We start from the raw sequence: 72089 nt of genomic DNA, 5'->3' as shown, positions 1-72089 counted from the left end.
CAATTGTATCCTGACACTAATTTCTGACAACTATTCTGCCTGTATATATGCCTGAGCTTTCTATCTCCACTATGCAAAGTATTGCCGACTATTCTGGATGCAAACTGTGTTTTTTCTCATTGCCTTAATCTTTGTGGTTCAAAATAAACCCTGTTGTCTTGAAGTCTGCACTCGTCTGTGAAGTAGTATGTACCCGTCAAAATGTTCTGGATGACTGCAGACTGTAGGTATGCTTTGTTTCATTTAAATCACTCTAAAACAAAAGTCTTGACCCTACATCAGTACTCAGGTTCAGAGATAAACAGAAACGAACATGCTAAAACTGTTAGTGTATAATATCAGTACCTGGGGCTTTAGTTTTTCTACCACTTTCTTTAGTGCTTCCTTATTTTTTAAACACTTCAATAATCCACAGTCCTCATGGAACAGACAGTCCACTGTGGTCGTGTTCTCCCTGGTTACAGATCTGCTGCTGTCTGGTACAGTGCAGTATGGGTCAAATGTGTGATGGAGCACCACTAGAACAGCAGGTTTGGAGTCTGTGGACAGAGAGCAAGACTTGATCTTGTGAGAAGTACTTGATCTTGTCAAACATGATGGAGCAGTGTGTGCCTGATATCTTATGTGTTCACAATGAAGAGGATCATAGTTACCTGCTTCAGTAATGAGCTTCAGTGCTGCTTCAATGTCAGTTCCAGCAGATGACACAATTGGGCAGAACAGCAGAATAACATCACACTCCTCCACTGTAGACACCTCCTGTAGGTCTGGTATGCGTTTATTGAGTATTTGCAGAAAGTGTTCATGGGAACGTAGTGTGTTCCCACTTTTGATAGAGAAGTACCAAACAAGGTTTCTGTACATCTCTCTAGGACCTAAACACAAAATATGAGAAATTGATGTAGGCTGTCAGCATAACTTCTAAGAACAGTATAATATAGACATTTAAACCTTTACACATTCACTGCATCCTTCACTCTCATTTGAGATATCAGTAACTCTTGTGTTCACTTCTGTTCTGGGCTCCTTTACTTCCCTTCATCTTGACCCCTCCCTCATCATGTTCATTCAATTTCAAAGGTCAGAGGTCAACCCACTGCAGAGGGTGATGGTACACTGAGGAGAGGATGGTATTTATAAAAGATGGTGTTTATAAATAGAGGATAAACACTACTGAACAAGAGGTACAAAAACAGAACAGAACAACCGTCACACAACCAGACTACTGAACATACAGAATAATCAGATAAACATAAACCGATTTTCCTACACAAATAGATCAAATGCAGAGACTGTGAAATGAGCACAAAATAAGGCAAACGTAAACTAGAGGACATTAAACAGGGAATCAGGCACACAAATACAAACCAATATGGGATAAATACCGAACCGAGCATGATAATACAGCTTGTGCAGATGTTGACAGGAATGTCACTGACGGCCGTGACCGCCAGAGGGCACCATCACCGGAATATTGACCTACACACCTGACTTCAATCTGCTACTCACCACACCCTACATAAGGACTCTTCTCTCAACACACCAGTGCGAAGTATTGCCTCCCTGTGTTGCATACCAAGCCGTGTTTCTGTATACTCTGTCTGATATCCTGGTTAATGATTCTTGTTCTGCCCTTTTTGATATCCTCCCGTTTGCCTGGCCCTTTTTGTACCTCTGCCTGCCGCTCTTAGACTGTTCTGGTTTTTGACTCTCCGTTTTTGCCTTGCCCTTTTGTACTGCTGTCTGTTAACCCTACGGGGTTGTCCCGTGTTGGGACCTCTGTTTTTGTGCCTTTGTAATAAATACCCACATTATTACTAACCTGCTAATGGATCCTTCTCTACCCTCGGGTTCACCTCCGTTACAGATGTATTGCAGACCATGTCAAAGTGCAGACAATAAAAGAAATCCAGAAGGCTAATTATATCTTTGTAATCGCTGACTGTGGTACAGATGTGTCAAGCAGGGACAATGTAATTGCTTATTGCAGACACGTTTCTGGTGGCGTACCAGTGAACTGGCACGTTGGTTTGGCTGAGCCTGAGCAGGCTCAGCCAGGCTGCGACTCATGGAACAAAAAACACGAAAATGCAGATTCCTTGGGAGAGAGAGAAGCCGCTGCGTGTGCACGCACCGCCATCTTAGCAGAAAAAAGTTTCTCCAATTGGATCACACCACAGAACAGGGCCAGTATACAGGTGTGCACAATCATATGGAGCATATTGCTGCAACTTCCAAAAATACTCACATTAGAGGACATGCAAAGCATATTGCACAGCAAATTTTTTTGTCACTTTCTCCATGACCTGTTTCGAAATTTCGAAATTAAGTCTTACACTTCAGAAACATCTGATTTTGCCCCAAGCTGTGACTGCTATCAACAGCTGTATTGTGACTGAAGAGGATGGAAGACAGGCCATTGAGGAATGGAAAGCTACAGGAATTTATGCAGAATGCTTGTCTGGATTTAGTTGCTGAAAATGTGCTGCAGCAAGACAACACAGACATCAGACATACAGACAGCAAGGAAAGGTAGCAAGTAGTATCCCCATGGGCATAACATTTCAGAGTATCCAGCTCAAATGTCTTCCAAGCTGTAAAGAAGTCCTTAAGTGGCATATTGAAAAAACAGTGGATGCTACTGTTAAGAAACTTGAAAACAGGTTCGAAAATATGAGAGGAAAAATACATCAAGGTGGCTCACATGGGTTAGAAAATATTTGTTGCTTCTCTATTTTTTGTCATGACTCATGTCCAAATGATGTATCCACCTTTGGTGAAGATGAGATTGACACTCTACTGTAGTGAAGAAAGCAGAAGACGTTTTCATTCCCTTGCTCTCAGGGTCTACCGTTACAATCACAGGTAACTTTTTTCTGCTAAGATGGCGGTGCGTGCACACGCAGCGGCTTCTCTCTCTCCCAAGGAATCTGCATTTTCGTGTTTTTTGTTCCATGAGTCGCAGTGCTTTTTTTGGGTAAATCCTTGTCATGTGTTCACGTCTTGGGACACACATTCAGCTGTGAGTTTCTGCTTGAAGCTGGCATTTTTGGAATCCAACCAAGAACTCCACGAAGGGCTGCGAGTCTGTGGCCTGCTCAGGTCAATGTTGTCGTATGTTCTGGGTTCTCTATAACTGTGGGTCAATGACTCTATCGACAACTTGGGTAGCGGTTTAAACGAGACCAACTTTATTGAACACTGCCGAGCTTAACCCGCCTCAGCACACACGCGCCCGTCAATCCTTGCTCGTGGGCGGGGCCTGTGATAACACATAATACCACATCTCCCCTTTTAAGTACAATCATAAGCAAATACTTAAATTAGAACTGTTGCTTTAAAAAAAAACAACACACCATGTCTATGGACCCTATTTTAAACATACAACTTAAATGCCATCACTTTAGAAAAAACATTCTGACAGTTGTAAATCAGGCATCTATGCAGAACACATCAGAAAACAATTTTTTTTTTTTCTCTCTCTAGAGGTCAGGGTGGGCTACCTGAACCTCCTGAGTCAGCTGAGGGATTATTCTGCCCCTTCTTGCCAGCTGCTCAGAGCAGACTAATATTACTTGTCTGTTATAAGTCCAGTTTTTGTGGCTTTACAATTGGCCTCCCAGATCTGGTTCTGGGTATTGTGAGCTCTGATGTGGCACAGGCAGGATGTTTGTGTCTTTTGAGTCTCTATGGTTGCAGAGTCAGTGAGAACCTGAGAGCTACTCTGAGCAGTGTTGTTGCTCTCCGCTCCATCCATAGGAATGAGATGGTGTCGATTCCTACGAACAGTCCCATGGGGAACTTCGACCATGTAAGAGTGTGGTGTTGAGTATTCTCCTAACACTGACCCTGTGACCTTTTGGTCTGTGACCCACACTTGTTTGCTAGGAAAGAGCTTACTCAAATTGTGTACTCTGTGACGTTTATTAAAGCGCATTTGGTCTGCACTTCTCCTCTCTCTCTCCCTTGAGCGTACAGTGGTGGCGTTGGGAAGTGATGGGTTCAGCACAGATGGCAGGGTTGGCACCGTAGTACAAAGTTGACGTCCCATCAGCAACTGCGCTGGACTGTAGCCATTTTGGAGAGGTGTCGCCCTATATGCCAGTAAGGCAAGATACAGGTCTGATGCCTTCTTGAGAAGATTTTTAACAGTTTGTATGGCACATCCTGCTTCCCCATTGCTGCGGGGGTATCTTGGACTACTGGTAACGTGTTTGAATCCAAATTTTGCTGCAAACTTCGCAAAAATACTCGACGAGTACTGAGGACCGTTGTCGCTGACAACAGTCTCCGGGATGCCATGTCGAGCAATAATTGACTTAAGATGAACAGTGATGTCAAGTGACTTCCTGAGGGAGAGGTTCACCACCTCAACATACCGGGAGTAATAATCTAATACCAGTAGGTATGTTTTCCCTTTCAAGGTAAACAAATCTGTCCCCACCTTCTGCCAGGGTCTCTCAGGAAGTTCTGTTTGGATTAGTGGCTCTGTGTGGTTTGTACGTTCTTTGATGCATGTTCTGCAATTCAGTACAAGTTCGTTAAGCTGTTGACTCAATCCAGGCCACCAAACACTGTTCCTTACACGCTCCCGGCATTTCACCACACCTTGATGTCCTTCGTGCAGTCTTGCAAGAACGTCGTTCCTTAAGGCAGAAGGTATAACAAGTCTTTTTCCTTTAAGCAGGAGACCATCATGCACTGTAAGGAAGGCACGCTCCTCCCAGTAATGCTTTTCTGGACCTATGCAGCAATTGAACTCTGGCCAGCCATCCTGACACATACTCATAACTCTAGAACACACACTATCTGCTTTGAGATGTTCCCTCAGTCCATCCAAGTAAGATGTAGTTGCTGGAAGATGTGCCATGATGCTGTCCACATAGATGTTCATACTCTCCATGAGCTCATCATCTGTCCTGACTGCTTCTTTCTGCAGCAGTGCACGTGACAGTGTGTCTGCTGTCCATAAGCTTTTTCCGGGAACGTGAAATATTTTATCGGAGTAACGCATGAGTCTCATCCTAAAGCGTTGTATACGAGGGGGTAAGGCATCTAACGCTTGAGCTCCCAGAAGACTGAGAAGTGGCTTGTGGTCAGTCTCCATTTCAAAGAAGCGGCCTATCAGGAAGTCTCTGAACCTTTCACATGCCCAAGTGAGCCCAAGGGCTTCTTTCTCTACCTGAGCATATCTCTGTTCAACTGGTGTGAGAGAGCGAGATGCGTAGGCTACTGGCCTCCATTGTGCACCCCATTTCTGCAACAGAACGGCACCCAAACCGAAGGATGATGCATCTGCAGACAATTTTGTCTCTTTATTTGGGTCATACAAAGCGAGTGCGGGTGTGGATGTCAGATCCTTCTTCAAATCCGTAAATGCTTTGACTTGGTCAGGCCCCGAAAACCAGCAGTTCTTCTTGGACAGAAGGTCTCTGAGGGGTTTGTCTTTTTCAGCTAGCTGTGGTATGAATTTACCCAGTTGATTGACCATCCCCAGAAAGCTCCTTAGCTCACTGACATTAGCTGGCTCTGGCATGTCTTTGACTGCTGCTGTTTTCTCTGGATCAGGCCTCACGCCTGTACCAGAAAGGATGTGGCCCAAGAATTTCACCTCACGCTGTGAAAGGGCACATTTTTCAGTGTTCAATGTGATGCCAGCGTTTGCCATCCTTTCCAACACAGCAAGAAGGCGTGCATCATGCTCTTCCTGGGACTGGCCCCACACTAGCACATCGTCCATGTGGCAAACCACACCCTCCAGTCCTTCTGTGACTTCCGTGACCATATAATTTTGAAAATGTTCAGGAGCCGAGGCTATTCCAAACGGCAGGCAGTTAAAAAAATAACGCCCAAATGGCGTAATAAAAGTTGTGAGCTTAGCCGACTCCTTAGCCAGAGGGATTTGCCAAAAACCCATGTTTGCATCTAATTTGCTAAAAATTTTTGCATCTGCTAATAGGCCAAGTGTCTGTTCAACTGAGGGGAGGATGTATTTTTCTCGCTGCACTGACTCATTAAGCTTTGTAAGGTCAACGCATATACGAGGATTGTTCCCTGATTTTTTTGGTACTACCACCATTCTCGAGCACCATTCAGTTGGTTCCTCCACCTTGCTGATAACTCCCAACGTCTCCATGCGCTCCAGTTCATTCTTGACTTTGGGCATAAGGGGTAATGGTATACGTCGTGGAGTGGTCAAGGAAAATGTCTCTGCCCCTGGTTTCAGTTTAATAGTGTATGGCTGTTGTATTAGACCTAGCCCGCTACATAACTTTGGATAGCATTCTTTTAGTGACTGGATGGTTAAGCTATCCACACGTGTGACCAGTCCTAGGCTAGTGATAGCAGGTCTACCTAATAGAGCTGCATGCAAACTTCTGATTACATACACTTCCTCCAGTGACTGCTTCTCATCTTTCTGTAGGAGCAAATGTGTGACCCCCAGCACATCTAGTGGGGCGTGGCCTGGTCCCAATAAGTGTTTGGACACTGGCCTGAGCACTGGCTTTTTGTGGGCCTTGAACACACTATGAAACATGCGCTCTGGCATGACAGTAACATCTGCACCTGTATCGATTTTGAACTTCACTGTACTGTCTTTGATTTTAATATCAACCCTCCATGGGTCTCCACCAGCTTCTACTGTGCCAAGAAATATGGCATCATCAAGCTCTTGAACTTCGTTCACTTTTTTGAATGATAAGCACCCTTTCTGGTAATGTCCTTTTTTTCCACACGCATGGCAAATTACTGCATTTGCTGGGCAGTGAGCTTTCGGATGGAAAGGGCTTTTGCCACATTTGTGGCATTTTACCTGTTTTTCTTTAACAACGTGGCTGTTCTTTGCTCTCTGTCTGGTTTGATATGGCCTGTTTTTGCTTATAACACGGTCCACTGAGCCGGTTCCCTTGTTATAACTAGCTTCGCCCCGCAGGCTACTCTGCTGCTGCTTTACCGCTTCCGACTGTCTAGCCATTTCAATCGCCTTTTCCAGCATGAGATCTTTGTCCAGTTGCATACGTTCGGACAAACGCATATCAGAAAGCCCTACAACTAGCCTATCTCTGATCAGCTCTTCACGCAGCGTACCGTACTTGCAGTGTTCCATCAACGAATACAGCGCTGTAACAAAAGAATCTACTGATTCACTTTCACCTTGCTTTCTCATGTTAAAACGTGCTCTTTCATAAATCACATTTTTCTTCACAACAAAGAAAGCCTGGAATCTGTCTTTTACCGCGTCATACTGTCGTTGTTGCTCCGCGGTCAAGTTCAGTCCCTTTAGTATGTCGTCTGACTCATCCCCCATGCAGTACATATTTACCTGGTTATCTTGAGAAGAAGCATAGAGATTACTGGCCTGACGGAAACGCTCAAACCGTCTGATCCATTTTTCCCATTCATGTGGTTTGGTGAAGTCGAACGGCTCCGACGGCTGTATGCTGAACGTAGCACTTGGGCCCGGCACAGGTGGCTGGATGCCCCCCGCGGCCGCATGGCCTGGAGCTTGGTCCAACTCCGAGGTGCTCATGTTTGCTAACTGGCTAGTTTTAATGCCAACCACGCTAACAATATTTAAAGCTTGCTTCAAAAAAACCGGGGAAAAAATAAACACTTCCTCAGTACCTACTCTGACACCATGTCGTATGTTCTGGGTTCTCTATAACTGTGGGTCAATGACTCTAGCGACAACTTGGGTAGCGGTTTAAACGAGACCAACTTTATTAAATACTCCCGAGCTTAACCCGCCTCAGCACCCCCGCCCCCGTCAACCCTTGCTCGTGGGCGGGGCCTGTGATAACACATAATACCACAATTGGCACCCCCACCGACCCCTTCCGCCATGGCATCTCGCCCACCATGCAAGCACCACAAGTGGCAGGATAGGAGGCAGAGACGCGGCAAGCATGGAGGTATCCGAGTGAGGCTAGTGGCTAGCACACACAAGCCAGCTATCCCCACCATGATTCTGGCCAACGTACGCTCTTTGGACAATAAACTGGACTACATACGCTTACTTCAGTCAACTCAGTTGTGTTTGTGTTCACAGAAACCTGGCTCAACAACAGCGTCCTAGATCATGCCATTCAGCTCCAGCAGCTAACATGCTATCGGACAGACCAATCTCTCGCTGTAGGCTGTAAGACCCGCTGCGGCGGGCTCTGTGTTTACATTAGCGATGCTTGGTGTCGTAACGCTGTTGTGGTCTGCAAATACTGTTCACCGGTAGTAGACCTGATGGTTATAAAGTGCCGACCGTTCTATCTACCGAGAGATTTCTCAGCCATGCTGATCACTGTGGTCTATCTCCCTCTGAGCTCCAACAACATCATCAGGAGTGAGGCACTGAATGAACTGTACCAGCACATCAGTGAACAGCAGACAGCCCACCCAGATGTTTTTCTCATCCTGACTGGAGATTTTAACCACGAAGATCCAAAGAGTGTGTTTTCTGGTCTATTTAAACACACAGACTTCCCAACCCATGGTAACACCACACTTGACCAGGTCTTCACCACAAGTAAAGGAGCCTACAAAGCCTCCCCCCTCCCCCACCTTGGTGCTTCTGATCACCTCACCATTATGCTAATGCCAGCCTACAGACCACTGGTTAAAGTCACCAATCCAGTTCTTAAGCAGGTATGAGTGTGGCAAGATGGTACTTCACTTCATGGCTGACAGAAGAGGTCCACAGCCAGAAATGTTGCCTTCACAGCAGGAGACCAGGAAGGCCTGATGACAGCTAGGGCCAACCTGTCCCGTGACATCAGGGAAGCGAAGAGGCAGTACTCCAAGAGGATTTCTCAACGCTTCAGTGACAGCAGAGACACAGAATCTTTGGCAGGGAATTCAGACCCTCACAGGCTACAAACCCCCTCCACAGACCTGTGACAGCACCATCTCTTTGCTGTATGACCTGAATGGATTCTTTGCAAGGTTTGAACCACTCAACAACAAATCTGCCCAAAAATCCATCCCTCCTCCTGGTGACCAGGTGCTGACGCTGTCTGCGGACACCATGTGGAGAGCTTTCAGCAAGATCAATGTTCACTCTGCTGACCTACGACTGCACACCGGAGCACCCCTCCAATCTCTTCATCAAGTTTGCGGATGACACGACTGTGGTGGGTCTCATCAGCGACACACTACAGGAGCGAGGTGAGCCGCCTGGCCTCCTGGTGCAAACACAACAATCTCTCTCTGAACACAGACAAGACCAAGGAGATTGTTGTGGACTTCAGGAGAACTCACACACAGCACACTCCCCTGTTCATCAACGATACTGCGGTGGAGAGGGTGAGCAGCACCAAGTTCCTGGGTGTGTATGTCACAGAGGACCTCTCCTGGACCACCAACTCAGCGTCTCAGTGCGGCTCTACTTTCTCTACTCTCTCCCCCATCATGAGCACCTTCTACAGTGGGGCCATCGAGAGCATCCTGACCAGCTGTCTCACCGTGTGGTATGGGGCCTGCACAGCATCCTGCCGCAGGTCCCTCCAGCGCATTGTGAGCGCAGCTGAAAAGATCATTGGTACGTCTCTCCCCTCCCTTCCAGACTTATTCAGCTCCCGCCTCACACGGAAAGCCCTCCGCCTGGCAGGAGATTCAACACACCCACTACACAGTTTCTTCAGCCAGCTGCTATCAGGGAGGAGACTGCGGAGTGTCAGGGCTAGGACCACAAGACTGAAGGACAGCTACATACACCAGGCTGTGAGACAGCTACATCCACCAGACAGAAGGACAGTTACATCCACCTGGCTGTGAGACAGCTACATCCACCAGGCTGAGAGACAGCTACATCCACCAGACTGAAGGACAGCTACATCCACCAGGCTGTAAGGATGCTGAACTCTCTCCCAGCTTTACCCCCCACCCCCTTCTAACCCCAGCACACACTCATACAGCCTCCTGATCCAACACAGTACTGAAACAACACAGTACTGAAACTTGGTAACAGTACTTCTCAAGAATTGTTATGCACTCACACACCTCAAACATGCACTACTGCTCATATTGCACTTTCGTACCCTCTTTAATTCCCCCTAACCCTGTGTCCTTTTAACAATCATATGGGTCCAAATCCCCCATCTTACCACTACACTACTCTTTTATTGCACTAATGTCCCGTTTTGTGTTTCTTGTCACACGTATGTCTTTGTGACCTTGTACAGTTATTGTCATCATTCTCTTATTATTTATATATATTTTTTTACTTCTCAGTGTACTTTCGTGTTGTTTTTGTGCTGGAACTTGGGAAGGAGAGTACGTAATTTCAATTATCTGTATGTCCTGTACATGTGCAGAATTGACAATAAAAACTACTTGACTTGAAGGGCATTCCCTTACAAAGTTTAAAACCACCCGTCTCTGGTCATTTAATGTTCCTGCAGCATGAAGTGAAAAATGCTAAGAAAAGGTTTCTTTCAGCCCCTCTGCTGGGAACCCAAAGTTCATGACTGCAGGACTGAGAAAACCCTTCTTATCAGATTCACCAGGACCTTAGTCTGAGGAATTATGGCTTCCATCAGGGCAAAGGGACCCGATTATAGCCTCTAACTAATGCATTCCCAACCATAAAGTATCACCTTTGGAGTTTGCAAACAGACCTATATCCAAGTATTTGACCATGATTCTTATAACTACATTCTGGAATAGGTACTGGACTCTAATCCCTTTTAGAGGAAGCAGCTCTTCAAGAACAATCCAAAGACACCAAATTTCGAATTATTGTAATAAAGAAAAGGATAAATTATAGCTAAAAAATACAGGATTATCTGATCACGGAGCCAACAATAATCAGTTTCTGGAACAAAACTAGACAATTCTACACTGTGCCATCAGTACTGATGTTTGAACCTAAAGATTAAATCCTGTCTAATTATTATTGAAATGATTATGTGAACCGTGTGTTCCATAATGCATATACACTGCTCAAAAAATTTAAGGAACACTAAAATAACACTAGATCTCAATGAAAAAAATATGCCAGTTGAAAATCTATATTTGTTACATAGTGGAATGCGTTGAGACCAAAATAACAAAAAATGATCAATGTAACTTTAGGCTTTATCCCATGGAGGTCTGAATTTGGAATCATACTCAAAATCAAAGTGGAAAATCAAATGACAGGCTGATCCAACTTCAGTGGAAATTCCTCAAGACAAGTTAAAATGTCCACATGTCTGTATGACCTCCCAACGCCTGGGAATGCTCCTGATGAGGTGGCAGATGTTCTCCTAAGGGATCTCCTCCCAGACCTGGATTAAAGTATCAGTCAACTCCTGGACAGTCTGTGGTGCATCGTGGTGTTGGTTGATGATGTTCCAGATGTGCTCCATTAGATTCAGGTCTGGGGAACGGGCAGGCCAGTCCATAGCATCAATGCCTTTATTATACAGGAACTGCTGACACACTTCAGCCACATGAGACCTAGCATTGTCATGCATCAGAAGGAACCCAGGGCCCAATGCACCAGCATATGGTCTCACAATGGTTCTGGGAGGATCTCATCCCGGTACCTAATAGCAGTCAGGGTACCTCTGGCTCAGGGGTGGAAAGTAACTAATTACATTTACTCATATTACTGTAATTGAGTACTTTTTATGAGTAATTTGTAATTTTCGGAGTAGTTTTTGAAATATGTAATTTTTACTTTTACTTGAGTACATTTTGAAGTAGTTTTACTTCACTACATTTGAACGCCCTCACATTACTGAGTAAAAAAATATTGATGATGAAAAATTAAATGCGGGCAGAAATTTTAACTTCTGAGTCCCAGAACTGAAGGCCAATTGCATGGCCTTGCCTTGCGTGCACCCTTTCCATTGTCTCATAATCAGGTTGTAATCTGGTGCACTTTTTTTCCAAAAGGATGAGATTGTTCTATCTTTAAATCATCTATCTATCAGGTTCTGTGGGATCCTGTGGACATTTTATTCTGAAAAGTGGAATCCTGTGTGTAAGCTTCATATATTTGATATGCAATTTCAGTTTAGTTTCTAAGTTCAAGTCATGTGTTGTCTTTGTTTGGTTAAGCATGTTGGATTTGAAGTGTTTTGCCAACATTTGGGCTTCTGTGCTTTAGACAGGAAGTGATGTCATGTAAGATGAATAATTATATTTCGGCTGAGCGATACGGTTGTTTTACCGTTGGTGACAAAAGAAAAGAATAAAATAAGGAAAATAATAAGATGCCGCAACGCGTAACTCAGTGTCCGCTCTTTATTTCATAGTTTAACGTATACAGAACACAATAAGAGTCAAGAGGAGAATGAAAACTTCGATTCTACATTAAGTAAAACAACCTGGCTGCTCGGTGGAAGACGTTCGCCTGGCTAGTCAGCTGAAGCTAAAGTTGCTGAGTCAATGCTAACGAAACGTTTGCGCACATGCGTTTGTGAGCTTCTTGACGACAAGGTTAGTCTGGTCTGAAGAAGATGACACTCTTACTTGCGAAAGCAGCGACTGCTTTGTGTCATAGACCGAATTAACAAACACTTGTTGAGTTAATGGAGAAAAACAACATGGACAACGCGCATGTTTCGAGACCAAGAGCAAGAAGTTGCAGTTCTAAAGATGGTCACAAGAGGGCTCCCAAGTACACCGAGAAGGGTCTGGAAGAACAACTTTACAGAAGCATAAACGTAAGGAGATCAAAGTTATCACATTTGACAGCTAAGACAAATAGAATCAAGGAGTTTATGAAACGTGATGAAAATCTAGATGTTGTCGCAGAACACTTAATTGAGTGCAAAGGACTTTTGACTGAGTTCATAAATGCAAATGAAGAAGTTTTGTTGTTTTTGCCTGATGACGAAAAAGAATGTGACCAGTCATTCTGGTTCAGTCCTAAGAAGAACAGTATATGTAGCTTCATTACTGAGGTTGAGATATGGATCAGTACGTTGAGAAAGCAAGATGAAGATGCTGTGGGTCCAGATGACAGCGTGTCTGTTACTGGAGCACAGCCAATAAAGAAGTCCGGGTCGTGTGTTAGCCGATCAATCGCCAGCAGTGGTTCATCAAGGTCATCCAAAGTCTCGTCTGCATCATCTGTGAAGCAAAGGGAACAAGCAAAACGTGCAGCTCTGCTAGCCCGTGCTGCTCTTTTGAAACAAAGACAAGAATTGGACATTGAAGACTGCAAATTGAAAGCTAGGAGAGAGCAACTTGAAATTGATACGGCCATTGCTGCTTCCACAGCCAAGATTAAAGTGTTTGAGGACTGTGAATATGAAGGCTGCACTAACCCTACTGTTGCTCGTCCTGTGGGAAGTCTGTTAGGAAATCACCAAATAGACAACTGTGAACCGGACGTAAGTAGTGAACACATCTCGAACACACGTAACCGTGTAGTTGAATATAGAAGTGACATTAGAGAAAATGAGCACAATGGTTATGTAGTCGACTTGGGCGAAGTCATGATGAAGCAAAATACCATTACTGAGATGTTGGTTACGCAACATAAACTGGCACATCTGCCACCAAGAGACGTTCCAATTTTTAGTGGGGATCCTCTTGAGTACCAACCCTTTATGAGAGCTTTCGATCACACAATTCATGAAAAATCAGATAGTAATAGTGATCGACTATATTACCTTGAACAATTCACTAGAGGTGGTCCAAGAGATCTGATCAGAAGTTGCCAGCATATGAGTCCCCAGCAAGGCTACGATGAAGCAAGAAAATTGTTAGACTACCACTATGGTAATGAACTAAAGATTGCGACAGCATATATGAATAAAGCCTTTAACTGGCCACACATTAAACAAGACGATGCCAAATCTCTTCATAGCTATTCTCTCTTTCTAACTGGTTGCAACAATGCAATGCAAGACATCAGCCAGCTCCAGGACATAGAGCATCCAACAAATCTCAGAACTGTTGTCTCCAAGTTGCCATACAAGCTAAGAGAAATGTGGAGAGTTGCTGCCTACGACATACAAGAGAAACACGGAAGAAGAGCAAAATTTGCTGACCTTACTAGTTTCATAAATAGGCAAGCTAGAATTGCAAGTGATCCCGTGTTTGGGAATATTAAGGATTCTGAAGACAAGTCTAACCCTAATGTGGGCACGAGGATGAGTAGGACATCCAGGCCAAAAGGAAGTAACTTTGCCACATCTGTAGTACCTACTTCAAATGAGCATTCTTTGAAAAAGGAAAAAGTTTCCACTCACAATGCGTGTGGAGTGTCTCAGAAGTCATGCCTATTCTGTGAAGGTCCGCATATGCTAGCTGATTGCAGCGAGATCAGAAGTCAACCACATAAAGAGAAATTGGACTTTCTGAAAGGAAAAGGATTATGCTTTGCCTGTTTGACACGAGGACATGTAAGTAAAGACTGCAAAAAACGAGCTTCCTGTGAGCTTTGCTTCAAGAGACATCCCACCATGCTTCATGTGCAGCAGGAAAACGAGAATAAGCAAGAAAGTAGTAGTCAAAACACCAGTGAGTCATTACACGTGTCAGGGGCAACTTGTGGTGCTACTGGGGCCGGAAAGGACTGTCGTGTTCTGTCAATTGTGCCTGTTTGTGTTAAGTGCAAGAAAGGCAACAAACTGATAGAGACCTATGCGTTCATGGATAATGGAAGTCAAGCTACATTCTGCTCTGAGAAGTTGATGAGACAGCTTGGTGTAGAGGGTCAGAAAACTCAAATATTGCTGCGTACAATGGGTCAAGAAAAATTAGTACTAAGTTATCATGTGTCAGGACTAGAGGTGTGTGGTTTAAATCAGAATATTTACATTGACCTCCCTGATGTTTATACCCACTCTGACATCGCGGTGTCCAAAGACAACATTCCAGTGCAGGCAGATTTAGATCGATGGCAACATCTGCATGGAATCAAGCTTCCTCATATAGATGCAGATATTGGACTTTTGATAGGCTGTGACGTTCATAAAGCTATGGAACCATGGGACATTGTTCACAGCAGAGACAGTGGTCCATATGCAGTGCGAACCATATTGGGATGGGTTATCAATGGTCCCCTCCGGGAAAACCTCTGCGTAGGTGAAGCAGGTGATATTGTGAGAGCTTCTGTAAATCACATTGCTGTTGCTACTGTTGAGGACTTGTTAATACAGCAGTTTAATCATGACTTCCCAGAGAAGGCCAGTGAAGAAAAGCATGAAATGTCAAGAGAAGACATTCAGTTCATGGAGTCTGTCAATAAAACAGTGAAGAAGGTTGATGGACATTATACTATTGGCCTCCCATTCAGAAACACGACCATTCAATTTCCAAACAATCGCAGCTTAGTTGCCCAAAGAGCAGAGAACTTGAAAAGGAAACTTCTTAAGAACGAGGAATTTCACAGAGAATACACAAGTTTCATGTCTGATTTGATGAGCAAGGGCTATGCAGTTGAAATAGGACATGAACACTCAATTTCTGAAAGTGAGAGGGTTTGGTACATACCTCACCATGGAGTGTACCACCCACAGAAGAGAAAACTCAGAGTAGTCTTTGACTGTGCAGCGTCATATCAAGGTGTGTCACTGAATAGAGAACTGTTACAAGGCCCAGACTTAGCAAATTCCCTCATCGGAGTTTTGACACGCTTCAGACATGATTATGTTGCCCTAATGTCAGATATAGAGGCTATGTACCACCAAGTGAAAGTGCCGCCTGACGACAGTGATCTGCTGCGATTTCTTTGGTGGCCAGAAGGGAATTTGACTGAGCCTTTACGAGACTACAAAATGGTTGTGCATTTGTTTGGGGCAACATCCTCCCCCAGCTGTGCCAACTTTGCCCTGAAGAAAACCGCTGAGGATGCTGGAGACAAGGTAGCACCAGCTGCAGTTCATGCAGTTATGAACAACTTTTATGTTGATGATTGTCTCCTGTCTGTGTCAGATGAAGGTCAGGCATGTGAGATGGTCAGAGACTTAACTGCCGTCTGTGAAAGTGGAGGATTCCATTTGACGAAATGGATGAGCAACAACAGATCTGTTCTCAGTTCAGTTCCTGAAGCTGAAAGAGCAAAAGAAGTTAAAGAGTTGGATCTCAGCCATGATGTGTTACCTGATGAGAGGGTTCTAGGAGTCAACTGGTGTGCTGAACTAGATGTGTTCAAGGTCAGAATCAACGCAAGACACATTCCACAAACAAGACGTGGTCTCCTCTCATTCGTTAGTGCCATATATGACCCCTTGGGCTTTCTCTCTCCTGTCGTCCTTCAAGCCAAAATCATGTTGCAAGAGCTATGTGGCAGAAAATGCTCCTGGGATCAGGACATTCCTCCCGACATGACGCCAAAGATGCAAAGATGGCTTTCGGATCTTACAAAGCTCCATCACTTTACAGTAAGCAGATGCCTCAAGCCAACGGGTTTTGGAAAAGTCCTACTGGCACAACTGCACCACTTCGCAGATGCAAGCGAAAAGGGATATGGAGTCGTGACCTATCTCCGGATAGTTAACAGCAGTGGAGTAACACACTGCTCCTTCATCATTGGTAAGTCCAGAGTCTCACCATTGAAACAAACAACTATTCCAAGACTGGAGTTGACCGTAGCTGCTGTTGCAGTGAAAATAGACAAGCTTATGAGACAAGAGCTGCAGATGCAGCTGGAAGAGTCTGTGTTTTGGTCGGACAGTACTACAGTGCTGAAGTACATTTCCAGTGAGAATATCAGATTTAAAACATTCGTGGCAAACAGAGTATCACTTACTAGAGACAACACAGAACCAAGTCAGTGGATGTATGTTAGCTCTGATTTGAATCCTGCTGACCATGCATCCAGAGGGATGAACACGGATGCTTTCCTACAGTGTCACGACTGGATTACTGGACCAGAGTTTCTAATAAAGAACAAAGAACACTGGCCAGTCTCACCGGATATGAAAGAGACTTTGAGAGGTGATATTGAAGTTAAAACTGCAATCTGTACAAATGTTACTGAGGTGATTGAAGATATTCTTATCAAATTCATCGGTCACTATTCAGAGTGGTTTAGGTTAAAAAGGGCAGTTTCTTGGATGTTGAAATTTAAGCAGTTGCTCCATCACCTGAGCCAACATCGCAAGCTTCTGATGTCGCAAACGAAGGATCTCTCAAGTCAAAAGGGGAAAACTGACATGGTTGAAAAACAAATGCAGCTGTTCAGATCAAATTTCGAGGGATCGCTGTTAACTGCTGCAGATGTTGAAGAAGGAGAAACTGTGATCATCAAATTTTGTCAAGGTCAAAGTTTTAATGATGAGATTACAAGTCTTCAAAGGGGTGACAGGCTGAAAAGAAGCAGTCACATTGTCAAACTGGATCCTGTTCTTCAAGATGGAGTTTTAAGAGTTGGAGGAAGGTTGCATCACTCTGCGTTGCCTGCAGATGTTAAGCATCCTGTGATTCTCCCTAAAGATCATCATGTTTCCACGTTGATAGTCAGGCACATACATCACGAGACTGGACACAGTGGAAGAAACTATACATTATCACGACTGAGAGAAAGGTTCTGGATTCCGCAGGCTGACTCAGTCTTCAGAAAAGTTCAGTCTAAGTGTGTGATGTGCAAAAGAATCTCAGCAAAACCTGGAGAGCAAAGAATGGCTAATTTACCACCAGATCGGTTGACACCTGACAAGCCTCCGTTTACAAATGTGGGGGTGGATTATTTCGGGCCTTTTGAAGTGAAGCAGGGAAGGAGTACAGTCAAGCGGTATGGTGTGTTGTTCACGTGTCTCTCTATTAGAGCCATACACATAGAAGTTGCTCATTCACTTGAAACAGACTCCTGTATAAATGCATTCAGAAGATTTATTGCACGAAGAGGCCAGGTGTCTGTCATGAGGTCTGATAATGGATCAAACTTGGTGGGAGCTGAGAGAGAGATGCGGGAAGCAATGAAAGGCTGGAATCATTCAAAGATCTCAGATGTGCTCCTGCAGAAGAACATAACCTGGATCTTTAATCCACCCGCGGGTTCACATTTCGGGGGTGTCTGGGAAAGAATGATTCGTTCTGTTCGAAGAGTTTTACATCAGGTTTTGAAACAGCAGCTTCTTGATGATGAGCGCCTTCAGACATTGTTTTGTGAAGTGGAAGTTGTACTTAATGGTAGACCAATAACGAGAGTGTCATCTGACCAGAATGATGTGGAAGCACTCACTCCAAACCACTTGCTGCTTCTGAAATGCCAGCCAGTTCTGCCTCCTGGATTGTTCCAGAAGGAGGACTTGTATGCAAAACGGAGATGGAAGCAAGTTCAGTACCTTTCTGACATCTTTTGGAAGCGTTGGACGAAAGAGTACTTACCCCTTCTACAAGAGAGACAGAAATGGACAGTCATGAGACAAAATTTGAAACCAGGAGATGTTGTTCTCATAGTGGATGAAACATCACCAAGAAGCACTTGGTTAATGGGAAAGGTTGAAAGAACTGTTACAGATTCAAATGGACTTGTTCGGCATGTGTTTGTTAAAACTAAAAGCAGTGTCTTGGAAAGACCAGTGGACAAGTTATGTTTGCTGTTAGAAATGGATGTTTAAAGGCAGAATGTTTGACCAACTTGTGACATTGTTTGAGCTAAATAATAATTTGAATAAGATGTGTTGTATGTGGATTTGTTTGATAAACGAAATTTGAATGTACAAGATTAAGAAATGTACCTAATGTTACATTGTTACAACTGTGTTATATGATGCTTTCTTAGTTATTAATTGTTATTGAGCCAGTAACAATTAGGGGCCGGAATGTAAGCTTCATATATTTGATATGCAATTTCAGTTTAGTTTCTAAGTTCAAGTCATGTGTTGTCTTTGTTTGGTTAAGCATGTTGGATTTGAAGTGTTTTGCCAACATTTGGGCTTCTGTGCTTTAGACAGGAAGTGATGTCATGTAAGATGAATAATTATATTTCGGCTGAGCGATACGGTTGTTTTACCGTTGGTGACAAAAGAAAAGAAAGGAAAATAATAAGATGCCGCAACGCGTAACTCAGTGTCCGCTCTTTATTTCATAGTTTAACGTATACAGAACGCAATAAGAGTCAAGAGGAGAATGAAAACTTCGATTCTACACTGTGGGCACTGTATTTTGAATAGTTGGATCCTGTGAGCGTTTTAAATAGTGGAATCCTGTGCGCATTTTGTTTTATTTTGAGATGTGGGATCCTGTGGTCATTTTATATTTTATTTTAAGTTGTGGTAACCTGTGGGCATTTTATTGTGAATAGTGGGATCTGCTGGGCACTGTATTTTGACTAGTTGGATCCTGTGAGCATTTTTTTATTTTTGATGTGGGATCCTGTGGGCATTTTATTGTGAGTAGTGGAATCTTGTTGCATTTTAGTTTGATTTGTGGCATCTTGTGGGCACTTAATTTTGTGTGAATTTTGTTTTTTGAATAATTTGTAATTTAAATTTTTTTATTCTTATCATAGTGTTGTCTGTTAGACAATAGGACTGAAAATTGTTTGCACTTTATGGTACAGGTTGTGACTGTCCTTGTGCTGTGAGGAAGTATGTTCCTGAGCCCAGCTGATCTTTTTGCAAGTGTGGATGTGCACTTAAATACACTTTGAAATCAATTAAAACAACTTGTGCTGAATTTGGTTCATGATTCATCCATGCATTAAATAACTGAAAGTAACTAAGTAACTTTTACTCAAATTACATTTAAAATGAAGGAAATTTGTACTTTTACTCGAGTAAATTTTGAGATGGGTAATTTTACTTTTACTCTGAGTAGATTTTAGGCAAAGTAATGATACTTTTACTCAATTACAATTTTTCAGTACTCTTTCCACCTCTGCTCTGATTAGCACATGGAGGTCTGTGCGGCCGTCCAAATAAATGCCTTCCCATACCATGTCAACATTTTTTGTCCCACTGCCAAACCGGTCATGCTGGAGGATGTTGTAGGCAGCAGGACGTTCTCAATGGCTTCTCCAGAATATGTCCCATCTGTCACGTGCTCAGTGTGAACCTGCTCTCACCCGTGAAGAGCACAGGGTGCCAAAGGGGAATCTGCCAATCTTGGTGTTCTCTGGCAAATGCCAATCACCCTGCATGATGTTGGGCTGTAAGCACAAGTCCCACTTGTGTAAGTTGGGCCCTCATACCACCCTCATGGAGTCCTTCTGACAGTCTGAGCAGAAACATGAATATTACTGGCCCACTGGAGGTCATTTTGCAGGGCTCTTTCACTGCTCCTCCTATTCCTCCTTGCACAAAGGCGGAGGTAGCGGTCCTGCTGCTGGGTTATTGCCCTCCTACGGCCCCCTCCATGTCTCCTGGTGTAGTGGCCTGTCTCCTGGTATCTGCTGCATGCTCTGACTACTGCTGACAGACACAGCAAACCTTCTTGCCACAGCTCGCATTGATGTGCCATCCTGGATGAGCTGCACTACCCGAGTAACTTCTGTGGGTTGTAGACACCGCATCATGCTACCTCTATGGTGAGAGAACTGACAAAATGCCAAAGTGACCAAAACATCAGCCAGCAAGGATGAGAACAGAGAAAAGGTCTGTGATCACCTGCAGAACCACTTCTTTATAGGGGGTGTCTTGCTAACTGCCTCTCATTTCTACTTGTTGTCTGTTCTATTTGCACAACAGCAGGTGAAATTGATTCACAATCAGAGATGCTTCCTAACTGAACAGGTTGGTTTCACAGAAGTGTGGTTGACTTGGAGTTACATTGTGTTGTTTAAGTGTTCCCTTTATTTTTTGAGCAGTATATAATTATTGATCATATCTTATATGATCAACAAGATTTGTAATATTGTTGATCATATAATGTTTACCTATTATTCACTTTTTATTATTCATGAGACTAATATCGCATCTCTTGTATTCTTATTAGTGTAATGTACATGTATTAATCTGGTTATTTTTACTACTAAGTTGATTACCTCCTCAGCTCCCAAACAGTAAGTTAAGGAAGCCTGTTAAGTAATAGATGGCTTTGGAAGTGTGAATACTATTGAAATGCCTTAACTAATATATCCTGACAAACCAATTTCTTTTTATTCCTAAATGATGTACCTGCAGGAAAAGAATACACTTTTCCATGTCTGTTGATATGTAATTTAACTTTTTTTCTCATTGCATGGTTCTGTATCTTAGTTGCTGCATTGCTTTTGTTTCCAACTAGAGGGAAATGCCTTAACTTAATATTCATAGGCATGACAGCTTGTCCCTCCCTTCTCACAACGCCCTTGGATCAATACAAGAACTTAGTAACATAGTAAGCCAAAACATCACTACAAGAAATGTGCCTGGATTTTCATGAAAACGTCAACAGCAAGGGAATCCTGTGGAGTTTTCTGATTCATAGTTTGCTTAATTTCAGTTGGTTTGTCTTTTCTCTGATTCAGTTAATAACTTGATTGACTCTCTGAACCTAAACCAAGTTTTCAACCTTATGCATCATATGCATTATAACGTTTAATTGTTGATATCTGTTAATCAATAAAATTTGCATTTCATGCAGTTCATCACACCAATTACTGTGGGAAATATATTTCAACCAGTGGTACTGGGTCACTGTACAGACTCTGAATTTTACCTTCGGTAATAAGATTGATACCATTTCATCTATTCCAGTTATAAAACATACTTCCCTGAAATTTCAGGGTGGTGCCCCTGTATAATTATTCATAATTAACCAATATTGCTACATTACTGAATTGGTATAAAGAAGTCTTGCTGAAGAATGGGTGTGTCATCATTGCTGTACAGACAGAGTGGAGACTGCTCAAATTCTTATTAAAGGCCAGTTTTTGAACGTCATACAACAGTTTGTGGAAAGTCTTGCTGTCCAAAGAGCCCTTTTGCTCAGATTTCCAGAATATTTTACAAATAGTTGAGATCATGCTTGTTCTGCCAATCTCTGTAGCTCAGTTTGAACGTGACTTTTCAGCACAAAACAGAATCAAATCAAAAGTGTGCAATTCACTCAGTGTTACAGCCTTGGATTTAGTGAGGATCAGCACTGTTCACTTGTTCACTGTTCACTGATTGTTCACTCACCTGAGTTACTGTCAGAGCTCATGTCCTGCAGGGAATAATGAGAAAGAATGAGAAAGTGTTATGATCCATATTCAAATCACACCCCTAATCCTGTCAAAAAAGAGTTATAATTCATATTCAAATCACACCACTAATCCTGTCAAAAGAGTCACTAATCCTGTGATTCAAATTTCAGCTTCAATCCTTTTAAAATAGAGTGGAAGTAAGACATCACAGTAAATAGATCATCAGATTTTCAGATGAGAGAACTATGGATGCTGTTGCTCAAGAAGCCACAAGCAGGGTTATTCCATTAACCCTTTACTGACAAGACAGACTTTTGCATTGCCCCTATATTGAAAAACAAGTTAATGTATCTTTCAAAAAGGAAAGAATAATGCATGATGTGAACAGACCTTTTTACTGCACATCACCAGAATGGTCTTTAAAGAGGATTCAGTGGGTTGGAAAACTAAAATTTACAATAAGCAGTGCGCCACATTTCTCTGGTTTAGAGTAATCCCCACAAAGGGTGTAGATGAAAGATATGTGATTGTTTTGCATAAGGACACTAACTATAGCCATTAACTAGAACTGAGTTTATGGTTTAGAGCCTACGGCCTTACTATATTTGCAAATTACCACAGTTTAGTCACAGTTTAGACACAGTATCTACTCACCACAATTTATCTTCATGTAGTGAGACGGATGTACTTTCACTTTCTTTTTTGGTAAGGCTACATATAACATGCAGTGGCAGTTTACTGCTTTATTTTCACCCTTTTCCGTTTAACACTGGTAAAACATCAGTGGATATTCCACAGAGCGAGCTTATAAAAGAGGCGCGTATTTGGGAAATCTTTGCTTGAGTTTACCAAACAGTTCACTTCCGTCTAATTCAGTTGGTTGATACGGTCAAATCCGTTCCCCCTGTTCCCACAATACTGCGCATGCGCGAAACCATTACGCATGAATCTGCTGTTGTTATTGTGTTTACTCGACGTATACAAGTTATACAATTTGGGTACACCCACGGACGTACATATAAAGACACGGACAACATTAACACACGCGCGAAGGGAGGGGTTCGGGGCTGTAGCGTGACAGGCACGTGCGGCAGTTTCCCCCTTTTGCTGAACAGGAGTTAATTCTAGGTATTTGTGAAGACCTAATATAAATATTATATAAGACATAATTAGTAGGAACGTCAACAAATCTTGTAGGCCTATTAATAAAGCCAGAGAAGATTCATGGCAGAAAATTGCAGACAGATTAAATGCGTAAGCATACTATTTAATTAATTTATAGGCATTTCAAAGTTGTCATATTTAATTAATAATATTGGTGTGGTGTGGGAAGTGCAAAAAAGAGGAAGCGATTGTGTATTTATAGATTTGTGATTGTGTGCAGTTCCCCAGCTCTAATGAAGGCGATGGATTTCTTTATATATCATGGTTTCTGTTTGAGATGTTGTCTACACACATTACCCATTTTTTGAGTATGCAGTTTATACACCATATGCATCATTTATATACACTAGTCCCAGTCCTGATAAGAGTCATTACATGGCATAAGAGTACTGGGAGTTGGTTAGACTGGGTCTAACCGTCTCACCTGTGGCTCGTCTCGTCATCACGTGGGGTTTATGTGGTTTGTCTATTTAATGTGCGTTCGCCCAGTGTCCTGTGCTCGTCGTTGTTGGAGTCTACATGTTGCTGTGTCTAATTGTAATAGTTATACGTGCGCATCCGCGCTGTGTGTGTCTGTAAATAAACGTGCGTCTGTGCAAGCTGGAGTGGACTCGTGCCTCGACCTTCGAGCCGCACCGACCGTTACACAGCAGAGCTTCTCCTGTTCTGGATGATTTAAGACTGCAGGATTTCTTTAGTCAGTGGAACTATGCTGTCTAGTGTGTTTATTTTACAATATAAAATTTTTAAATTTTATGTTCCTGTTCCAGCCACTTCCCCGAGACTTACAAGTAAATATTTATAGCTGCTGTTGCTCTCTTAGACCAAAAGGTGGCAGAGTTCAGGAGAGAAACTGTGCTCTTTAGACATAACTCCATTTTCTTCTTTTTAAAGCATCAACCAGACAATGGACTTGTGACCACACAATGCAGAAAGAGACAAGATACACTGAAAATCTTACACACACTGTAAATGTTCATTTAGGTCGCAGTCTGGCACCTATTCATTATGCCACCAGCGTGTGTCCAAGAGGCTCAATAACTTACTTAAGACTCAACGTTGAAGAGTCAGAGTACAATTTTTAGACTCAAATAATTGTAAACAAGCATTTTTGGGTTTGGCTGAAAAGATCAGATATTACTCAGTGCTACTTATAAAGCCAGAAAGTTCCTGTAGTTACAAAAATATTGTTTTTATTTGCTCAAATCAATAATTATGATATGCACATACACCATTAATTAGACAAATCTGTTACATTAGTCAAATAATTATTTACATTTATTATAGCAAATATACAGCAATGTACAGTACAAAATTCATGTTACATTGATTTACATTTCTCAGCGTAAACAATAATTTAGGGATTTGGTCTAGAAACCAGAAAATGGGCACAACTGTGCTGACACTAGTTTGGGATTGACTGAATTTGCACAGCAGAATACCTTGTGGTAGACCTCTGCTAGCCTTCTGCTAGCCTTCTTGATTTACTAGTGTTGCCACCTGTCCCGGTTTTCCAGGGACTGTCTCTTTTTTCACGTGCCTGTCCCGGTTTTCCCGGGCTGTCCCGGTTTGTCCCGGTTTTCCTTCTTTTTAATATTCGGTCCCGGCAAAAAAACTAGGTATATTACAAATTAGGTATATTACAAATATTCACTTAAGAAACAGCTAAACAAGAGTTCTCAATAATGTTCCTAGCATGTTCTCCACTCTGTGAAATGTCTGTGTGATGATATGTGTTCCTGTGCTCTCTTTCATTATTGGAACCAGCCTCTAACCTTCTGAGAGACTCCCTTGCCTCTCCCTTCAGCTGGTGGGGCTGGTCTCTCTGAGCTGCTCTTCAAGGTTATCTCATAAACCTCCTCAAGCACTGAGTGAGTCTCTCTGAGCTCTGAGAGTCTCTGTCTCAGTGTCTCCAGCTCTCCCTCCTTTTCCTCCACCTGCCTGTTAAACTCCTCCTGCATCTTGGACTTTGAGACCAAAATGTTTTTCTGAAGTTCAGGCATGATGATCTTCATGAGGTTCCTTTCTGCCTCCACCCTGGCCTCTCCTTTATACGTCTCCATGATCTCCTCCATCTCCTGTTTATGTCTCTCCTCCATCTCTCTCCTCTCCAGCTCTCGTTTTTCTTTCAGTTTCTTCACCTCGTCTTCCATTTCTTCCCTTCGCTCTACCTCTCTTATCAACTCTCGTTTCAGTTCTCTCTTTTTTTCCTCATCCTTTTCTTCCTTCATCTTTCTCTCCAGTTCAGTTGTTCGATCATTAAGTTGTCTGATATCCCCTTCGTGTCCTTGTATCACTCCCTCTATCTTTTTCAGAGAGTCTTGCATCTCCTTTTCCAGTTTCTCTTTCATTTCTCTTTCATCATTTGCTTTATTTTCTTCACTTTCCTTCAGGATTTTTATCCTCATTTCTCTGATCAGAGATTCTGTCTCCAGGTAAATCTCACTGCTGTAGAATCGCTCTCTCTTTCCTTCTACCATCTTCTCTATCTTCTTCAGCAGCTCTGAGATCTGAGACCCATCCCCACTCTCCTTAATGTTGACACAGTGAAACCTGTTCCCACATTTCTCCACAAGTGTCTGGACCTCTTGGCTTCCTGACTGAATGAACTGTTCAGGATTTTGCTCTTCCTCAGTAACAGTGAAGAGGATCATGGTGTTCCTCCAACATCTCTCTCCAAACATCTCCTCCATTCTCTCCAGCATCCCTCTCTCCTCTCCTGCAGGCTGCTTCACTGGTATGACTAGGAGGAAGGCGTTTGGCCCTGGGGCAGACAGACGGACACAGAGTCCCACGTCCTGTCTCACCTCCTCCAGAGAGAGTTCAGGGCAGAACCAGTCAGGAGTGTCCACCACAGTCACCTTCCTCCCAGCCACCTCCCCCTGTCTGCTCTCACTCCGCTGGGGGAGTGTAGATGTAGCAGCCTGGCTCCTCTCCTCTCTGCCCAAGATGGTGTTTCCTGCTGCACTCTTCCCAGACCTAGTCCTCCCCAACAGCACCAGCCTGAGTTCTGGTACTGGAACTGGCACTGTAGAGTCTGGACTGGAGGATTCTCCACCCACTGGAAAAGTACAAGAATTTACCAAATCAAAATTTTGTACCAAATTCTGTTTGGAGAAAAACTAAAGCTACTACATGAAGTTTTCCTCTTACTCAGTGGAGGAAGTCTCTCAATACTGTTTCTCCTCCTGAATGGTGCTGCTGAGCCTTGAGTCTCTCCACACACTATAACAACAGAAGCAGACAGAATGGAGAACACGTTATTCAGAAAGCAGAATAAACAGACAGATCATATAATGGAAGTATTTTATTACAGACTTATTACAGTGTGCTTTGTGTATCTAGTCTTGGAACATCCTGTGATTGGTTAAGGTAGGACTTGAGTTTAATTACTATTGCCTCAGATTCTGGTAGATTCTAGGCTTCTTATCATAACCTTGTTGCTTGTTAGCTGTTATTGGCTGTAATTAGTCACTCCAGGTGTAGTTTCGCCCTGGTCTAAGGTGTGAATTAAGGGGCAGATACTGCACTGACTAAAACAGATAAATTAGGACAACTCTAGTTTTGGATTTCATTGTGCTTTGTTTATCTAGTCTTGGAACATCCTGTGATTGGTTAAGGTAGGACTTGAGTTTAATTACTATTGCCTCAGATTCTGGTAGATTCTAGGCTTCTTATCATAACCTTGTTGCTTGTTAGCTGTTATTGGCTGTAATTAGTCACTCCAGGTGTAGTTTCGCCCTGGTCTAAGGTGTGAATTAAGGGGCGGATACTGCACTGACTAAAACAGATAAATTAGGACAACTCTAGTTTTGGATTTCAGTGTGCTTTGTGTATCTAGTCTTGGAACATCCTGTGATTGGTTAAGGTAGGACTTGAGTTTAATTACTATTGCCTCAGATTCTGGTAGATTCTAGGCTTCTTATCATAACCTTGTTGCGTGTTAGCTGTTATTGGCTGTAATTAGTCACTCCAGGTGTAGTTTCGCCCTGGTCTAAGGTGTGAATTAAGGGGCGGATACTGCACTGACTAAAACAGATAAAATAGGACAGATAAATTAGGACAACTCTGCTACAGATGCATGCATCTGCAGGTATGCAGGTATGCAGTATGCAGGTATGCGGTATGCAGTAAATTTCTACGCTCTTTGATTCATCTACTTTCCTCCATAGACACTGAATCTCTAACCCAGCTAAAGTCTCAACTTATTCTGCCATTTTCTTTCCCTGCTAGTATTCATAAAGCTTGTTTTTATTCCACAATGTGTCTGCCAATTCCTGTGCATGTATCTCACAGAGCTCATAGATACCATCATAGTCATCGCAACACCAGGAACCTAACTTACCCACAATGTTCACCACAAACTCCAATCACAGTGACTGGAGGACTCTGGAATTGCTAATCTGCTGTCCAGAAGGCTGACTTCATCTCAGCTCTTGCATCCCTCCACTCGCTACACTTCTTGGCTCTGACCGAAACCTGGATCACTCCAGAGAACTCTCTAACTCCGGCTGCTCTGTCCTCTGCCTTCTCATTCACCCATTCCCCACGACGCCTTGGAAGGGGAGGTGGCACAGGTCTACTTTTATCTCCAGAGTGGCGTTTCACCCAACTCTCCTTTTCAGCTCTTTCAATTTCTTCCTTTTGAGTTCCATGCTATCACTGTGTCCTACCCCACTATTCTTCACATCATTGTGATTTATCGCCCTCCAGGTTCCCTTGAGAACTTCATTGAGGAACTTGATACCCTCCTTAGTCAATTCACCATTGAAGCAAACCCGCTCATTCTCCTTGGAGATTTCAACCTTCCATCCGACAAACTTAAATCATCTTGCATCCTTCCATTGCTGTCGTCATTTGACCTCACCATCAACCCATCCACTGTGACTCATAGAGCAGGCAACATTCTGGACCTGGTCTTTACACGTGACACCAGAACATCGGACATCACAGTCACCCCACTCCACCTGTCAGATCATCACCTTTTATCCTTTTCTTTCCCCCTCCCTGCCATCTCCACTCACACTTCCCCTGTACATTCTTCTTACTTTCACCCAAGTTTGCGCTCTATCAATCCCTCAACCCTTGCTACCACTATTTTGTCCTCCCTTCCTCATCAGAACTGTCTGTCTTCTCTCTCGCTGGACACAATTACTGATACTTTCCTCTCTACGCTCTCTTCATCCATCAATCTTCTGTGTCCTCCCTCCCCCAGGCTTAAGAGATCTGTTCCATCCACCCCCTGGCTAACTGAAGTGCTTCGCAGCCACAGGAGAGATCTAAGAACTGCAGAGAGGAGGTGGAAGAGAAGTCGCCTAGATTCAGACCTCCGCTCATATCAATCTCTCCTTTCAAAGTTCTCATTGGAAGTCACATCAGCAAAGTCAGCCTACTACAGAAAGAAATTTGAATCATCTGCATCCAACCCACGCAAGCTATTCAGTATTTTTTCTTCACTCCTTAATCCTCCCTCACCCCCTCCTCCATCCTCTCTCACTCCTGAGGATTTTGTCATCTTCTTTGAAGAAAAGATTGCAGCAGTCCGTCAGTCCTTCTCCCCAGCTCCCACCCTTCCTACTAGTACCCCTAACCCAACACTCAACTCCTTGGCTTCTTTCTCCCCTCTCTCCTCAGACAAGATACATCAACTTCTGACTTCTAGCAATTCTACTACATGCCCACTGGACCCAATTCCTTCCACTCTTTTCCAGAATACGTCAAGAGAACTCCTTCCGTTCATCTCGGCAATCATCAACAACTCCTTAGTTTTGGGTCATGTGCCTACCGTGTTCAAGATGGCAAGGGTGGTACCAATCCTGAAAAAAGCAACACTTGACACCTCTGACATGAACAACTACAGACCGGTATCACTTCTTTCTTTTCTATCAAAAACTCTGGAGCGAGCAGTCTATGACCAATTATCTCTCTTCCTCACCCAGAACCAACTCCATGATCCTAATCAGTCTGGCTTCAAACGGGCACACTCAACAGAAACTGCCCTCAAAGCAGTGACCGAGAAGCTCCATGATGCCAAGGCTTAAAAGCTATCATCAGTATTAATTCTTCTAGACCTTTCTGCAGCCTTTGACACTGTCAACCACAACATCCTCCTCTCTGTTCTTTCTAGCCTAGGTGTGACTGGCTCTGCTTGGAAATGGTTCCAGTCATATCTTGAAGACCGTTCCTATCAGGTAACATGGAGATGATCTACATCCAATCCATGTAAACTTTCCAATGGAGTCCCCCAAGGCTCGGTCCTAGGCCCTCTTCTCTTCTCTTTATATACTCGTTCCCTTGGTGACATTATTTTGTCTCATGGTTTCTATTATCATTGCTATGCTGATGACACCCAGCTAATTCTTTCCTTCCCTCATTCTGACACCTAGGTCTCTAGGCGTATCTCGGCATGCTTGACAGATATTGCTTCATGGATGACTACTCACCACTTGAAGCTCAACCCTAGCAAAACTGAGCTTTTGAACATTCCAGGAATCCCAAACCCACACAACGACCACAGTTTCCTTTGAGAACATCTTGTTAACACCATCAGAAACTGCTCGAAGCCTGGGTGTAATGTTGGACAACGAGTTGTCCTTCTCAACACGTGTTTCAAAGCTGACCAGATCCTGCAGATTTCTCCTCTGCAACATATGGAGAATATGACCCTTCCTCTCACAGGAAGCTACTCAAGTGCTTGTGCAGTCTCTAGTAATCTCTAAGCTGGACTACTGCAATTCCCTACTTGCAGGTCTTCCTCTACGGGTCATCAGACCTCTACAACTAATTCAGAATGTTGCAGCACGACTGGTCTTCAATCTACCCAAGTTCTCACGTGACTCCTCTGCTACGCTCTCTTCACTGGCTTCCAGTAGCGGCACACATCAGATATAAAACATTGATGCTTGCTTACAAGGCCAAAAATGGACTGGCCCCTCCCTACATGATGTCCATGGTAAAAAGCCGATCTGTACAGCGAAAACTTAGAACCTCAAGCGTGGCTCAACTTGAAACTCTATGCTTAAAGTCTCATGGAAGACAAAGCTCCAGACTATTCTCCATCCTGGCTCCAAGATGGTGGAACGATCTTCCATTAGCTGCTAGGACTGCAGAGTCTATTACTATCTTCAAGTGTAGACTGAAGACTCACCTGTTTGTTGAGTTCTTACCAGAACACTAATTCAGCTGATACAACTTGCCGTTGTTCTTAAATTGTATGTCTGTTTATGGTTATTTGTGCTTCTAGGCAAATGTCTAACTTGCAAAACACTAGGCAATGATACTGACTCCTGTAGTTTAGTAGTAGTCTGACTCAATGGTGTCTTGAATTCTGGCCTATTTGTACTATTTCCTAGGATGTATTCTGTGATCAGAAGCAAAGCATTTTGTAAGTCGCTCTGGATAAGAGCGTCTGCTAAATGCCGTAAATGTAAATGTATTCCATTTATTCCAGGTAGGTGGAGGTGGAGATAAATGCCTGCGAGTGTCTCCACATTAACATGCTGACAGCAGTTTCTGTATCAGGAGCTGCACTCAGGTGCAGAAGATTTCACACTCTCGCTCGACAACAACATTTTGGTTTATACAGACCTGATGACTTGACTCTCAGCATGTTAACCAAATGTGGGTTTTATGAATGTGTGTGTGTGTGTGTGTGTGTGTGTGTGTGTGTGTGTGTGTGTGTGTGTGTGTGTGTGTGTGTGTGTGTGTGTGTGTGTGTGTGTGTGTGTGTGTGTGTGTTAAAAGTTATTCCAGGGAGGTGGAGCTGACTGCCTGTGAGTGTCTCCACATAAACACGCTGACAGCAGTTTCTGTATCAGGAGCTGCACTCAGGTGCACAAGAGTTCACACTCTCGCCCCATCACGTCTCTTTCCGCCATGTAGTCATCCTACACTCCTGATTACTCTTACTTATGTTCAATTAGTGTTCAATTTGGTATTGTATCTCATGAGACAACAACATGTGGACCCAGTGTTACCCAACACTGTCCATGTCCTCTGTTCCCTCCCATCACCCGGATGCTAATATATAATACAGCGTAAATCTACCCTTCATTCTCCATCATTTTATATGCAACACTTTAGTTTAGAATTAGAAAAGAAAGTAGTGCCTACCTTTCCCAGTTATTTTTATTTCATAATCAAACTACTCACTCTCTGGAATCTCCCCGTCATTGATGTGTGAGTCTGGATCTGTCCTCTCCTGCAGTTGTCTGCTTCTCTCCTCTAGAAGTCTGTCTCTCTCATCTAGAAGTCTGTCTCTCTCCTCTAGAAGTCTGTCTTTCTCCTCAACCTGCTTGTCTTTCTCTTCAAGCTGTTTGTTCTTTTCTGCCAGTTCAGTTTTCTGTTGTTCCAGTAGGATCATCATCTCCTGGAGTTGACTGGTCTTCTCCTGTAGTTCCTTTCCCAGTGTCTCCAGTTGGTGTTTACTGGTTTCTTCCTCTCTGACTGTGTTCTCCAGTAGTGTCTCTCTCTCACTCAGCACTTTGCTCATATTCTCCAGTTGTGAGTGTTTCTCCTCCAGTTCTCTCTGATTCTCCTCTAATGTCTTTCTTCTTTGTCTCAGTTCATCTTTAGTCTCTCTGAGCTGTGTCTCCTTCTCTTCTATCGTCTTGTCCTTCATCTGAAGTATATTTGTATTTTCTTTCAGAAGTCTCTCTTTCTCCTGTAGTTCCTTTCCCAGTGTCTCCAGTTGGTTTTTACTGGTTTCCACCTCTTTTGCTGTGTTCTCTAGTAGTCTCTCTTTCTCCTTGACCAGTTCATTCTTCTCATTTATTATTTTATTTTGGTTCTCTATTGTCTTTAAATGTTCCTCTAATTCAGTGTCTTTTTGAGTTGGTTGTTTTTCTCTTCTACAGTCTTTTTTCTCTCCTCCAGTTGTGAGTGTTTCTCCTCCAGCTCTCTCTGATTCTCCTCTAATGTCTTTCTTCTTTGTCTCAGTTCATCTTTAGTCTCTCTGAGCTGTGTCTCCTTCTCTTCTATCGTCTTGTCCTTCATCTGAAGTATATTTGTATTTTCTTTCAGAAGTCTCTCTTTCTCCTGTAGTTCCTTTCCCAGTGTCTCCAGTTGGTTTTTACTGGTTTCTACCTCTTTTGCTGTGTTCTCTAGTAGTCTCTCTTTCTCCTTGACCAGTTCATTCTTCTCATTTATTATTTTATTTTGGTTCTCTATTGTCTTTAAATGTTCCTCTAATTCAGTGTCTTTTTGTTTGAGTTGGTTGTTTTTCTCTTCTACAGTCTTTTTTCTCTCCTCCAGTTGTGAGTGTTTCTCCTCCAGCTCTCTCTGATTCTCCTCTAATGTCTTTCTTCTTTGTCTCAGTTCATCTTTAGTCTCTCTGAGCTGTGTCTCCTTCTCTTCTATCGTCTTGTCCTTCATCTGAAGTGTATTTGTATTTTCTTTCAGAAGTCTCTCTTTCTCCTGTAGTTCCTTTCCCAGTGTCTCCAGTTGGTTTTTACTGGTTTCCACCTCTTTTGCTGTGTTCTCTAGTAGTCTCTCTTTCTCCTTGACCAGTTCATTCTTCTCATTTATTATTTTATTTTGGTTCTCTATTGTCTTTAAATGTTCCTCTAATTCATTGTCTTTTTGTTTGAGTTGGTTGTTTTTCTCTTCTACAGTCTTTTTTCTCTCCTCCAGTTGTGAGTGTTTCTCCTCCAGCTCTCTCTGATTCTCCTCTAATGTCTTTCTTCTTTGTCTCAGTTCATCTTTAGTCTCTCTGAGCTGTGTCTCCTTCTCTTCTATTGTCTTGTCCTTCATCTGAAGTGTATTTGTATTTTCTTTCAGAAGTCTCTCTTTCTCCTGTAGTTCCTTTCCCAGTGTCTCCAGATTGTTTTTACTGGTTTCCACCTCTTTTGCTGTGCTCTCCAGTAGTCTCTCTTTCTCTTCAAGCTCTCTTGCCTTTATAGATAACTCTGTATAAGAATGATCAATAAAATGTTATAGTAATGTTATCATGTTTATAAACATAAACATGATAAACATAAAGTTAACATAAACATAGTTATTTACTATTGTTAACGTGCAGCCATACAAATACGGATTAGATTAATATGTTTATGTTTAAGAGCTAAACTACATAAAAGCTAGAATCAAACATAAAATCAGACATGTGTTGTACAAGGAGGGATTTGAGTGAGATTAACAGCTGCTTTGCTGAACAGGACTAAACAAAACTGAACAGAGCTGAAAATAAATATGGTGTAATTAAGATTGCACCCCAAGAGGCATGGTGTTTTCATGGTGTTTTATGGTGTCATACTTGCTTTGGACTAGAATGAGCTCCTATACATCTGTTTAACACTGCAAAAATAATCTTCTAATCCCACAGAAATTCTTCCGACAGCATGAAGTTGTGGAGGCGGAGAGCAGGAGACAAGGGGGCATGCTCACCTGACCTCAGAGCCACACGACATGGCTTTTGGCTGGTTCTGCCCATCACACTTTTCTCTAACTTGCACTCACACAGCAATACAATGGACAAAATGAAACTGCTAGTCAGAATAATAAAGGCCTTTCCTACTACATCTACATTCTGCTTCAGTGACATGGTTAACTGACACGACTCCTGACGCCATGCTGTAGCTTCCCAGCTTTTCCTGTACAGAGCAGGCCAGGATCCAGCTCTACCTCACAAAAACAGAGCTGGAGGAGTTTGTTTATATATTATCTACTAATGCAGGGATGCAGGGAACTGTTTTAGCCAGAACATGCTCTCTGAACTGAACTCTATTCAGACTGCAGAATTAACTCCATAATTCTTGTCATAATCTATGCCCCCCAAACGTCACCCAACAACTTACGTCAACAGCTGACTGACCAGATTACTGAAGTTCACGCTGTCACCGATAAGGAAAATTTTGACCACACCAACCTGAGTGTAAAATTTCCAAAATATGAACAATTTATCCCACCTGCCCTACCAGAGAAGACAAAACACTTGACCATTGCTACACCACCATCAAAGGCATCAGATTACCACCCATGCCCAACATGGGATCTCCGGCCATTCCCTCGGTCATCTCATCCCCTCATACAGGACTATGCTTAAAACCACAGCGCCTGAAGTGAAATCAAGAATGTGGTTTCCTAATGCCACGGAGGATTTGAGGAAATGCTTGGACTCTGCAACCGGTATGACTATGCAGATGCAGTGACCTCTTACATAATCTTCTGTGAGGAGACACCTACAACACTGCTCTTAACAACTTTCCAACCATCTTCATGTATCTCTTCATCCAATCCCTGATCAAGTTGCAACTTTGTGCATTAAAAACAGAAGAAAATAGTTATAGTTCAGGTGCAGAAAAGAAATCACCTCTTGCGTTTATTCCTGCTGGAAGGATTTGATAAAAAAGTGCCATAGAAAGGAACCCTCCAGTGTTTGTTGGTAGTGTTTCATGTTGTGTTGATATCATAATGATCATCTGTGTATGTTCACCTCCATTTTCATTTTGTTTCTGTGTTGGTAAATGTGTTCCATCCCTACAACGCTTGCTGAGTGTCATAATATACCAAACAATTAATTTGACTGTTTTAAACTTACCTGTAAGTTGCTGTTCTTGTTTATTCAGTAGAGTCTCTCTATCAGTCAGTTTTTTTTTCATGTTCTCCATTTGGGCATCTTTCTCTTCAAGCTGTTTACAAATGCTTGCAATTCTTTCATCTGCTTCCTTTAGCCGTGCATCTCTCTCAGTAAGATTCTTTTTACTAGTCTCTAAATTTACCTTAATAACTCTGTCTTTCTCAATTAACTGTGTGTCTTTCTCATACAGGAGCTCCTTTTTCTCATTTAATTCTTTGTCCTTTTCCATAATAATTTTCTTAATTTTTTCAACGTGTGTTTGTGCCTTTTGTATCTCTGTGTCTTTAATTTTCAGTTGCTGGTCTCTCTCATGTAGAGTTCTGTTTCTCTCCTCTAGTAGTTCTGATGTGTTCTTCAGCTGTGGTTCCAATCCCACCAGTTTGGTCCTCTTCTCTTGAAGTTCATTCAGAATGTCTTTTACTCCTGTTTTATATTCTGGAATTGTTCAATATTATAGTTAGTATGGTTAGTCTAATGTTTTAGAATAAAAACAATGAGTACTCAGTACCCATGTTCATTCCTTTTTTGGAAATATTTCATACGTATCTATTCATTGTTAGGAAATTCATTAGCTTAATATTGTACCTTCTAAACTGCTTTCATATTTCTCTGGTCATAGTGTATTATTCTAATATCTTGGCTCAAAAAATAATTAACACAGACAATTTTATTTCACAATTTGACTAAATATCTTCCAGCTTTATGCACTGACATTTTCCACCATCACAATCACACTGCATGCTTGAACCTGCTTTGGAGACCCAAATTCAGATCCAGCATCACTATGGATGAAAATTGAGAGGTCTTTTCCATCCACAGGTAAAGATGCTATCAAAACAAACCCAGTCAAGACGTAGTTATCTGTCAAATAAATGATTTATGGAATTTTATGGAAGAGAGTAATAGAGTAATCATACCATGATCTCAGTGACTAAAATATACAGTCAGAATTAGATTACACTATTGATTAGAAAGTAAACTCTCTCAAACATTTGCCACAGAAAGAACAGTTCAGTAAAAATGATGATCAGAGAAAAAGCAACACAGAACAGTACATAAGCGGAGAATCCACACAGATGAGTTGCAGGAAGGAAGCAGAGAAGAGAGGACCCCCTCCTGTTCCTCACCAGTGCAATAGTGGTTGAGCGATTATTCAGCAGACGACAAGCAACAACAAAACGGAACAGAACTAAATGCAACAAACAGACAAGAGGCCCTTTAGTTAAGGCCACGGGTGATGCTGATCAATGATTAAGTGCGAGCTCTTTGCCTCCCTCTGGTGGATACAGTTGGTCTAGTCCAGGGGTCGGGAACCTAAGGCTCGCGAGCCAGATGTGGCTCTTTTGATGGCTGCATATGGCTCGGAGACTATTTTTTTACTAAAAATAATAATGCTAAAATATAAACGTATTTCAATCCATTAATTTCTTGCCGCTCACGTTTGCGGGTGGCAATCACTTATGCAGTCATTTAAAGCGCGCGTTGGAGATTTTCGTGTGCGTACTCGTCTTTTTAAGTTTATCACCCATCCACACGAGTGTGCAGTGGACAGCGCTGACCTGAGTTACATCCCCGGTGTCTCAGTCAGAGATTTTTCTGGATCGCGGACCAGCTGTTTGTCCAAACCTGGAACGCGCTTCCCATCATACACACACTCCAACGTGTGAGTTTTGGTGTACTGACAATGTTTGGCTCTACGTATGCATGTGAGCAGTCGTTTTCACACGAGGCTGAAGTTGGTTACTTATTCGCAGTTTGAGATTCGTTTGGTTACTTATTCGCAGCTCCGTATTCGGCGGCTGAAGTTGGTTACTTAGGGCGTACTCACACTAGGCACGGTTTGCTTGTTCCGTGCTGGGGCCCGGTTATCCCTGATTTTACTGAGCTAAATATCTTCAATCCTATATCGCAAAAAGAGCTCACAACATTGATTAATTCGTCTAAGCCTACATCATGTATATTTGACCCAGTTCCAACCCGTCTATTTAAAGACCTACTCCCAGCCACTGCAGGGCCCTTACTTAATATGATTAACTCCTCCCTTAACCTAGGTTACATGCCCAAACAATTAAAATGCGCCATAATTAGACCCTTGATTAAAAAACAGAATCTCGATCCGCAGATTTTAGCCAACTATAGACCCATTTCTAATCTCCCATTTATCTCAAAAATTTTAGAAAAAGCAGTTTCCAATCAGTTAAACCACTATCTCCAATCAAATAGTATCCATGAAAAGTTCCAATCAGGATTTAGACCAAACCACAGCACTGAAACAGCTTTACTCAGGGTAGTGAATGATCTACTAATATCGGCCGATAATGGGCTCGTCTCGTTCCTTATACTGTTGGATCTTAGTGCAGCTTTTGATACTGTAGACCACAACATTTTGCTGGATAGACTAGAAAACACAGTAGGTATTAAAGGAGTCGCACTCTCCTGGTTTAGATCATATTTAACTGACCGCTTCCAATGTGTAAGTGTTAATAATAAAACCTCTAAATCTGTGCAGGTTAAATATGGTGTCCCACAAGGGACAGTCCTAGGACCACTTCTATTCACACTGTATATGTTACCCTTAGGCGAAATTATGCATAAGCATGACATCAGTTTCCATTCCTACGCAGACGACACTCAGCTATATTTATCGGCAAAACCCGATGATTTAGGCGCAAACAGTAAGATTGAGAAATGTGTAGAAGAGATAAAACATTGGATGGCATGTAACTTTCTAGCACTAAATGCCGATAAAACAGAATTGATAATAGTTGGGTCTAGGGCTGCGAGAGACAAGATACATAATGCAGCATTGAATCTACATTCTTTTACTATAACCCCCAGCGCAGAGGTAAAGAACTTGGGCGTCACAATAGACCCAGATCTCTCGTTCGATACACATATTAATAATATAACTAGGGTAGCGTTCTTTCACTTGCGCAGCATTGCCAAAATTAGAAACATATTAAATATTAGTGATGCAGAAAAACTAATCCATGCATTCATATCCTCTCGTTTAGATTATTGCAACAGTCTCCTAGCTGGATGTTCTGGTAAATCGATAAACAAACTCCAGCTGGTTCAGAACGCAGCAGCACGAGTTTTAACAAAAACTAAAAAGTTTGATCACATTAGTCCCGTACTATCGTCATTACACTGGCTGCCAATTAGATTCCGTATTGACTATAAAATACTTTTATTAACATATAAAACGCTGCATGGCTTAGCTCCAGACTATCTTAGTGAACTTATTGAACAATATAACCCAGCGCGTTCACTTCGCTCGCAGGACGCAGGGTTATTAACTGTTCCTAGGATCAAAAAGATCACAGCAGGTGGAAGAGCCTTTTCTTTTAAAGCTCCACAATTGTGGAATAATCTTCCTGCCTCTATTCGGGACTCAGACACAGTCTCAATGTTTAAAACTCGATTAAAGACTCATCTGTTTAGTTTGGCCTTTGATTAATCTGTTACATATTTACTACATCTCGTATCTTTTCTCCGAGGTTCACCTGGAGAATAACATTGCAGTCGGAGCCTACAATACCAGCATCGCTGCTCCGACACGGAATGAAAGCCTGGCGTTCATCAACAGACATTTACAGTGACAATATCATAACCCAGAACTTTCATTTTTACCTTTACTTAGTCTGATTGTGTGATTTGTGTGTGACTTGTGTATTTGTCTGTATTTTGTGTAATCTGTGTGTTAACGGGCTGCCCAATGGAGGATGGGTTCCCTTTTGAGTCTTGGTTCTCCCGAGGTTTCTTCCTATTCCCCACTATCTTAGGGAGTTTTTCCTCGCCACTGTCGCCCTTGGCTTGCTCATTAGGGTTCTGGACCCGTAGTATTGTTAACCTTTTAAATCCTGTAAGGCGCTTTGTGACAACATGTGTTGTGAAAAGCGCTATACAAATAAACTTTGATTGATTGATTGATTATCCCCCCTCCCCACTCCCCCGCTGGCCTGCACTCACACTCGCTTCAGCAACCCGGCCCGAGCACGCTTACGTCATCACAACGCCGCTTTATTTGGAAAAAAGCGCGCTCGCACAACACTATAGAGTTCACGATTCTCTTTTTATTGTATTTTTGGAGTGCAGAAACACGGTGCAAGCACAGATTTATCGATAATTTAACACAACGGTTGTCTGCTAATCGCTTTGCCGCTATGACTGTTTAACGTGAGCGTCGCATCACTGATGTCATGTTTGAGTTCCAGCGAAATGAACCAATCAGACGAGGCAGCAAGCGGGCCCGGGCACGGATAGCGCTCACACTAGAAGCGAACCGTGCCCGAGTCCACATGAATCGTGCCCTGGCCCACCTCTTCAAAGCGGGCCCGAGCACGGTTAACTGATCCGGGCCCGGGCACAGTTGGAGCGCTCACACTAGCCAAACGAACCGTGCTTCGGCAGGCAACCGTGCCCGGGCCCGGATCACAGAGCCTAGTGTGAGTACGCCCCGTGTGTTCACGATGCGTGTTTGCTGCGCATTTTGTTTAAAGGCGATAGATTAAACGTTACATTAAACGAGCGTAGGAGCAAACATTTAAGAGGTTATTGTTTCCCATACTGATTTTGTGAATGTAAAAAATAAAAATATAATGAAAGCATTTCATTTGTAAAATGGTTTCTATTTCAAGTCGTTTCAATTGTATGCAATTTGTACATGATGATTGAATTCGTCAGCATTTCTAACGTATTCTTAGAAATACATATTCTTAGATTTGAAAACTAAAAACACAGAAATGCTGTTCTAGAACACAAATAATCGGAAGAAGAAATACCAGCACACAACATGGCATATTGAGCAGTGGGCAGATAGGTGAACGCATTTTAAAGGGGCAGTTTCAGAGGCTTATTGAAAGCCTTATTGATTGTGGGCCAGAGAAATAACAAATGGAACCTTTCAATAAGGCTTTCAATAAGCCTCTGAAACTGCCCCTTTAAAATGTGTTCACCTCTCTGCCCACTGCTCAATATGCCATGTTGTGTGCTGGTATTTCTTCTTCCGAAAGAAATACCAGCACACAACATTTCTTCTTACAAAATGCGCAGTAAACACGCATCGTGAACACACCCTTTTTGAATAAGTAACCAACTTCAGCCGCCGAATAATAGCGCATTTCCACTAGGGCCTGCTTGGCGCGGTACGGTTCGATTCGCGACGGTTTGTGAGTGTTTCCATTAGTACCAGTTCCCAGTTAGCCGGCCCCTTCGGGTACTATTTTCGTACCGACTCGCTCGAGGTTCTAACCGTTCTGAAGCGGTACAGTTCTGTGACGTGGAGGAACAGCATGACGCTGATTGGCCAGGGAGTGTCGTCACAGGTTGCGTCAGGAGAGCGACTCTTCCGCTATGCTATGGACTCCTCAGCCATTTTTAAAACCCAAGGAGCGAAGACTGTTCCCTGGTCAAACGCCGAGGTACAAACCTTTCTGTTAATAATCAGCGATCAAAAAATCCAGGGCGAACTGGACGGGGCCACTAGAAATGTAAAGGTTTTTAGCGAGGTTTCCGTGCTAATGGCCACTCATGGCTACCAGCGGTCCGTTCAGCAGTGCCGGTCGGTCCAAGCTAAAAAAGCTTAAAAGCGATTACCGGGCGGTGAAGGACCATAACGGACGCAGCGGAGCAAACCGCAAAGACTGGAAATGTTTCCAGCAAATGGATGCCATATACGGTCACCGGCCAGCCAGTAACGGAAGAGAAAACGTGCTGGACAGACACGGCAATGTTGGTGCTGGAGGCCACGGAGAATGGTGAGTGTATTGTGATTTCAGTTTTACTAGGCTCGTAAAAGATGTAATATGAACGTAATATGAACGCATCTATTGTAAACGCAGGAATTTAGAGCTGTGTTTGTAGTTAATGTTACCACCACAGTCACTACTGTACAATAGCTAGCTCTTAGCCTTGCTAGTTGCTAGTTAGCTGTAGCCATAAACAAAGCATGAGCAGCGATGACGTGCTACACATTTTGTGCAGTTACGCTATATTGTTGTTGCTTTCACGGGAATAGCAATAATATTTGTTTTAATAAACAATAATATGTTTATTATTTGTTATTTTTTACGTTCAAGATTCCCCTTCCACTGACGAGGCGAGCGGAGTTGGCGGAAAATGTTTCCTTCAACCGGGCTTTCCTCGGGGTGCTTGGCGAACTTGTGAACACCATGTGAGACAGACGCCAGTAAAAGCACACAAAATGTTGCTTGTAGTACTATAAATATTTATTTCATATAAAGCTATACGTTATTTTTAGGTAATTTGCTTTTTGCACTTTTTTTAACTATAACTATATTATTTACATATGTTGTACTTTAAATATCTATATTTCAAAGTTTGATTTCATTTGATTGTATGACTGATGCTTTTTATGCAGGGTGTGTTCAGCCTGTTTGAGTAATACCAAATTATTATCAATAATTAGAGCAACCACATACAATAATGAAGATAAAGATAAATAAGATACAATAATGCTATGTGTTAAGGGGCATCGACCGGTGTTGTGGTCGCATACAAATGATGTCACGACACTACAACCCGCGCGCCAACAGCGACTCCACCCACATTGTGGTGGTCCACCATTGTAATGGAAACACAACGCGACTGTACCGTTCCGTTGCGAATCGATCCGTATCGAACCGTACCGCGCCAAGCAGGCCCTAGTGGAAATGCGCCATAAGTAACCAAACGAATCTCAAACTGCGAATAAGTAACCAACTTCAGCCTCGTCGTTTTCACATCTAAAAAACATTAAGACCAACTTACGATCACGTTTAATGGATGGAAGCCTCAACGCCTGCTTGAAGCTTAACCTCACCTCGTATCAACCAGACTACAAAGCCATCAGCAAAACCATTAGTCGCATTAGTCGTTAACAGCTTAACAACGTTATTTAAAAAAGAATTCCGAGACCTATTATACTTTAAAAGGGTTGGTCTTTACTTTTATTTTTTTAAACATATTGCAGGGTTGCATTGAGCGTGCAACACATGCATTTGTCTTCACACGCTCACACGCCACACTTCCGATATCTCACGCCGAAAAAAAATCTAGTTTATTTACCTCTGATCCACATCTATGATTCAATGAGTTACTAGTTCGATCTGGCACCAACCACTGGTGATCGATCGATCGCGATACGCGATATAATACTTAATTCGTGTCCATTTTACCCCCCCGTCAACAACTTACGTTCGCAAGTTGGCAACCCTGATATTGGCTCTCATGGAACTACATTTTTAAATATGTGGCGTTCATGGCTCTCTCGGTCAAAAAGGTTCCTGACCCCTGGTCTAGTTGAACCCTGGCTGAATTATTTCACAGTCTGCCAGCTGTACTTCAGTTCAACTCAATTCAATATTAACTGAATTTTAATGGAAAAAAGTGTTTATATGTGTAAATGCTTTCATTTGCAGCTTTTAACATACCAGTCAGCAGAGCAGATTCCTCCATTTTCATTCTCTCTTCTTCCGTCCATTTTCTGGGTATCTGTGGAAATGAGTACAATAGTACTCAGAAGAGTATATCTGAGATACCATAATATACTGTATGAAAAATCATTGCTCCAGTTAGACTGTGCTAGCGCATGAGAAGGCCCACCCTAAGCCTTACGCTCAGTTACATACAGTGATAAACGTGTGTGTTTGTGTGTGCAAGGCAGGTTTATGTATATCAGAATCAGAAATACTGATTTCAGAGTGTAATTGCAGTATATTGCACCATTCATACATAAGAACAATTCAAAGTACACAGGAATGCATAGATTCTAACATCTTAATCATATGCTCACCTGCTGGACAAGGGTATGTGGAACCTGATGATCTGATCAAAGAAGAAATTTGAGAAAAGTAAAAACAAAAGAAAAGTTGGTAAACGAGAGACAGAATATACATGTTTGCTTGAAGCATATTTTCACCCATAGTGACCTGTGCAATTAGTTGCTCTTCTTATTTTGTTAGACGTTTAATCTCATTAAATGGTTCTGTCATAGTTACTCCTGGAGAATCACATGACACCAACCACTTATGTTCAAGACATCATACCAACTAAAATTTCTACATTGTGTGTTGTGCTCTCTTCACTACAGAGTTTAGTGTCAGCTGTATGTCACTCTAGAGCAGTGGTTCTCAAACTGTGGTACGCGTACCACTGGTGGTACGCAGAGCACCCCGCGGTGGTACGCCAGATGAACTCGGAAAATAAAAGATGCTTTGAGGTTTTTTTTTTTTTTTTACACAACACATTTTTTTTTATTAAAACAGAATTATGACAAGTCCTGAAATTCAGAAACTAAAAGGGATTACTCGTATTATGTACGGAGAAAATGTCGCTAAACAGTTCGACCTGGTTCATCTTTCAAACGACACGGTCACTCGCAGAATTGATGAAATGGTGGACAACGTCAGACAAACATTGACCGAGAGAATTAAAATGAGTAAATGCTTCTCACTGCAGTTAGATGAATCCATAGATGTCGCAGATTTAGCCAACTTGCTCGTTTACGTGCGATATGAGTATGAGGGCATGTCGCACGAAGACTTTTTGTGCTGTAAACCAACCACTACCAACACGAACTACAGGAGAACTACATTACAGGGTTGCCAACTTTTGACGTTCGCTTGGAGTGAGATTTTTACGGAGCCCCTAAAGGATCTAGGTAGAAAATTTTTTTTTTGAAAGCTAAATTGTTCCCTCAATTTAATAAATCGTTGCCTCAATTTAACAAATCGTTCCCTCAATTTATTATTTCATTCCCTCAATTTAACAAACCGTTCCCTCAATTTATTATTTCATTCCCTCAATTTAGCAAACCGTTCCCTCAATTTATTATTTCATTCCCTCAATTTAACAAACCGTTCCCTCAATTTAATAAATCATTTAAATAAACCTCAAATATCTGATTTTGTGCACAACATGCAGTACACCAGACATCATGGACCGCTTAAATTTGATTATATTTTATTTTGAACTTGGTTTAAAATATCTGGACATACTTCAGGTTTTGGCTGTTAAACATGGCATTGTTTTATCTCTGACATCCCTTAAACGTATTTTATGTAAAAATGGGTTGTTTCGGAGGAAAACCTATGATGACATTGGGCAGACCATCCGGTTCATCCGAAATCAGCTGCAAGGGTCTGGAGCACTCCATGGGTATAGGTGGATGCATAGTAAGTGCATAGATCAAGGTGTCAGAGTTCGTAAAGAGGATGTGCGTCTAATCTTGTCCACCCTGGATCCTGATGGAACACATAGCCGCAGAGCAAGGCGTCTGAACAGGAGAGCTTATTATGCAAAGGGTCCAAATTACATATGGCATGTGGATTCATACGATAAACTTAAACCGTTTGGTATTTGTATTAATGGTGCAATCGATGGATATTCACGAAAATTAATATGGCTAAAGGCATATCACACCAGTAGTGACCCACGTGTTATTGGAGGTTATTTTCTTGAAGCTGTTGTAGAACATGGAGGATCTCCCCGTATAGTACGAACTGACAATGGCACAGAGAACAGTGTTGTACGAGACACACAACGTTTTTTCAGACGTAATGATGAAGATAGTGGAGATAGAAGTTTTCTCTATGGTCGCAGCACAGCCAATCAAAGGATCGAGAGTTGGTGGGGACACCTCAGGAAGGAGTGCATTGAATTTTGGCTTGAGCATTTTCACAGACTGAAGGGTGATGGAGATTTTGATGGAGATTTCTTGGACAAGAATCTGGTCATCTTCTGCTTCTTATCATTAATTCAGGTAGAGTATTGACTTATAAAAGTCCTGATGAAACTTACAAAAACATTGCTGTGTGGTAAACTGCATTAATTGAATTCAAGTTTATTTTGCAAAAATATCAAATATGAATGAGAATATCCTGCTATAAGGATACACAGGTGTTCTGAGGTTCATTGAGACTGAATCTACAAAAAAATGCAATGTTTTATTAACTAGGATCATCTGAACCCAATGAGGCCTTTGATTAATCCAAATGAATTACTGTAACACAATATGTGCAAAGTGTGGTTGTTTATTAAAAAGGAATACAATTTCATTTTTCATGTATAGGATGAACTGGATGCTACAAGAGAATGCTGGAATAGCCATCTGATCCGTCCCTCAAGGAATGAAAATGTTCCCCACGGGCGGCCTAATGTAATGTACACCGTTCCAGAACTGTATGGCTCTGAAGATTACTTATGTCATGTGTCAGAACAGGAAATCATCAACTGTGAGACAGACTGTTTACATCGCAGTGACATTGCTTGTGATGAGGATGTTTACAGTCTGTGTACCTACATAATGGCAGAGTACAATTTAACTGTTCCTGAAGATCTCTACATGGGTATTAATTTATACCTTACACTCAAGGAAAAAATTGGCATAATTTAAAATCTATGAAAAATTACAAACAGTACAACTGTAGTACAACCCGACTTTATTCATGTATTTTTTGCTTCTGTAACATCTTGTAGACATCTTGTATAACAAGGAAAAGATTTTTTTTGTTATAATTGTCACATTATCCTCACAGGTTTACAAAACAAACATAAAATACAAAAATCTAAGATAACTTCTCTGTGTGTGAGAGAGGGAGGATTTAAGTGTAAATGAGAGCAAATAAAAAAGTTACAATAAATGTTTTTTAGATTTAAAATCTTTAAGATGTTCAGCAACATTTAAGCTTGTACACCTGAGAAAACAAAAATAACAGATATACAAATTGTATATTGCTGTCACACTTATCCAGAGCAGCTTGCAATCTTCATTTGTGACATCTAGAGAAAAGTCTGGAAAGACCAAGAAAACTTCTAATCTACCAACAAAAAATAGTTTTATATGATTAGAAAGTTAGAATATTATTTTCTCTCCTCTTATCAGTTATAACATCAAAACCTTGTATCTACACTTATTTTCCATTTTCCATATTTTCCATTCATTTTTAGACGTCTACATGACCACCACAGAGCAGGTGGATCATACTCTCACTTCAGTGACACTTGACCTGTATGTTGTGGTGTACTGTGCACAGCTTAGCTGTGTTTGATTCACTCATACCAGTGCAACACATACTAATACAGCACCACCATGTCACTGGTCACTGTGTTTGATTCACTCATACCAGTGCAACACATACTAATACAGCACCACCATGTCACTGGTCACTGAAGCTGAAAATGATCCACCTGCTTTGTGGAGGTCCTGGTCATTGAAGAACATCTAGCTGTAGAACTAAGAAGTGCATATTTATGGTAAGTGAAGCTAAAAAAGAATGTTTGAAATAAATGAACAATGGATGTCGATACAGGGGAGGTTTCATTGCTGATGGCTGATTAAGGTACATGAAGTTCACAGTAAAAACAAAAACACTTCAAACAACAGGAGATGTGATATTTGGCTATAGCAGTTGTACTATTGCTCATGAACTTAATTGTTCTTTGTTCTCTGCATGTACAGAGAGACAGATTACACAAATATTTAGATGAAGTTAAGTTACTTACGTTCTAACATTCTGCTTGCATTAACTTGCAGTGTGATGTAACTAGAGCTGGCATCTAACCCTATTTAAAAATGAAAGGCCAAAGGGAATAAACATATAAAAAAATTATACTTACAAACAAATGACACTTTTTTTGTATATGAGTGTGACAGTAAAACATGGAGTAATTTACTTACATTTGAACTGGAACTTCAGAAACTGGGTGAAACATTCAAAAAGGTAATCTATGCATATTGACAAAAAAAAACAAGAATAAAAGAAACATTTTTAACTTGAAAACAATTGAAGAACTATTATTATTATTATTATTACAATTTGATTAACAAACATCCATTTTAAGCAATCCAACAGAAAAAACGTGAACAGTGACAAGTAGCCATTTATTGACCCTGTCTCCTTATTGATTACTTTGATTTAATCAAACATTTATTGCAAGCCTGAATTAATTTGTAAATGTTTAGTGTTTGAAAAAAAGCATAGTATAAATGCACTTTGTATGAGTAGTTGGGAGAGAGAGAAAACTGTGTGTACTTACACCTGAACATTCTTCAAAACCTGCAGTGTGAGGTAAACAGTAAGGGGCCCTAACCCCTACATATAATAAAAGTAAACAAAATAAGTGTTTTGACAGTTTTTTTTTTAACTAGCATATTCTAGTAAATTTAGAAGTGTTTATTTTATCATCAAGAAATATTTGTCCAACAAATTAAAAGGTGTGTTGACATATATGATACTCTCTTTATTGTGAAAATATGCAATGTACCATCAATTAAAGGATGTCCATCACCCAGACATTTGAGTCCAGAAGCCGGCTGAACTCTTCTGACATTTCCAGGTATGATGTGTAAGTGTTAGGCATCTCCAACACACAACCACAGGTATGTGCTTGGGGACTTCTGACAAAATCACTGCTTGGTGCAACAAATCTCACATGAATAGTGGATGTTACAAGAACATCTGCACCTATAAAATAAAAAAACATTTATTTTATTCTACATTGTACTGCTGTATAATGAAAATGCAATTGTATAACACATTCATAGATGTGGAAAAAAATAAAATAAATAATAATAGTACCGCGTAATTACCTGTACAAAATCGAAGAAATTGTTTCAGATGTGTATGTGAGCAGTTGCGTATATACTTCTTTAAGAAGTCAAAAATGGCCTGGTCCCGCTTATTCAAATTTTCATCTGGCTGAAGAGCTGCAAGAACTTTCTTGTTGGATGGGTAAAGGTTGCACAGGATCTCGTCTAAACCCCCAGGAGGCAATTTCAGTTTTTTCAATTCTTCATTCCAGCACTCTGATATATATGCAGGATCTTGAATGATTTCTTTGTGAGACACTTCAAGTAACGTTTTCTTGAGGTTTTCTGCACTGATGAGAGTTTTCACATTGTGGGCATCAATGAAGTCAAGCCAGTCTTCACTGTCAGAAACTGATGGGAAGTCTTGCATTGCTTGTTCTACAATTCTTCTTTCATCATTTGGGATTGACTGCAGAAATGTTTCCCAGAGTTCTTCTGATGTTACCTCAAGTCCAAGACAATGCTTCAAGAAAGGTTTTGCTAATGCAATGGGAAAGTAGCTTGCATTATTATATCCAAGCACCATTACTTTTGCAACATCAGTCCACTTGTCTGTCATGTCATGTCGAATCATAGGAATTTTGATTGCATTGCCTGTTGTGCACTTCATAATAAATGCATCCCAGTATTCACTTAAGGCATCCCTGAGCACACCTCCATTGTCTTCTCCTTTTTCTGTAGAACCGTTGGGTAAAACCATTTCTATTTCTAGTGTATCACTAACTGACACAAGACCACAGTGAAACACATTATTTAAATCTTGAAACACATTTCCTCTGCGTAATCTAATCTTTGTCACCTGTGGTGGCTGATTATAAATCAGACTGTCCATGTCAATGGGTAATGTGTCATCAAGAACCTCACCATCATCTGGAAGTGCATGATATCCCACTTGAATTTCCTCATCAATGGAGATCTGTGAAGTTTGCCCATCAATTTGTACTGACAAATAAGTCTGCTGAGCATGAGTTTCACTAAAGGAAGCTTCGGGAATTTGTATGTTTTCCAACTTTGCTGGCTCATCAATTATTATAGGGGAAAGATGAGATACCATGTCTAATGTTACTATTGCAAGTGCTGGCTGTTCTTCATGGTCTTGAACTGATACATCCAACAAGTCTGTACATACACTGTCTTTCAGGCCTGTAGTGCTTTCTGTTGACTTTTGGCCCTGTGGTATGTAATTTGAGGGTGCATCCTCTAAGACAACAGAGGAGGCACCTTCTGTCTCAGCCACTGATCCTGTATTCTCTTCCACTCTCTTGATGATGAGGTAAAGGCGCAGCATTTTTACTTTTCTAAGTTCATAAATGTCTATTAAAGTAACATGTGGAGCCAGGATTTCTTCTGTGAAGTCACAAATATCACATTCAAAATCTGAGATCTTTCCAAGCTTTGACTTACCATTAGGAAAGAAAAGGATCTTTGCTGATTCCAGTATTTCAGCCATTGTGGTGTTTTTAAAGGCTTTTACTTGACGTTTACCCCCACCCTTTTTCTCTCTCACTTGCTTAAGAATGTCCCCTTCTTGCTGAAGTACTCCAATTTGGAAACTGCGCTCCAATTTCTGTGCATTAGTGTTGTTCCTAAGCTTTTCAGAGCGGTTAGTGTCATCATGTCTGCGTTTAAGTATTCTGTCCTTGAGTTTTGTCATAAGGTTCTCTGTGGCTTTTGGTAGGTTTCTTGGTTCCTGAAGTCTTGCTACCTCCCGTTTGCAATACTGGCGCACAGCTAAACGATCACCATATTTTGGCAGGTACTTTGACAGGTCCTCATTTGGCATGCCATCAATTGCAAAACAGTCAATCTAAAAAAAGATGAGTGAACTGTTAAGAGTTATGTGAAAGTTTACATACATGTAATATGGTGGATACTGTAATATATTTTAAATTATTGTATTATTTATTTTCATGAAATAAAATAATACCAATAAATAAATGGGATTTCACAATATCTCAGTTTAGCAAGGTACTTTAAGCCCAAAGATGAACCTGTCCAATAGGAAAAGTCTAGCTAGACATCCAGGTGTCTGTGTTGTGTGACAAATTTAACAGTGCTACTGTATATGAAATACTCCTGTGGTGTCCTGTTTACAACCAAACCAAAATGCTGATATTAAGGAGATGATATTAAAAAGACTTATTTATAATATTTATTTAGATATGAATGCCTATTAAAATTATGCGCTAACCATAGATGTTATGACTCTTGTCTTTAAACGCAGAATATTTACTGTTCAGTACAGAACTTTTATAAGCTAGTTACATTAATTTGAACAACACCATGTAAACAAAGCAATGACTGATAAGGCCCACTCGGTAGATACTGAAGTAGCTAGATACTGAAGCACAGCGTTACCTTTTCACTGATGAAATTCTGGACTGTCGCTTCTTCAATGTGACGACTTCGAATGAACTCGATGAAGCTGTTAAATGAGTCGTAATCCATCTCGAGTGCTTATAGCCATATGGACAACAAATTAATAAAATGTTAGCTAACTTTATATATATATATATATATATATATATATATATATATATATATATATATATATATATATATATATATAGTCAGCTAGCAAGCAACCACTGTAGTGTACTTTGGAGGTTAATTTACTACCGACGGAGCCATGATAGTAAATGAGAGTTTGTACAGAGTTCTCGCTACATGAGTCTGACTACCGATAGCATACACACATAAAGCATTATTAGTTCATTATGGTAACAACATACCAGTGTCTGTACGAGAGCTGAAGAGACGACCCTGTTAAAACTGTTGGTCCTAGACTACTGTGTTATTCCATATTTGAGGGAACGAATTATTAAATTGAGAGAATGATTTATTAAATTGAGGGAATGAAATAATAAATTGAGGGAACGATTTATTAAATTGAGGTAACGAATTGTTAAATTGAGGCAACGATTTATTAAATTGAGGGAACGATTTATTAAATTGAGGGAACAATTTAGCTTTCAAAAAAAAAATTTTCTACCTAGATCCTTTAGGGGCTCCGTAGATTTTAACCTGGAGCCGGTGGCGAGTGTATTTTGTTGAGCGGGGGGTGGGGGGGGGGGGGGGGGGGGGGGGGGTGCCGAACGTAAAATGGACACAGATTCAGTGTTATATTGCCGGTGGATGGCGTGTGTCTCACGCTCAATGCGTGAGAGTTGGCAACATTATAACATATGTGTGTAATGAGCAGGGTTGCCAAATGCGTGAGACACACGCATTTGACCGTCTTCACACGCCACACATCCGATTTCTCACGTCGACAAAAAAAAAATCTAGTTTATTTACCTCTGATCCACATCTATGATTCAATGAGTTACTAGTTCGCTCTGGCGCCAACCATCGTGATATAATACTTAATTCGTGTCCATTTTACATCCTCCCGGTAACAATTTACATTCGCCCCCCCGCCCGTCAACAACTTAAACTTGCCAAACAGCTTTTTCTTTTTTTTGGGGGGGGGGTAGTAGGTGGTACGTGGAGGTTTTTTGTTTGACAGTTGGTGGTACTTTGTCTAAAAAGTTTGAGAACCACTGCTCTAGAGGCAGTACAACCAGTAATTAATCTTAATCTGATTAAAACATCAGCTTCAAGCAGCTGCAGGTGGTTTATACTCACCCTCCTCATCCCAGAAGTCCTGTGAAAGTGAAAAATACAATCGTAGGTTTTCAGTTCTCAACTGGATACATTTGATTTTTTTTAGGTGTTTATGCACTAGGGTTAGAGTTAGGGTTAGGGTGTGATTTATGTGTGTGTGTGTGTGTGTGTGTGTGTGTGTGTTTGGGATCTACTTCATATCATTAAATGGAGACTTCAGGCTTTCTGATATGTATTAGGCATATTTTTAAAAACAGCAAAAAGGTGAAAGCATAGTTACTTACGCCTGTGAGTGATATGTTGACTGCATAAAACATCAGACAGGAAAAAAAGTTAGAGATATATATATGTTTGACATTTTTACACTTTAAACCATGATGTGGATGTTTGTAGCACTTATTTATCTGAATAGAACAGAAATAGAAGCACAGAAGCACTCCTTATTTCTGTTACGTCATGTTTCATCTCATCAAAGTTGGTTAATCTAAAGTGGAGTTATAGAAAACGTACCCCAACCAATGCTCGCAGTAAGCTCTTCTGTTCTGTCTCCACTGGTCACCTGACACAGGTAATATCCTCTATCTAACAATGTACAGTCTCTCAGCTGTAAGGAGACGTTTCCTCTCTGCAGCTCCTCCATGAACAGACTCACTCTGTCCTCGTAGCCCCTCCCCTCTGTCACCTGTCCATTCTTATACAGACAAACACAGTCTGTCCCCTTAAACCACCTGATCTCCATGGCAACAGCACTGGTTTCAGGAGACAGGTGACAGGAGAGAGTGACAGCAGAGCCAGACTGATGCTCTTCACCTCGAGGGCCAGAGAGTTTGAAATCATCTGTACAGAAATAGACACAGATTGAGGATGTAAAACACACTGTATGGTCAGTTAAAGTAAGCCAAACGCAAAAAAAGTTGGACTTACGGTTTCCTGCATTAGCCATCTTGTTCTCTTTCTGTACGTTCAAACTAAGAATGTCCTACACATACAGAGAGAGAAAGAGAAAGACATAGTCCTTACAAATACGATTTCTACCGTGTATTTAGCATGTTATATTACTAACGTAATACGTTTTTTATTTGTTTAATGCAAACATGCTTCAACATGACGCTTATTCTTCTTACCTGTGCTTTTGTTCACATAGGAAATCTGCTGCTTTGGTAGAAACTTGTGTTGATTTCTGAATGCCTCGCTCTTTTTTCAAACTCAGAAAAACGACGCATAGTAATATTTAATTACTAACAACATAAATTATGTTAACCCATAATAAATATTTTTATTCAGCAGTCTAGCTAATAGTCCTGGACTACTTTCGCTTTCATGATTATTCCCGTCGCAGCATTTCAGCGTCATCCCACACGCTAAAACTGTGGCATATGAACTCAACATTTAAACAGGTCCAGTAGCCTGTCGTGAAACACTCACTTAACATGTGGATTCAGTTCAGAATGCATTTTCAGTCAAGCATGCAGTTTCGTTCGATTAATTATTGATCACACCCAGACGTTTTTGCAAATTGAAGGATAAAATATGCTAAAATATGGTAGGCTAGTTTTTTCCATTAGGCATATATATTTCTGATTTCTTTACTGACCTTTGATATCTTTAAAAAAATATTTATCTATCTGAGATCTCTTTTGACAGCATTTTAGATAAAAAGACAGGATTTCAGAGACTTCCATTGTGATTTAACAATATCACTGTAAAAGTTGATCTTAAAGACATTGAGAGAACTGGTTGCTAGTATTTAATGTCTAGTACTACTAAGTGTACCAAAACACATTTGTATTTATTCAGTTCAGTTGCATTAGTTGCATAGAAACTCTTAACTTGTCATTTCTAACTGCAACTTATATTACTGTTTACTTATTTAGGAAATGGATTGTCTTAGAAAAATGAAGTAAGCACAACTACTAATTTTTATTCCACAGTATTTGATTTTAACAACAAAAAAACATTCAGAGCACGTCAGTGTGACGCAGAGATAGAGGTCGGCAGGAGGCACAGGCTGCATGTCGAACTCTTTATTATCTGTAGCCAAAATAAAGAAGGAACACAAATGCACGGGCTGCAAATCAGCAGCAAAACAGCTCAATAACCAAACAAAGTCTGTATATTAGACACCAATCCAGATGAGAGGAGAAGCGCAGGTCCCGAGATGCGATCGCACCCTCGAGGGTCATTTATTTTTTTAAAGATTTTGGACTCTCCTGTTTGGATTTGTTTACCCGGTGGATTTCATTCTCTGATTTTGAGGTCGACTTTTTTTTACTCTTCTCCTGATGATTCTCTGTTAATACCGCTAAGTGTTGTTCTTGGCCTGTTATCTGACTTTGCTTTTGGATTATCAATCTACCAATAAAACACTATTTTTATTATCCAGAAATGTCATATTACACCTAGAGACAAACAACATAAACAACCACCTACAACTCTGTTTACGTCAGGAATATGCGTATTTAAATTGTAGATAACATGTTATTTTAAATGTACTGCTGTCGCCTCTGCAACGTCTAAGGCACCATCTACAAATTACCTTAACACGGTTAACACGGACGCAAGTGGCGGTCTTAAAGGTTTCAGAGCACTGCACACTGTTTTTTTCTTACTATAATATCAATAGCTTTTCAATGGTCCACCATAAGACCACCAAACAAGTTGTTTTCCACAAAGTGCATTCTAAAGAACAACCTACAACTCAGATATGGGTATTTCTACCTCTTACCTATTTGTGATGGTGAGTTTCTGTCTAACAATTTCAATAGCTTTTAAATGGTCCATCATAAGACCATAAAACAACTTGTTATGTATTAAGTGCATCCTAAACAACAACTCACAACGCTTATATGTGTATTTCTACCTCTTGTGTATTTGTGGTGGTGAGTTTTAATCTTATAATTTCAATAGCTTTTAAATGGTGCATCATAAGTGCATCAATCAAGTTCTACTACATAAAGTGCATCCTAAGCAACAACCTACAACACAGATATGGGTATTTCTACCTCTTACCTATTTGTGGTGGAGAGTTTTATTCTAAGAATTTCAATAGCTTTTAAACGGTCCACCATAAAACCACCAAACAAGTTGTATTACATAAAGTGCATCTTAAACAACAACCTACAACTCAAATATGATTATTTCTACCTATTACCTATTTGTGGGGGTGAGTTTTTATCTAAGAATTTCAATAGCTTTTAAACGGTCCATTATAAGACCACCTGTTACGCCTAGCTCCGCCTCCCGCCCCAGTCTTGTGTCGTATGCCCTAGCCCTACCTAGTTCCCCGGTGGGAGATCCCTGTCTGGTTGTCACACCCCAGTCATTTACGTTACACCTGTGACTCGTTTTCTCCCTTCCATCTTGTGTATTTAGATCCCCCTGTCCAATTCACCTACGTCGGTCGATTGCTACGCTCCCTCGTCTGTCAGGGTTCTTCACTGCGGTAAAGTTGGTTTCACGTTCGCATATTCGGAATTATTTCTTCAATAATTTTAAGACAGTATCAGCAAAAGTGCCAAAATGTGCAAATTCTTATTTCTGGCATACAAAACAAATACCTACAACTTTGTTTACGCCAGGAATATATATATTTTAAGTTGTAGACAACATTTTATTTAAAATGTACTATTGTGACCGCTACAACGTCTAAGGCACCGTCTACAAATTACATTAACACGGTTAACACGCATGCAAGTGGCGGTAGTAAAGGCCCCAGAGCACTGCACTCTGTTTTTTTTTTCTTCAATAATTTCAATAGCTTTTCAATGGTCCATCATAAGAGCACCAAACAAGTTGTATTACACAAAGTGCATCCTAAATAACAATCTATATGTCAGAGATGGGTATTCATAGCTGTTATCTATGTGTTGTAGTCCATTGTTGTCTTATTATTTCAATAGCTTTTAAATAGTCCATCATAAGACCACCAAACAAGTTCTAATATATTAAGGGCATCTTAAACAACAACCTACAACTCAAATATGGATATTTCTACCTCTTACCTATTTGTGGTGGTGAGTTTTTATCTTATAATTTCAATAGCTTTTAAATGGTCCATCATAAGACGACCAAACAAGTTGTATTATACAAAGTGCTGTCAGGAATGCCACCTGATCTTTCTTTATCAACCTCACCTGCCCCTCATTACCACGCCCCTTCAGCCTTACTTAAGCACTTCACCAGCACATCTCAGTTGCGAAGTATTGCCGACTCATGCCGCGTACCAAGCCTCTCTTTATCCTGTCTGCTCTCCTGTGTCCTGACCCTCGCTTACGTCCCCGACCTTGTCTCCTGCCTAATCCCTCTGTACCTCCTGACTTCTGCTCCCCCGGTATGACCCTGGACCGTCCTGACCACGCCAAGAAAACGCTGTTACTACTGATCCTAGTACTCGTGATTCACCTGCCTGTGTTTGTACCAGCGTCTCATTTCAATAAAAGCGGTGTTCTTCCGCATTTGGATCCCTCTCTGCCTGTTCAATACGTTACAAGTGCACCTTAAATAAAAACCTACAACTTTTATATGGGTATTTCTACCTCTTACCTATTTGTGGTGGTGAGTTTTTATCTTATAATTTCAATAGCTTTTTAACGGTGCATTATAAGACCACCAAACAAGATCTTATATATCAAGGGCATCCTAAGCAACAACCTACAACACAGATATTTGTATTTCTACCTCTTGTCTATTTGTGGTGGTGAGTTTTAATCTTATAATTCAATAGCTTTTAAACGGTCCATCATAAGAGCACCAACCAAGTTGTATTACATAAAGGGCATCCTAAACAACAACCTACAACACAGATATGGGTATTTCTATCTCTTACCTATTTGTGGTGGTGAGTTTTTATCTTATAATTTCAATAGCTTTTAAACGGTGCATCATAAGAGCACCAATCAAGTTGTATTACATAAAAGGCATTCTAATCAACAACCTACAACACAGATATGGGTATTTCTACCTCTTTCCTATTTGTGGTGGTGAGTTTTAATCTAAGAATTTCAATAGCTTTTAAACGGTCCATCATAAGAGCACCAAACAAGTTCTCATATATTAAGGGCATCTTAAACAACAATCTACAACTCAGACATGGGTATTTCTACCTCTTGTCTATTTGTGGTGGTAAATTTTAATCTAAGAATTTCAATAGCTTTTTAATGGTCGATCATAAGCCCACCAAACAAGTTGTTTTACATAAAGGGCATCCTAAACAACAACCTACAACTCAGATATGGGTATTTCTATATCTTACCTATTTGTGGTGGTGAGTTTCTGTCTAATAATTTCAATAGCTTTTAAACGGTCCATCATAAGAGCACCAAACAAGTTGTATTACATTAAGTCCATGATGACCAGCAACCTACAACTCGGATATGGGTATTTCTACCTCTTACCTAATAGTGGTGGTGAGTTTTTATCTAATTATTTCAATAGCTTTTCATAATACTCTGATTTTATGAACAGCACCTGCAAATACCCATGTCTGAGATGTAGGTTGTTGTTTAGGATGCACTTTGTGTAATACAACTTGTTTAGTGCTCTTATGATGGACCATATAAAGTCTGAGTACCTCAAATTGGTGCAAGGTACAAATACCTATATAAGAGTTGTAGGTTGTTGTTTAGGATGCCCTTTGTGTAATACAACTTGGTTGGTGCTCTTTTGATGGACTACTTAAAAGCTATTGAAATAATAAGATAAAAACTCACAACCACAAATAGACAAGAGGTAGAAATAACCATATTTGAGTTGTAGGTTGTTGTATAAGATTCCCTTAATATATAACAACTTGTTTTATGGTCTAATGATGGACCGTTTAAAAGTTATTGAATTTATAAGATAAAAACTCACCACCACAAATAGGTAAGAGGTAGAAATATCCATATGGGAGTTGTAGGTTGTTGCTTAAGATGCCCTTAATATATAACAAGTGATTTTATGATCTTATGATGGACAGTTTTAAAGCTATTGAAATTATAAGATAAAAACTCACCACCACAAATAGGTAAGAGGTAGAAATATCCATATCGGAGTTGTAGGTTGTTGCTTAAGATGGCCTTAATATATAACAAGTGGTTTTTTGATCTTATGATGGACCGTTTTAAAGCTATTGAAATTATAAGATAAAAACTCACCACCACAAATAGGTAAGAGATAGAAATACCCATATCTTAGTTGTAGATTGTTGTTTAGGATGCCCTTTATGTAATACAACTAGTTTGGTGCTCTTATGATGGACCACTTAAAAGCTATTGAAATTCTTAGATTAAAACTCACCACCACAAAGAGGTAAGAGGTATAATATCTGTGTTGTAGATTGTTGCTTAGGATGCACTTTATGTAGTAGAACTTGATTGATGCACTTATGATGCACCATTTAAAAGCTATTAAAATTATAAGATTAAAACTCACCACTACAAACAGACAATAGGTAGAAATAGCCATATCTGAGTTGTAGGTTGTTGCTTAGGATGCCCTTTATATATATAAGAACTTGTTTCGTGGACTTATGATGCACCGTTTAAAAGCTATTGAAATTCTTAGACTAAAACTCACCACCACAAATAGGAAAGAGGTAGAAATACCCATATCTGAGTTGTAGGTTGTTGCTTAGAATGCCCTTTATTTAATACAACTTGATTGGTGCACTTATGATGCACTGTTTAAAAGCTATTGAAATTCTTAGATTAAAACTCACCCCCACAAAAAGACAAGAGGTAGAAATATATGGAAGAAAAATAGTTCCATCGGATTTTGAATTCGTATTTGAAGCACTGAATTTGTTTGCCCTTGAATTTGAAGCTCTGAATTTTTTTTGCACTGAAATTATGCATCTGAATTTTGTTGCCTTTGAATTTAATGCTTATTAAAATACAATGAAAAAAAATTCGGGCGTTAAAAAATTCAAAAGATTTTTTTTCAAGTTGCTCGAATTCGATTGGTCAAATTTGGCTCACAAAATACGCGTGCAAAATTTCGCGTGCTAAAATACGAGTTCAAAGATATTCAGAGTAAACATCCGGGACACAAAGGATGAGCAATCGATTCAAGACTCCAATCGAACCAAATCCAACCAATCACCCTCCACTGGTCACGGCGCTGTTTGAAGCCACAGGCGGAGAGAGAGTGAGTTATGTCGGCGCACGGGATCGGCTCCTCTTCGGTGAGTGTATTTACTCCTTTATTTGTCTATTGTGGTGTTTTTAAGATTCAGTAAGATACAGTAAACGACGTGTTGCACATCAGAGGTTTGCGCTGGACTGATCTTTTTTTTTAACTCGCTATGTAGTCAACATAGCTGCGTATGTGTGTGTCCGTCAGTCCACACTGTGCTTTATGATATTATATTGATCATAAAATCATTACATTCGTTTATTACTTCCTTACCAGTCGAGTAGTTTACAGTTGTTTTCAACTGTCTCCGTGGGGTAATGGTTAGTGACGAAAGCTTCGGACAAAACGGGCCTGGGTTCGATACCCGCGACTGATGAGCGATTTGTTATAATTAATATTTTTTATTCATTTATATATATACTGGACCGGTGCCAGGACATATTCAGTGGGGGTGGCGGCGTGTGACGATTGTTGAGCGAGCGAGGGGGCGGTAGCAATAGTAAAATAAATGGGTCTTATTATTTAAATTGAGGGGGCGGGACACCTCGCCTGAGGGGGCGACGCCCTTTTTTGAAGTAGAAGTTTCAGAACTTGAGTGCAAGTTGTTTTGTTATTTTTAATACAAGGTATTTCAGTTTGATCATATTCCAGGATTAAAAGGCTGTGGTGAAGTCTATGGGTCGTTGTAACAAGCATCTACTATGATGTTCTCCATTACCTTGAAGGAGAGGGCTCAACATTTCCAACATCACACACATCTTCTGTTGCCACTATGTGTTCCTACCATGCCTGCAGGAAGACCTAGATACTTTTTGTAGTGGTTGGGACAATCATCCAATAAGAACAGAGAGCCACATGACCCCTAATCAACTGTGGGTGCTGGGTCATTCACATCACCCAATTCCTGCAGCAGATAGCACAGAGGTACATGAAAGTGTAATATGATTTTAACAAATAGTGTGGTTTATGTATAAAGTTTGGAAGTGGCTATTTTATCCACATAAGTGTATACAACTTATTTGTAGGGAATGGAGATTCCCAATATTGAGTGGGACAACAACGGACTTCCCATTGATGACCACTCAAAAATCATTGTCCCTCACACAGAATGCCCACTGACAGATGAACAGATGACAGCTTTGAGAGATGCAGTTAACATAGGAGCTGCATCCCAGTCCTCTGGCTGTGATCTTTACATTTCTGCTGTCCAGTTTTGTGAGAATTTCCTGTCTATTTGAAACAACTGGTCTGAGAATTGGAATAAAATAACACATCTTTACAAAGTTAAGACCATATGAATGAAAAATTAATGGCAAATTTTGTCATCAGTTTTAGTTTGAGTAATAAAAAAAACAATAAAAAAACTGAGATGCAGCTTCATTACTTTTTTAAATTATTTACAGTGTAGGAGACATTGCAGTAAATGGATACAATCAAAAGTTGTTTGATTGCCCAATTTTGTTATTCTGATGTTTGACATAAAGGTAAAAATTATACACCACAGAAAATAAAACTAATTAAAACTCATGCTTGACTCACTTTCATTTTATTAAGAGTTGAAGTTTTCAAAAATGATATCAAACATAACAGAGTTAGTCAAATTCCCTTCTGCCCCTTTTGGAAAAAGCAAGGCCACTGTCAGGTCGTCGAGTGAGCACTGTCCACATTGGGGATTCTTTAATCCCTCGTCTAATGCCCGGTTCACACTACACGACTTTTCAGTCGTCAGGTTTTTGTGCCGTCCGCACTACTATGACTGATCGGCGACGCGGGCTCACGAATTACACGACTGGGGAAATGGGGAATCGCCGACTCATCTGGCTGCCGTCCAAAAACACGAGAACACGAAAACGAAACTCTCGCCAGAACCAGCAACACCACATAGAAGAAAAAAACAATGTACATGTACTCCACATTTTCGTTATTATAATTTTTTTTACCGTTTAAACACTCCATAGTCCCAAGTTGCCAGAATTATTTCATCTCTCCGTTGCAGTGAACATAGATATAATCAATCGCACTATTTCTCCAGTGCTGTCACAATAACTTAAACACAGTGTTGTAGTAAAGTTGTAAGAAAGGTGAAGAGTTTGTGTGTTTGCTGGGTTACTGTTTTGAAAGCATTCTTGAAAGTTTTTTACATTCTTCAGAGATATCTTCAGCGGTGCCGCGGTTCTCTCTCCGCGTTCCCATTGGCTGTAGCTAGACGCTGCTGCCGACTCTCAGTCGCCGACTGATATTAAACATGCTAGATATCTGCCGGTCGTCTGCGACGAGTCGGCGACGGCTCGGCGAGCGTCTTTCAGCAGTTCACACGAGTGATCGCCGATTTGCCTCCGACCACAGTTTCTGTCGCCGATCAGTCGGCGACTGAAAAACCAGCCTAAAATCGTGTAGTGTGAACCGGGCATTAACTGCTTGATCTGTCTTGTGACACGTCCAACTACCTGTTTAGAGTAATAAACAGAAGAGAAAATGAAAAAATAAATTCCTTATCCAAAAGTAAACTCAGAGAGAAAGATTTTATACATATAATAATAATTTTAAAAAACAAATCGCTCGTCAGGTCCGTTTTGTCCGAAGCTCTCGTCACTAACCATTACCCCACGGAGACAGTTGAAAACAACTGTAAACTACTCGACTGGTAAGGAAGTAATAAACGAATGTAATGATTTTATGATCAATATAATATCATAAAGCACAGTGTGGACTGACGGACACACACATACGCAGCTATGTTGACTACATAGCGAGTTAAAAAAAAAGATCAGTCCAGCGCAAACCTCTGATGTGCAACACGTCGTTTACTGTATCTTACTGAATCTTAAAAACACCACAATAGACAAATAAAGGAGTAAATACACTCACCGAAGAGGAGCCGATCCCGTGCGCCGACATAACTCACTCTCTCTCCGCCTGTGGCTTCAAACAGCGCCGTGACCAGTGGAGGGTGATTGGTTGGATTTGGTTCGATTGGAGTCTTGAATCGATTGCTCATCCTTTGTGTCCCGGATGTTTACTCTGAATATCTTTGAACTCGTATTTTAGCACGCGAAATTTTGCACGCGTATTTTGTGAGCCAAATTTGACCAATCGAATTCGAGCAACTTGAAAAAAAATCTTTTGAATTTTTTAACGCCCGAATTTTTTTTCATTGTATTTTAATAAGCATTAAATTCAAAGGCAACAAAATTCAGATGCATAATTTCAGTGCAAAAAAAATTCAGAGCTTCAAATTCAAGGGCAAACAAATTCAGTGCTTCAAATACGAATTCAAAATCCGATGGAACTATTTTTCTTCCATAGAAATACCCATGTTAGAGTTGTAGGTTGTTCTTTAGGGTGCACTGTGGGTAAAATAACTTGTTTAGCGGTCTTATGATGGACTGTTTAAAAGCTATTGAACTTATAACATTAAAACTCACCACCCCAAATAGACAAGAGGTAGAAATACACATATAAGGGTTGTAGGTTTTTGTTTAGGATGCCTTTAATATATAAGAACTTGTTTTATGGTCTCATGATGGTCTGTTTAAAAGCTATTGAAATTATAAGATAAAAACTCACCACCACAAATAGATAAGAGGTAGAAATACCCATATCTGTGTCCATTGACTGAGAGTCAACAGCAGCGTCTAACTTCATACAACTTTACTACAACACTGTGTTTAAGTTATTGTGACAGCACTTGAGAAATAGTGTGATTGATTATATCTATGTTCACTGCAACGGAGAGATGAAATAATTCTGGCAACTTGGGACTATGGAGTGTTTAAATGGTAAAAAATAATAATAATAACGAAAATGTGGAGTACATGTACATTGTTTTTTCCTTCTACGTGGTGTTGCTGGTTCTGGGAGAGTTTCGTTTTCGTGTTCTCGTGTTTTTGGACGGCAGCCAGATGAGTCGGCGATTCCCCAGTCGTTCCCCAGTCGTGTAATTCGTGAGCCCGCGTCGCCGATCAGTCATGTAGTGTGAAAGCCACAACAACTGAAAGACTCGCGATTACAGCACAACCAGTCGTGTAGTGCGGACGGCACAAAAACCTGACGACTGAAAAGTCGTGTAGTGTGAACCAGGCATAACAGAGGTCCACCCAGATAGCAAAGGAACATTGAATCAATGTTGATTTTGGGTTTTTTTGGTTGGTTTTGGTTGATGACCATAAATCAACTATAAATCAATATTGTTATTGGGTTGAAGTCTTAACTGTGATTCAACATTGAAAAGATGACATTGAATCAACATTTTGATTGGTTATGATCAACAACGCAATGCAATTACTTGACCTATATCGTATGTAAAATGTGTACACACATACGTACACATTAAATTATATATATATATATATATATATATATATATATATATATATATATATATATATATATATATATATAATTGAATTTGAGCAAGCAACACAGAAAATTAAATAAAATACATGAAAAGACTGGGGCAAAATTTTCCCCTTCCTTTTCAATATAAGGACATTTATATAAAGTTTTTAGAATTAAGAAAAGACATACTGCCATCTACTTGCATTGTGCAAGACACAGCATTTGCACATATATAAAAGCCTATTTTTGCCATGTAAAATATAAAAAAAATCTATTTGTTTTGATTATAAAGTGAATTTCTATGTCATTATTTAGAGATATTCTCATTATTTAAGTTATTATTTTGAGTCACTATCAAAGGTACAATATATATTAGTGGTATAATAAATAAAATGTATTTAATAAATGCTGGTGAGTGGACCAGTCACATCAACAGCCTCTACGCACATGCCCCTCCCCTTTGGAGCTGGCCTTCTGGAATTTTCCACAGAACAGAGGAGCGCGCGTCGTGACAGGTAGGTAACGGCTGTTTAGGCTAGCTTGCCATCTTTTCTTTAGTAATTTTAGTAATTTAAATTCTAAAAGAATAATTAATATGAATTTTTTTCTTTAGCCTTAGTTTACCAGTGTCGAAAAGCAGACGTTAAACATTAGTTTGCTAGCTAACTAGCTAGTTTGCTAACTAGCGAATGCTAGCTAACTAGCTTGAATAGCCTCATTTTAGCTACGAGCTATAAATGTCATTTCTTCATATCTGCTTCAGATACTTGAGGGTAACTAGCTGTATAGCTAGCTAGGTACATAACTCTGTGTTCACCGTATGATAGTTTAAGAATATAGTCACATACAAATAACCATTTGTAAAATCTGCCGAACGTGTATTTTGTTTGAAAATCAGCCGATACCGATCTTTCCATCTCTAATATTAAATATAGTGTTTCATTTGCAGGGTAAATAACTAAAATGCTATTTACCAGAGAAACTCAATACATTTGAATATCATCAAAAAGTGAATTTATTACATTGTACAGTTAATACAGAAATGTTGGCACTCCATAACACAAAAATGCTGGGCTTCTCTAACACCTCAGTTCAAGAAGCTGCCACACTGATGTAGTAACTCATGTAAAAGGAGCCCCGACCAAGTATTGAGTGTATATATGTAACGGAGTTAAAAATGTGCCTAGCGATTTATGAATTAATTCAGCCAAAATTGCAAGGTGTCAGTCCGTCAAATCTAATTGTTTCTTTTCTTTCTAACATTTCATTGTTCATTACAAGTTGTATACTTCTGTTATACAATAACAACCTCCTGCCAGTCAGCTACGTAACTACTTTCGCGCGTTTTGTTCCTCTGGCTTTCCGCATTCTGGCAGAATTTTAGAACATCGCCAGAGGTGAGTCGTGAAAATGAGCGCCAGAAATGATTTCACCATTTCAAGTCAGATAATAATTTAATAACTTATAGGTTTAATACATGCTCTTCTTTAACATTAGTAGCATCGAACCAATATGAGATTTTTCTGTGTAGCGAAGCGTTTTGATTGTTTAAAACCTTCGAGACTTAACCACGCTATGCTAGCGGACTCCGCCATTGAAATCACTCACTAGACAAATGTTTTTATTGCCAGAGAGAGGGTACGAAAGCCGCATCTAAGTGGTGTTACTGCTGATTGTGTGCAGGTATGTTGTAAAGTGTCTGTATTTTGTTTCACAATTATTCCTTGAAATATTATCCATTCCGGGCTAGTCAACGGAGCTATGTAAAAAGAACGGCACGTTGTCTTAAATCACTATACGATCACGTAGCGTTGTATTTTCTTTTCATGTCTGAGTAGTAATGCCTACCGTCACTTCGGTGGCGTAGCGTTCAAGTGTGTATGTGGACATGAGTACATATCGAGGGTATGTGCATTCTGGCAGAATTTTAGAACATCGCCAGAGAGAGAGGGTACGAAAGCCGCATCTAAGTGGTGTTACTGCTGATTGTGTGCAGAAATAAAGACCGACTGCCCGGGAAGAGAGTTGTCTGTGTCCTTCATCTGACACACACTTCGTCGCGCTGTTACTGCGCGTCCATTATGCTGGCGTAATACGTCCGTCACACTGGTGCCGTGACTTCTCGGATCTCAAGATCAGCTCTACGCAGATCGCCGTGTGGTTGCAACGCAGGACGTGAGGACTGGAGTCAATCATCTAGCCGGTCAGGTTGTGTCGGTTGATCGAGGGACTGTTTGCCTCCATACCTTGTTGTTGAAAATTTTAGATTGTTGAAGGTTTATATTTATAGTAATATTTTTTTTTTGTTAAATATATTGAAAAAAAAGGACATTTATTGTACAGTACATGTAACATTTCAAGCTGTGTATTGCTATTAGCCCTCGTTTTCATCCTTTTTTTTTGTTGTTGTTCTTACTGTTTATTACTGCTACGTCGTTTCCTAAATTTGTGACCATGTCTCAGGATTCCTTGCCAGGGCCTCAGAGCGATGCGGTGTATAGTCCCTTTGTTCCAAGGGGGAGGGGTGCTTTGTTTTACGGTTTGGAAGATAGTGGTGTTGGCCCCAGTGCTTTTCATGGTTGTGGAGTAGGTTCCTCAGGTTCGAAGACTGAGGGTGCCAGAGGCGTTTGCCGTAGTCAGGACTCTGGTATTTCACGAGCAGGACAGTTCTTGAGAGAGGGCCCACACGCTTCCACACCCAGTAATGATGGAGCTGATTCGGCGCTGCATCAACTCACTGACATGGTAGGCCAACTAGGTGTCCAGATAGGCGAGTCTATTGTATCTAAGCTTATGTCAGCAGGTGTCATTAACACTAGTAGCTCCCCACACAATGCTTCACAAGGGAATACAAGCACTGAGGGATTTTCTGACACAAATAGCACTAGTCATGCAGCGCCCCAACTGTCTGTGCATGTCGTGTCGGAAAAAGAACCGCTCAGATTTAGAGGGGATGGCTCTGATAATTTTTCTGTCTGTGAATGGATTGACATGACAAAAGCTTTCCTAAGAAAACAGAAGTGCCCAGTTTCTGATCAGGCTGAGGAGATTATGAGCCGGTTGGTAGGCAAAGCCAAGGATGTTGTAAAAATCGGCTTGCGTTGTGATGATTCGTTGGATGTACGACAGAACCCAGAGATTATTTATACTCTACTCCTGCGATATTTCAGTGATGCTCCATCCTGTCTACCCCTAGCCGATTTTTACTCCACACTGCCCAAACCTAGGGAGAATCCAGTTGATTACTGGATCAGACTAAACAAAGCTGCTGATCTAGCTGATGAAGGCCTACGCAGACAAGGTCGGAGAATGGACAATATCAGTGAAGAAGTAGCCCGAATGTTTGTTAAACACTGTCCTGATCCAGAGTTATCCTTGACGTTTAGATGCAAGCCGATTAGTGACTGGACTGCAAAAGACATACAAAAGAGGATAGATGAATACCGGCGTGAGCAGAGGGCAAACACAAGTCACGATGGAGTCCCTAAGTTCAAAAGTCATACCATGGCGCTTCATGGACAGCCTTCATGCTCCCAGACGCACGAGTCTCATGCCATTAGTCAGCTGACTGGACCATGCTCGGCCAACACCCTACCGTGCCTGGCCACTGTCCCTACCCAAACTCACTGCCATGTTCCTTATTCCCAGCAGGCTCCTCACCTAGCCCAAAATGCTCTCCAGTCAGAGGAGATGATGTTGAGTCGTATGATGGGTATGCTGGAACAAGTGCTGGACAAGGTGCAGCAGCGGGCTAATCCCCTTCCTAGGAATGAGGTTAGATCTCATCCTAATTCAGCTGATAGGGCATGTCTAGTTTGCAAACTGAAGACTCATACCACGAAGGCCCACTGTCTCAAGGAAAGGTTGTGCTTTAGATGCTTCGCCCCTGGTCATTCTCGCAGTGAATGCGGTAATAGGGTTTCCTCTCAGACAACCTCGCGTGAGGGAAACTAGCCGACCTGTATGTGGAGGGAGGCCGTACAGGTGTTCATGGGAACTCCCGCGAGAGAGGACTCGATGCAGAGATGATTTACGAGACGGCAAGACTAAGCTCACATGATGTTATTTTCCAGAACACGTGTGTAGTTGGTAGAAGTGACAGCCTATTCTATACGCCTGTAATTATTGGAAGGAAGCTCACCTTAGGAGCAATGCTAGACAGTGGCTCTATGGCCTGCACCATGAGTGAGGCGGTAGAGCTGAGACTCATTGACGCTGGACTGTTATGCGTGCAGGACAAATTTGACACAGATATCATGCTTGTGGGTTGCGGGGGTGCACAAGTGAAGGCCAAGTCTGTTTATAATATTGAAATGGAAGTGTATGGCTGTGAGATGGTCGTTCCTACTTTGGTTGTCCAAGGCCAGCACGATGACTTGATCTTGGGGACTAATGTGATAAAGCACGTGCTTCGTCAGTCTAAAAAATGTGCCAACTATTGGGCAGCTATGTCGTCCCCATCCTCCAATACAGACCCAGAATCTGAACAGTTCCTGTCAATGTTAGCGGGCCTGCATCGCTGGAGAGGTGATACGATTCCTGATAAGGTCGGGACAGTCAGAGCCAATTCCGCTATGTGTCTTGACCCCGGCAAGGAGTATCTTGTTTGGGGTAGATTGCCTAAGACGTCCGTAGTGTCCCCAGGCAGTGCTGTGCTGACTGAGCCCTCCTCTTCCCATTCGGTCCCTAGACACATTTTAGTAGCAAGAGTTGTCACAACTCTTTGGGGAGATGGATCGGTTCCTCTCAAACTCATTAACATGTCAGACCACCCAGTGACGATTAGACGCAATGCAAAGCTTGCCGATGTGTTCCCATGCATGGCATTGGAAGACATGGATGATGCTAATCCAGAGCGTTCTGCTGCTTCACTAATGTGCTGCCCTCAGGCGGCCTCAAACATTCCTACAGTGAGTGGCCTGACAAATTCAAGCAATGCACGCGAGAGACTCCAGCAAATTGGACTGGGTGGACTGGATGTTTCCTCCTGTGATGTGTCTGAGCAGTGTAAGTCTCAACTCGCTGACCTCATTCTACGCTATGAGGATGTCTTCTCTCGTCACCACCTCGACTGTGGGGAATCCAGGGGATTCGTGCACAGGATTCACCTCTCTGACCACAAGCCGTTTCGCCTCCCGTTCAGGAGGGTGCCGCCTAGTCAGTACCAGGAGTTACGCAGGGTCCTGAATGAGATGGAGGAGCGTGAAATAATCCGCAAGTCGACCAGCGAATACGCATCTCCTCTGGTGCTGGTCTGGAAGAAGAACGGAGATTTGCGTGTGTGCACAGACTTCCGGTGGCTTAATAAGAGGACCTTGAAAGATGCACATCCCCTCCCTCATCAGGCAGATTGCCTGGCTGCGCTTGGGGGCAATTCTCTGTTCAGCACGATGGACCTCACTTCGGGATTTTATAACATGCCGCTTCATGAGGAGGATAGAAAGTATTCAGCTTTCACCACACCAATGGGGCTGTATGAATACAATCGCCTTCCCCAAGGGCTCTGTAACAGTCCTGCAAGCTTCATGCGGATGATGATGAGCATCTTTGGGGATCAGAATTTCATGAGCCTACTGTGCTACTTGGATGATTTACTGGTTTTTGGTCCAAATGAGACAGTTGCTCTTGAACGTTTAGAGCTAGTGTTTACCAGACTACGTATTCATAATTTGAAGCTGGCTCCCAAGAAATGTTTCTTTCTCCGGAACTCTGTTAAGTTCCTTGGACATATAATTAATGTGGAAGGTGTCTCCACTGACCCTGAAAAGGTTGAGAGTGTCGCAAAGCTGACCAGTGCTGACCTTATGGAGCAGGATGGCGTAACGCCCTGCCAGAGACGTGTTAGATCTTTCCTTGGTGTTGTCAATTATTACCAACATTTCGTGCCGAATTTCTCTTCCATAGCCAAGCCGCTATTTGAACTGCTATCTGGCCAAAAGAGAAAGTATAGAGGTGCACGTAAGCCTGAGCGAATGTCTCCTTCAAGAAGGCTTAAACCAACAGACTGGACGCCCGAGTGCCAGCAGGCGTTTGATAAGCTGAGAGAATCACTTGTTGATACAGCAGTCCTGGCTCACCCCGACTTCAGCCGCCCATTCTTGTTGTCAACCGATGCATCGCAGGATGGCATAGGCGCTGTGCTGTCACAGGTGCAGACTGACTGTAGTAGTGCCAGACCTATAGCGTTTGCAAGTAAATCATTGTCGCGGTCTCAGAAAAATTATCCAGCCCACCGATTGGAATTCCTAGCCCTGAAGTGGTCTATATGCGATAAATTTAGCCATTGGCTAAAGGGACACAAATTCACAGTTTTCACAGATAATAATCCGTTGACCCATATTATGTCAAAACCCAAACTGGACTGCTGTGAGCAGCGCTGGGTGGCTAAGCTGGCCTCATATAATTTTGACATTAAGTACATTCCAGGTCCCCAGAATGTTATTGCAGATGCCCTAAGCCGAGTGCCCTTTGTGAAGTCAAATGTGGGCTATAGACTATTGCATGAGCCATTTCCTAAAATTATCCTAGATGCCAACGTGGTGTCCAATGCCACAGTTCAGGATGCCTTCAGATGGTCAACTGACCTCCCGGACAAGCTACAGAGTTCACCGCAGAGAGTACCGTGTCTTAAGACCGTGAGCAATGATGATGTGTCCGCAGCTTTAAACTCTCATAAAGAGTGGGACACTGGTGTCAGATCTCGTGCCATCGAGGCTTTGAACCACTTACCTCAGATGGTCCACACAGGTCACGATGCCTTACCTGCCTACTCGGCAAAAGAGCTCCGTGAGGCTCAGGTCAAAGACAAGATCCTCTCCAGGGTACTGATGTACGTGGAAAGACGCCGCAGACCGTCTAGACGCGAGAGGGCGAGAGAGGCGATGCCGGTCCTGAGATACTTGAAACACTGGGAGAAACTCGTAGCCAGTGATGGGATTCTCTACAGGATATCCAGGGATCAGCTCTCAAAAACCAAACGTTTCCAGTTTGTTGTCCCAAGTTCGCTCAAAGACGAGGTCCTGAGAGGCATTCATGACCATGTGGGACACCAGGGTCAATTCAGAAGCCTCAGTTTAGCGAGGCAGAGATTCTTTTGGATACATCTGGACCGAGATGTGAGAGATTACGTCCGCCACTGCCATCGGTGTGTGGTTAGTAAAACCGCAGAGCCAGATGGTCGAGCACCTTTGGAGAACATTATTACATCACGACCGCTACAGCTGGTCTGTATTGACTTTTGGTCAGCAGAGAATTCTAACAACAAGTCTGTTGACGTGCTGGTCATCACTGACCACTTCACTAGGCTGGCGCAAGCCTTTCTCTGCAAAAACCAATCCGCCGAACAGGTAGCCAGAGTTCTGTGGGATAAGTATTTCTGCGTGTATGGCTTCCCAGAGAGGATTCATTCTGATCAAGGGGCCAGCTTTGAGAGCCAGTTGATCAGTGAACTACTCAAAGTTTCTGGAGTGAGAAAATCTCACACAACCCCCTATCACCCTATGGGTAACGGCAGTGTTGAGCGCTTCAACAGGACCCTTGGAAATATGATCCGAGCTCTTAGCCCATGCAAAAAGCTTGACTGGCATAGACGTTTGCAGACGCTTACATTCATGTACAATTGTACAGCCCATGAGACAACAGGATATGCGCCTTTTTATTTGATGTTTGGCAGGATCCCGCGTCTCCCTGTGGATGTCATGTTTAGAAGCGTCCTGCATGATCCAGTAGTGGCTGATTATGGCAAATATGTTGCATCTTTGTCAAATGTTCTCAAGGAGGCCATGCTGATTGCCCAAAAACATGCCTCGAAGGAACAGAGTCGCCATGCTGAGATCTATAATCGCAGAGTGAAGGGGCCGACGATTGAGGTGGACGATCGGGTGCTCTTGGCCAATAAGACAGAGAGGGGAAAAAGAAAAGTTGCAGATCGCTGGGAGTCAATAATTTACACTGTGGTAGACGCAAATCCCGAGACACACACATTTAAGATTCGCAACACAGTTACTGGGCAAGAAAGGGTGGTACATCGCAACTTGTTGTTGTTGGCGAACTTCCTGCCAATTGCTGAGGACAGTGTGCTGCCTGATTCATTATCATTTGACTCCAGTTCCGACCACAGTGACCACACTGCCCATCCAACAAGCACACTTCATGATGGTCCTCTTGACCGAAGTGTTGAGCAACCGAGTGGTGAACGACTTGCAGAGTGTGATCGCGTGACTGCGGCATGTAATGGTCTGCAGGGAGGCTTATGTGACTCTAATGGAAGAGCGACGCAGTGCCCGTCTGTGGGAAGCGGCGCGGACCCTATTCCTGAGCCTGAGGGAATCCAGGAGCACTCCAGCCCTGAAGGTAGAACCCTGAAATGGCTAGAGGAGTCACCACTAGCAGGTCCTGCCACTACCCCTGAGAGCAATATCAGTGCAAGTGACCATTCAGATTATTCAGGCACTGCAGCTTCCTTTGATGACGTCGCCTCTCTATTTACTGATCAGGAACCTCTTGGCCATACAGCCGATCAGCCTGAAACCTTGTCTGACTCGCACTCAGTAGTACCCGACACTCAGATTGAGGGCACACACACTTTCACAGTTGTCAGGTCTCGTTATGGTCGTATTGTCAGGCCAGCGAGCCGATTAATACACACTATGTCTAGGCAAGATGTCGTCAGTGATGCCAAAAATAATGTTAAGGCCGTTTGCAGGTCGATGTTTCAATTGTTCAGACATTAGGGAGCAAGTTATTGCTATTGTGCTCACTTTAGGGCTATGTTTTGTTCTATTTTTTTTTTCTCTTCTCTCCTTTCTTTTCCCGCCTGATTCTGCTATTAGAGTTGCTAATTTAGTTGACTGATAAGCGGCCTGATGGTGCATACTGATTGGGGTGGTGTGGGGTGTAGAAGGCATCCTACAGCCTGTGGTTGGCTTGAGAGACTGGCGCTCCTCTCTTGCCGCTTCGTCCTCATGGGACACTTTTGATAGTAGGCAGTCGGTTTTGACACGCCCTTTGGTACTGTGGTATTGTATGTAACCTGCGTATGTATTTGATGTTTACCATGTGCATGTAATTTTGGCAGAATTCAGTGGGGGTGGGTGTAACGGAGTTAAAAATGTGCCTAGCGATTTATGAATTAATTCAGCCAAAATTGCAAGGTGTCAGTCCGTCAAATCTAATTGTTTCTTTTCTTTCTAACATTTCATTGTTCATTACAAGTTGTATACTTCTGTTATACAATAACAACCTCCTGCCAGTCAGCTACGTAACTACTTTCGCGCGTTTTGTTCCTCTGGCTTTCCGCATTCTGGCAGAATTTTAGAACATCGCCAGAGGTGAGTCGTGAAAATGAGCGCCAGAAATGATTTCACCATTTCAAGTCAGATAATAATTTAATAACTTATAGGTTTAATACATGCTCTTCTTTAACATTAGTAGCATCGAACCAATATGAGATTTTTCTGTGTAGCGAAGCGTTTTGATTGTTTAAAACCTTCGAGACTTAACCACGCTATGCTAGCGGACTCCGCCATTGAAATCACTCACTAGACAAATGTTTTTATTGCCAGAGAGAGGGTACGAAAGCCGCATCTAAGTGGTGTTACTGCTGATTGTGTGCAGGTATGTTGTAAAGTGTCTGTATTTTGTTTCACAATTATTCCTTGAAATATTATCCATTCCGGGCTAGTCAACGGAGCTATGTAAAAAGAACGGCA

General features: G+C 41.5%; 2 protein-coding genes and 1 long non-coding RNA gene across 5 annotated transcripts in view; 1 reads left to right on the top strand and 2 right to left on the bottom strand.

The window, feature by feature from the left end:
• Positions 1-24411: 24411 nt before the first annotated feature.
• LOC143518432 (uncharacterized) lies at positions 24412-51907 on the bottom strand. Its single transcript, XM_077010915.1, is given in 11 exon segments — positions 24412-26216; positions 26309-26380; positions 31307-31991; positions 31994-33060; positions 34692-35165; positions 42164-42224; positions 42526-42557; positions 50950-50968; positions 51213-51232; positions 51439-51765; positions 51853-51907. Coding segments are annotated over 11 exon segments (4083 nt in total). The 5' UTR covers positions 51872-51907; the 3' UTR covers positions 24412-24909.
• LOC143518435 (uncharacterized) lies at positions 45048-50132 on the bottom strand. Of its 3 annotated transcripts, none has more exons than XR_013132177.1 (8): positions 50055-50132; positions 49681-49778; positions 47323-49129; positions 46998-47197; positions 46770-46825; positions 46411-46458; positions 46236-46295; positions 45048-45427 (listed from the first exon to the last, which is right to left on the bottom strand). It is a non-coding gene; the product is annotated as an uncharacterized LOC143518435 (long non-coding RNA). The 3 variants fall into 3 exon arrangements; XR_013132176.1 differs by lacking the exon at positions 45048-45427 and adding an exon at positions 45453-45550; XR_013132178.1 differs by lacking the exon at positions 45048-45427 and adding an exon at positions 45480-45545.
• Positions 51908-57053: 5146 nt separating the features above from the next.
• LOC143518418 (uncharacterized) overlaps positions 57054-72089 on the top strand; it is a 44518-nt gene continuing 29482 nt past the window's right edge. Inside the window, exon 1 of the mRNA XM_077010898.1 lies at positions 57054-57074. The gene's annotated coding sequence lies outside the window, so the exon portion shown is untranslated. The remainder of the gene's footprint in view (positions 57075-72089) is intronic.

Source organism: Brachyhypopomus gauderio, chromosome 7 (assembly GCF_052324685.1).
Source record: "Brachyhypopomus gauderio isolate BG-103 chromosome 7, BGAUD_0.2, whole genome shotgun sequence".
Lineage (NCBI taxonomy): Eukaryota > Metazoa > Chordata > Actinopteri > Gymnotiformes > Hypopomidae > Brachyhypopomus > Brachyhypopomus gauderio.
Note: the sequence above shows the minus strand (reverse complement) of the source record. Positions and strands in the feature narration are given on the sequence as shown.